Source organism: Euphorbia lathyris, chromosome 3 (assembly GCF_963576675.1).
Source record: "Euphorbia lathyris chromosome 3, ddEupLath1.1, whole genome shotgun sequence".
In the NCBI taxonomy this organism is placed as follows: domain Eukaryota; kingdom Viridiplantae; phylum Streptophyta; class Magnoliopsida; order Malpighiales; family Euphorbiaceae; genus Euphorbia; species Euphorbia lathyris.
In genome coordinates, this window is record NC_088912.1 from 1625505 (window position 1) to 1697593 (window position 72089).

The 72089-nt window shown below is 36.2% G+C and overlaps 1 protein-coding gene and 1 long non-coding RNA gene across 29 annotated transcripts; both read right to left on the reverse strand.

The window, feature by feature from the left end:
• Positions 1 to 12376: 12376 nt before the first annotated feature.
• On the reverse strand, positions 12377 to 13154 carry LOC136223390 (uncharacterized). The gene is made up of 3 exons (XR_010685953.1): positions 12922 to 13154; positions 12642 to 12817; positions 12377 to 12549 (listed from the first exon to the last, which is right to left on the reverse strand). It is a non-coding gene; the product is annotated as an uncharacterized lncRNA (long non-coding RNA).
• Positions 13155 to 35449: 22295 nt separating this feature from the next.
• LOC136222367 (histone deacetylase 5-like) lies at positions 35450 to 39063 on the reverse strand. 28 transcript variants are annotated; one of them, XM_066010070.1, is made up of 9 exons: positions 38639 to 39057; positions 38361 to 38531; positions 38218 to 38282; positions 37904 to 38138; positions 37443 to 37683; positions 37255 to 37276; positions 36990 to 37074; positions 36024 to 36144; positions 35450 to 35697 (listed from the first exon to the last, which is right to left on the reverse strand). In XM_066010070.1, the coding sequence occupies exons 2-4, from the start codon at positions 38436 to 38438 to the stop codon at positions 37973 to 37975; spliced, it is 309 nt and encodes a 102-aa protein (XP_065866142.1). In that variant the 5' UTR covers positions 38439 to 38531; positions 38639 to 39057; the 3' UTR covers positions 35450 to 35697; positions 36024 to 36144; positions 36990 to 37074; positions 37255 to 37276; positions 37443 to 37683; positions 37904 to 37972. The 28 variants fall into 28 exon arrangements, 27 of the variants coding, with proteins under 27 accessions (XP_065866142.1, XP_065866140.1, XP_065866144.1 ...); XM_066010068.1 differs by having other exon boundaries at positions 36024 to 36522; XM_066010072.1 differs by lacking the exon at positions 37255 to 37276.
• Between the last annotated feature and the right edge of the window lie 33026 nt (positions 39064 to 72089).

A 72089-nucleotide genomic window follows, 5' to 3' on the forward strand; every position in this document is an offset into this window, starting at 1 on the left:
GAACGAAAAGAGTGAAGCTTTTGTGACATTCAAAAATTTCAAAATAATGGTGGAGAAAGAGTGTGGTCTATCAATGTGAAACTTAAGAACAAATAGAGAAGGAGAATTCAACTCCAAAGAATTTTCAGTATTTTGCAAAACACAATGCATAAGAAGACAGCTTACTACAGCGTATACGCCTCAGCAAAACAGAGTTGCGGAGCGTAAAAACTGTACAATCCTTAATATGGTGAGATGCTTGCTTGAAGAAAAACAAATGCCCAAAATGCTTTGGCCAGATGTTGCGAAGTGGACATGTCACATTCTCAATCGGAGTCCCGCTGCCTCTGTGAAAAATAAAACTCCAAAAGAATGTTGGAGCGATTTGAAACCTAACATTGAATATTTCAGGGTCTTTGGCTGCATTGGAAATGTACATGTACCTGATGCTAAGAGATTGAAGTTAGACGCAAAAAAGTCAGAAATTAGTCCTGATCGGATACAGTGTGGAGTCCAAAGGATATAAGCTGATTAATCCTTTCACAAAGAAAGTAACCATCAGCAGAGATGTCATCTTTGAAGAAGATGAAAGATGGGATTGGGCAAAAACAAAAGAGGAGACTACTGATGTACTTGATTGGGGAGAAGAATATGAAGAAGCCCACAATCAAGGAGATGAAAGTGAAGAAGAAGCTGATTTAGATGAAGAAAATACAGCAGATGTGGATGAAGACATCACCTCCAATGACGCACAAATTCAGCAAGTTCCAGCTCTAACTCACTAAATTCCAGCCCCAATAATACCTCTAATTCATCTTTCTCAATCAGAGAACGAAGAGCTCCTGCCTACTTAGAAGATTACACAAGTGGAGAAGGATTCTCTGAAGATGAGGTACAAAACTTTGCTCTATGTATATCTGCTGATCCAATTTTCTATGAACAAGAAGCAAAATTGAAGAAATGGAGGGATGCAATGGATCTTGAAATCGAAGCAATAAAGAAAAATCAAACTTGGGAACTTGTAAAGGCTCCTTTGGAAGTGAAGGTGATAGGTGTCAAGTGGGTGTATCGAACCAAACTGAACGAAAATGGAGAGATTGACAAATGTAAAGCACGCCTCATGGCAAAAGGGTATGCTCAAGAAAAGGGAATTGACTACAATGAGGTCTTTGCACCAGTAGCACGATAGGATACTATTCGCATGGTAATTGCAATAACAGCGAAAAATGGTTGGAAGTTGTTTCAACTAGACGTTAAAAGCGCATTTCTGCACGGAGAACTCAAAGAAGATGTCTACGTCACTCAGCCACAAGGTTATGAAGTTAAGGGAGAGGAGAACAAAGTATACAAACTAAACAAAGCTCTTTATGGCTTAAATCAAGCTCCAAGGGCGTGGTTTAATAGAATTGAAGGATACTTCGTCAAAGAAGGGTTCGAAAGAAGCTGCTGTGATCCTACCTTATAAAACAGGAGAACAACAAGATTCTAATTATAAGTCTGTATGTTGATGATCTTGTTTTTACAGGCAATGATTTGATTATGATACAAAATTTCAAAAACTCTATGAAGAATGAGTTCGAGATGACTGATCTAGGAGAAATCAAGTATTTCTTGGGAGTGGAAGTTCATCAAGGAGTAAATGGCATTTTCATCAGCTAGAAGAAATATGTCAGTGAAATGCTTGAAAAATTCGGGATGAAAGGGTGCAATGGAGTCAGAAATCCAATTGTTCCAGGAAACAAACTATCAAATGAGGAGGAAGGCACTCAAGTAAATGGAACCTTATTCAAGCAGATCGTTGGAAGCTTGCTATATATGACTGTCACAAGACCATATTTGATGTACAGTGTATGTCTTATAAGCAGATTTATGTCAAAACCCATGGAAATACATATGTTAGCAGCTAAGAGAATCTTGAGATACATTCAAAGTACTGCTGATTTTGGCATTGTTTACAATCGAGGCTGCACAACTGAGTTAATGGCATATACAGACGGTGATTATGCTGGTGATATAGATGATCGGAAGAGTACATCAGGGTATGTTTTCGTATTAAGTGGAGGAGCTGTAGCTTGGGCATCAAAGAAGCAACCTGTAGTGAGTCTGTCAACTACAGAGGCAGAATATATCGCTGCTGCCTCATGTGCGTGTCAATGTGTCTGGATGCAGAGAATTCTGAAACAAGTTGAAGGTACAAAAATTGACTATGTGAAGGTTCTCTGTGACAATTCTTCTACTATTAAACTTGCAAAGAATCCGATACTTCATGGGAGAAGCAAACATATTGATGTAAGATTTCATTTCTTAAGAAATCTTGTAAATGATGGGTCAATTAAAATGGAATATTGTGGCACGAATGAGCAAGTTGCAGATATCATGACAAAACCTTTAAAGCTTGATCAATTTGAGAAGCTTAGAGAAGCACTTGGTGTTCGAAGCAGCTTGGGTATAAACTAACTTGTTGTAAGCAAGTTTAGTTTAGGGGAGAGTTTTGTTAAGTCACATGTCTTCTTGTTAGGTTTCTTTGAAGTAGTCTTTGCTGTTAACAATAAGTTCCTAGAAAATAGGAATAAGTTAGAGTTTGATTCTATCTGTTTTGGTCTTTCCTGTAATCATGTTTCCTGTATATGTGGGATACGTTAGTTTCTCTTTTTGGATTTCTGTTCATTGTAAAGCTATTTAAAGCTTCCTCAGTTTACATTCTAAATAACAAATACTCTTTGCATTGTGTTGCAATTTGTCTATTGTGTTCAATATTTATCACTTTTCTCGCCTGGGAACAACGAAGCATGGATCGATGGTAAATACATTGATATCTCGAGATGGAAAATGATGATGGGATGCCATTGCAATTAGGGTTACATAATGTAACTCTATCATAGTACCTTCCAGTGATAATCATGATGATTGACTACAAGACCATTTGTCAAGCTATGATGCATGTCTAAAACCACAGAATTCTAATCAGATGAAGCCAAATTTTCCGAGAAGAAGCACTAATATCTCTCGGGTTACGCATTACAAATGAGCCAAATGGATTAAAAAAAATGACCAAAAACTGAAAATTAAAAAAAAAAACTGTTCATTTTCTTATCATTATTTTTCATAACACCTTTCATGGTGATTTCACAAAATTTTCCAGAGTATTTCCAGCATATTGCATTCATATTCAAAAAAAAAAACATTATATCGCATTGATGTTTTCATCATCATTTTCCTCAAGAGTTTTCAAAAAGTAGTATCATATCACATCCATAGTTTCAACATCATTTTTCCCATAAGTTTTTCCAAAATCATCATATCATCTCAATATTTTCACGAGCATAAAAAAATCATTAGATCATATCATAAAAAAAACAAATCATTTCACGTCTAACTTTTACACTAAAAATTTCAAAAAAAAAATCACATTGATATTTTCATAAATAAACAAATTTCAAACAGAAAATCATAAAAAATCATTATTGCACTCAATTACATTTTTCCTCAAATATTCCTCAAAACATTTTTCTCACTACAAGCATATCATGCCTTGACGTCTCCATCTTCATGTTCATTGCATGTCATTTTGAATCCATCAACTTTCATGCTTCCCTCTTCAAAATGATCATTCCCTTCCAGTATCTATTAAATTTTTCACAAAAAATAGACTTCCAAAGTTAGAGCTGTTCAGAAAATTGTTCCTCTTGTGGAGTGAACTCATTCATTCAACGGAAACATTTCAGATATTCAAATTTGCATCGCATGAGCAGTCAATCATGCATAAAAGAAAAAAAAAACATAAAAATCCTAAAAGAGAAAACTCGTGTTTCTAAAAAAAAAACAAAAAAAAAGCCTATTACACATGCATTCATCCATTTTGTCATGCATAGATGTTGATTTTTTGCAGGAACACAAGAAGCCTTGACAGGTAATCACAAGTATAACCCATCTTCAAAAGGATACGGGGAGCCCTCATCACTCAGAAAAAGAAGAAGAAGAAGAAGAAGAACTGGAGGATGCCCAGTCTCAGAGCATTCAAAATTGGAGAAGACCCAATATCAACGCCTTTCAAAATAAAGAATGAACATTCTCAAGCCATTCCACTCAACCTAACAATAACAGAGAGTTCATCCATCATTCGACTCCTCCTACATTGCATGAACTTTAGAAGCATTGCCACAGAAGCCAAAACTGAAAATCCAGAGAATCCCCAACAGAATCAACCCAGATTGAAAAATCGGCAAAAGATTAACACTACCTACATCAAATGCACATCTTGCGGGGAGCCGATAAAAAAAACTCATACCAGTTGCGGGGAGCCGCTCTAAACACTCTAAACACATTTGCAACGAGGTGTGGCTGTCCTGGTAGGAAGTCACCGCATCTAAGTAGCAGGGTGCAGTCGAAGCACCTAAGCAGCAGGGTGCATCGACGAAAACATCTCGCAGCAACATCTGGTTGTCTTAGCAGTCCGAACATCAAAACAAGACAACCACCGCATCTAAGTAGCAGGGTGCAGTCAAAGCGTCTAAGCACCAAGACGTAGTGATGAAAACATGTTTACAATAAGACGTGGCTGTCCTAGCAGACAGTCACCGCATCTAAGCAGTAGGGTGCAGTCGAATCGTCTAAGCAGCAGGGCGCATTAATGAAAACGTCTTGAAGTAGCATGTGGTTGTCTTAGCAGTTCGGTCAGCAAAACAAGACAGTCACCGCATCTAAGTAGCAGGGTGCAGTCAAAGCGTCTAAGTAGCAGGATGCAGCGACGAAAACATGTTTGCAACAAGACGTGACTATCCGGGAAGGAAGTCGCCGCATCTAAGTAGCAGGGTGCAGTCAAAATGTCTAAGCAGTAGGGCGCATCGACGAGAACGTCTCGAAGCAACATCCATCCAAACTCGGAGAATGATCGGTCAAAGTCATTCCAAAACACTTCAAGCATTTCAGATAAACACAATCATACAAAAAAATCAAACAGGAGCGGGGAGACCGCAAACACTCATCTCTATCCTTCTTTACTTTTGTTATATAATAAACCCGCCAAAATGGGTATCTCGGTCTACTTTGTATACTCCATTTTTAATGGAGATATACAAAGGGGGGTAGCTGTAGATACCCAATTTTGTTCGGGCCCTTTTTTAAGTTTTTAATAATTTTTTACTCAAAATTGGAACAATTCGTGAATTATTAAAAATATACGGTATTATCTCAAAAATAATTTATTAAGGGAAAACTGTGTTATTAAAGCTAATTTGTCATATTTCGGTATAAATTGGTAAAAATACCGAATTATATTCAAAACGTGACTTAATAGAATTAATATATAATTTTAACCTGAATTTTATTTGAGATATGTTCCTCGTATTTTGAATAAAATTGAATTTGTTTGAATTTGAGTTATAATTTATTAATCAATGTTCAAATGTCAACCAGTGAGATTAATATCTCAATGTTTATTTATTTATCGTAAATTATATTTAAAAGCGCCTATAATCTAAATTGTAAATTATGATGTAATATTATATATTAAAGTTAATATCAACTTGGGTTATGATTTACATTATAATTAAACGTTTAGAATATAGTTGATTTTTAAATAATAAATTATGACAAATGAATTCAAAAATTGAAAAGTTAATAAATTATTTACAAATGAACGCTTAAAAATGAATTTTTGTTAATAAATAAATGTTACAATATTATTATAAATATATTTCTAATTATGTCTATTTTCCAGTAATTTTGGTGGATCCGAAAGTGATGCGGACATCCTAACTGGGATCGCTGATCACACACGCTCTAGCGGATCCTCAGACATCAGACCCACAGAGGTTGTACCTAGGAGGGCGGATCCCCAGGACATACGAGCAGGGCGGATCTAGGAGTACACAAGGAGGCGAATCAACATCTACCCCTAGGCCGATCTCGGTATACTTCCTCCCGAAGTAATTCACCAACAATCCTGACAATCCGTACCTGTACCATTGTACTGATTGTCGGGGCGTATCACCTATTTTACCCTTTACGGATAGCCTTATTGAAACCCTAGTAAGGGGTAGTCCTTGTCTTTTATTATCATTAGGAGGATGTATTTAAACCCTCATTTTGTAAGGATGAACTAACTTTTTATCAATAAAAAATCATTCTCTTTGAGAACCTAAGGTAAATACCTTGTTTATTGGGATTCACTCGTTCTAGTTTAGCTAGAGAAGAACCTCTTTGTTGGTTTACGATTAAAACCTTCATTTATTGCTTTCAATCTGTATCAGTTGGTATCAGAGCCGATCGTTTCCTGACCCGAAATTTCTTTTGGCAATGGTTCAACCCGGACAACAAGAAGATTCCATGGAAACCAGTGACCGGAGGTATGAGGAGCTGAGGGAGCACCTCGCGGAGCAGATCCAAGCCAGCCATGAGCGGTAGAGGCAAACCGACCAACGGTTCCTGGAGCTAGCCACCTCCCTAGAAAACTTCAAACTAGAGGTTCTGGCTCTAATCCGACCAACCGCGGGAGGATCAACCCAGAGAAAGGAAGGAGTCCCTGAACAACAGCTTCCACAAATGGGTCCTGGGGATCCTGAGGTAAGAAGACCCAACTTTGTCCTTATGCATAACGCTGATAGTGATAGTGATGACTTTGAGGGTATCGGGAATGATGATACCGTTAGGTCTATGAGGGATGTTGGGCCTGTTGACAACCGACGTGTGGAGGTTGCTAGAGTATACCCAGGTCTAGGAAACTTTGATAGAGATGGCGCCTTTAAGCTAAAAATAGACTTACCTTCTTTTGGAGGCGAACTGGATATAGATGGATTCTTAGACTGGTTATCGGAAGTGGAACGTTTCTTTGAGTATGTTGGGGTTCCTGATGAGAGGAAAGTAAGGCTGGTGGCGTATCGCTTGAAGGGTGGCGCATCAGTTTGGTGGGATCAGATGAGGGAAGAGAGAAGAAGAGGGGGCAGAGATCCGATTCGATCTTGGCTACGGATGAAGGCGATGTTGAGGGAGCGGTTCTTACCACCGGATTATGAGCAGTATATTTACAGCTCCTACAGGGGATGCTCTCAAGGGACCCGAAGTGTCCATGAGTATACCTCCGAGTTCTTGAGGCTTTTGGTAAGGGCCAACTTGTCAGAAACTGAAAGCCAAAAGACCTCTAGGTATCTAGAAGGTTGAGATACAACATCCAGGTTCGTATTGGCACACAGATGATGGTTCGGGTACAAGATGCCAGGAATTTAGCCCTCAAGGCTGAGTCTCAACTAACCGGGAGATCCAGGAGATCCGCCAATACTGAGTATACGCCTGGAGGAAGAGATAACGTGAAGTCTTATGACAAAGCCAAGCAGGTGGCGAGTGCCAGTGGGGCCAAGGTCAACAGTGTGGGAAGGGGATCTATCGGAGATACTAGGCCGTACAAGGAAGCACCTATACCACCTAAGAGCAACAATCCGTACGCAAGGCCAGCGCCTTTTAAATGTTTTCGGTGCAATGAACCAGGCCATAGATCCAACGAATGTCCTAGGAGGAAGAGCGCCAACATGGTGGAGAGGTATGAAGATGACTATGACGAAGGGGATGAAGTATTTTGTGAACCCTTGGGAGAAGATGATGATGAGGCGGATGAAGAGAGATACGCCATTCATGTGGTACGGTGTTTGTTAGTCTCCAGCCGGATAGAGGGAGATCAGAGGTACCGACTATTCAGGACCCGCTGTCTTGTGAAAGGTGGGCCATGCAATGTGATAATAGATAGTGGGAGCCAAGAGAACATTGTGAGCAGCAGCGCCGTTCGGAAATTCGGGTTGTTGGCAGAAGCGCATCCCGACCCCTATAGGGTGGGATGGATCAAAAACGTAGGTGAACTTAGGGTGACCCAGAGATGCAGGGTACCTATTGTGATTGGTGATTATAGTGATGAAGTCCGTTGTGATGTGATCGATATGGATGCCTGCCACCTATTGTTGGGTCGACCCTGGCAGTTTGGTAACGATGCCATCCACGCAGGAAGAGAGAACACTTACAGATTTATGAAGAATGGGGTGAAGTTCGTACTTACGCCAATGATGAGAGAGCCAAAGGCCGACGAGAAGTCTACCTTGGTAGTCTGTCCTACACATAAATCATTTGTCAGCGAGTGTGAAGAGAGCCAGATGGTGTATGTGGTAATGGTTAAGGCGAATCACGAACCTTTCCAAAGGGGCGAAAGGGAGATGCCAACTGAGGTGACCCGCCTACTTGGCGAATATCAAGATCTGTTCCCTGAAGAACTACCGAGTGGGTTACCATCTTTAAGGGACATCCAACATCATATCGATCTTGTGCCCGGGGCTAGTTTGCCAAGCCTTCCCCATTATCGAATGAGTCCAAAGGAAAATGGCATCATGAGGCAGAAAGTGGAAGAGCTCATTGAAATGGGATACGTTAGAGAAAGTATGAGTCCATGTGCCGTCCCAGCCCTACTTATGCCCAAGAAGGATGGATCTTGGCAGATGTGCATGGACAGCAGGGCTATTAACAAGATCACTATCAAGTATAAGTTCCCTATTCCAAGGCTGGATGATATGCTAGACCAACTTGGCGGATCCCGAGTTTTCTCCAAGATTGATCTCAGGAGCGGTTATCATTAGATACGAATTCGATCTGGGGATGAGTGGAAAACCGCCTTCAAGACCAGAGATGGATTATATGAGTGGTTAGTTATGCCATTCGGGATGACTAACGCCCCCAGTACTTTTATGAGGCTGATGAATCAGGTGCTTCGCCCAGTGATTGAAAAATTTGTAGTTGTGTATTTTGATGACATCCTGATTCATAGCGAGACCTTGGTGGAGCACGTGGAGCATTTGCGGATAGTGTTCAACCTGTTAAGGAAACACCAGTTATACGCCAACACTAAGAAGTGTGATTTCGTCATGGAAAGCCTGGTTTTCCTTGGGTTCGTGGTTAGTGGCGATGGGGTCCAAGTTGATTGGGAGAAGGTAAGGGCCATCCGAGAATGGCCCACTCCTAGGAATGTGGGGGATATCATGAGTTTTCATGGGCTAGCAACATTTTATCGCCGATTCATCAAGAACTTCAGTGCCATAGTGGCCCCATTGACGGAATGTTTGAAGAAGGGAAGGGGGTTCGAGTAGGCGGATGCCCAAGAGAAGAGCTTCGCCCTGATCAAGGAAAAGTTGAGTACAACGCCCATGCTGGCGTATCCCAATTTTGATAAACTGTTCGAAGTTGAGTGTGATGCCAGTGGAGTTGGGATTGGTGGAGTCTTGATGCAAGAAAAGAGGCCCATTGCATATTTCAGTGAGAAGCTCTGTGAGGCACGACAAAAGTGGGCCACGTATGATCAAGAGTTCTATGCTGTAGTGAGGGCGTTGAAAGTTTGGGAACATTACTTGGTGGGGAAAGAATTCATCCTCTACACTGACCACCAAGCTTTCAAGTACCTGGGAAGTCAGAAGCAACTTCGAAGCTCCATGCATGCCCGGTGGTCCGCTTTCATAGATAAGTTCCCCTATAAGCTTATCCATAAGGCTGGAAAACAGAACAAGGTGGCGAACGCCTTGAGTCGAAGGGTGTCACTAATAAAAACAGTCAACCTGGAGACCGATTGTTTTGAACACATCAGAGGAGAATACTTGGCGGATCCTGACTTTGGCAGTATCTGGGAGAAGTGTCAACACCAGCATGGGGATGGGGCGTATGATCTGATGGATGAGTATCTGATGAGGGGTAACCAACTTTGCTTACCCTGCACTTCCATCCGCGAAAAGGTTGTTCATGATCTACATGGCGGATCCCTCCGAGGGCATTTTGGGAGAGACAAGACATTTGAAGCAGTGAGTTCTCGTTATTTCTGGCCTAAGATGAGAAGAGATGTTGCCTACTTAGTAGAACGATGCTATATTTGCCAGACCGCCAAGGGACGCACTACAAATGCTGGCTTGCAACTACCTTTGCCTGTGCCAGAGACCATATGGGAGGATCTGTCCATGGACTTTGTCCTAGAGTTGCCCAGAACTCGGAGAGGTATGGATTCCATCTTTGTTGTGGTCGATCGGTTTTCAAAGATGGCCCACTTCATACCTTGTCGTAAAACTAATGATGCCTCAGCGACTGCTAAGCTATTCTTCAGAGAGATTGTCAGGCTACATGGCGTACCTAAGAGCATTGTTTCGGATCGTGATACGAAGTTCCTTAGTCACTTCTGGCGAACGTTGTGGGCTCTGTTTGATACGTCTCTGAAGTTTAGTACCACCGCCCATCCTCAAACAGACGGACAGACCGAGGTGGTCAATAGAACTTTGGGAAACTTACTGCGCAGCAAATGTAAGGATAAGCCCAGGATGTGGGATGTGGTTTTAGCCCAAGCTGAGTTCGCCTACAACGGCTCTGTACATTGGGGAACCGGGAGATCCCCATTTGAGGTGGTATACACGAAGACCCCGAACCACGTCCTTGATATAGCCCATCTTTCTAAAGGAAACGTGACTGCCAACCAGCTGGCCAAGGATTATGTACAGATGCACCAAGAGGTGAGAGAGACTCTTGAAGAGAGAAATAAAAAATTAAAGGCTAAGGCGGATGAGCACCGCAGGGACCTACAGTTTGAGGTTGGGGATGAGGTTGTGGTCTATTTGGGCAAAGAGAGACTCGCCAACGCCACAAGCAGCAAGCTTCGGCCTAGGAAATACGGGCCATACAAGGTCACCAAGAAAGTCAATGCCAATGCCTATCATATAGCATTGCCGAATTGGCTTGGTAAAATCTCACCAGCGTTCAACATCCGTGACCTTAGCCCGTGGAAGCCGGATGGTCCTTTGGAGTTCAACACAGACAAATCAGTGCCGAATTCTTTTAAAGAAGGAGAGAATGATGCGGACATCCTAACTCGGATCGCTGATCACACACGCTCTGGCGGATCCTCAGACATCAGACCCACGGAGGTTGTACCTAGGAGGGCGGATCCCCAAGACATACGAGCAGGGCGGATCTAGGAGTACACAAGGAGGCGAATCAACATCTACCCCTAGGCGGATCTCGGTTTACTTCCTCCCGAAGTAATTCACCAACAACCCTGACAATCCGTACCTGTACCATTGTATTGATTGTCGGGGCATATCACCTATTTTACCCTTTACGGATAGCCTTATTGAAACCCTAGTAAGGGGTAGTCCTTGACTTTTATTATCATTAAGAGGATGTATTTAAACCCTCATTTTGTAAGGATAAACTAACTTTTTATCAATAAAAAATCATTCTCTTTGAGAACCTAAGGTAAATACCTTGTTTATTGGGATTCATTCATTCTAGTTTAGCTAGAGAAGAACCTCTTTGTTGGTTTACGATTAAAACCTTCATTTATCGCTTTCAATCTGTATCAGAAAGCCCGCTCATCAATACCAAAGTACAAGTCCAACAAATCCCAAAGCACGGGTTATTGTCCATTCAAGTCAATGAATTCCAAAGCTTCAGGTATTATCTAGTCCAATGAATTCCAAAGCTTGGGGTTTTGTCCATATGAATCCAATGAAATCTGTTCGGGTAAGAAATAATTCAAAAGTCAATCCGGATCCACATCAAGTTCGGGTCAAAACCATTTTAGTCCGGGCAAAGGATCCACATCAAGCACCAAAGCTCAAGTCAAGTCCAATACAAAATTCAAGATAAAGCCCACCACACAAAGGCCCATTCACATTAGCAGGCCCACAACCTGTGTAACAAAAAACCGATTTCCAAAGGGCAGCAAAGTCATTACAAAATTCTACAACAAATCTCCAGGGGAACATACACTTAGACAAGTCATTTTGATCCAATAGAGAGGTCATTTTGACCAAAACTTAGTCATTAAGTCTTCATTTTCCTTAATTTTCCTCTATTTAAGGAGGATCCCACCTCCATTGTAAGGGGCCTCTAATTTTAGAGGGATAATAAGCATTAGAAAGGGCCGGCTCTTTTTAGAGTCTCTGTATTTTTAAAATGTTGATCATCAATAGATATTTCTGTTCTTCCATATCTGATGTTTTTGATTCATTTTGTTTCTTCTTCCATGTCTGTTATTTGTTTCATTTCTTTACTTTTAGTTCAAAAATCAGAGATAAAGCATGGATAAAGATCAATACTATTGATCCCAAACTTTATCAGTTTGGCCTGTATGCTTTTAATATGATCTGAGTTGGCAAATTTCTACATATTCAGTTATTCATATACTGCTCTTCTATTTATCTCTTATATGCATTTCTAAATTAGGTTTCAGTTCATAAAAAACCTTTATTTTGGATTCTTTGACACTATGCTTAACTGTAAAAAACCATGGGTTCAAAATCAAAAGGTTTCTCTTTATAAAACCCTTTTTCCTAAAATAACCAGTTAATAGATCATCTTTCACTTTCTAAAAAATCACTTTTCGTTTCCAAAAGGATAGTATTGTTCATGATCACTGAAATTTTATTTTGTGTTAAAAAAAAAAGCAAAAAGAATACAATAGCAGATTAAACAATAAAGGAAACAAAAGCATATTCTGCCTTTACGTGTTTGTTCCTTTTTGTGTTGATGATCTTCTTGATTTTTACCCCTTTGTTTTGTTTCCTGTAAATGACAAGTAAAGCAAATGAGCTTCAATAAAAAGAAAATGAAATCGATTGATAGATAAGCTAAGGTTAGGGCTCCTGGATTTTCACCTTAATAATAAGAAAAACAACCATGAACCGCTGTGAACCGCTGCAAGACCGCCACCATCAGTCACAACGAGGTGAGGTGATCGTCGGAGATCTCCTTGGCCGCTGGAATCAGTCACCACCGTCTCACATCAGTCTTTCTCCATCATCGCCGAACATCAACCATAGCAGATCCGGATCTAAATGAAAAAACAAAAGAAAGGACCTTCATCAAGATCTGAGAAGAAAATAATCAGGACCGGAAATAAGAAGATCCGAGAAGGAAGAGAAGGAGAGAACTCACCGTGGATCTGCCGCCGTTAAAAGAATCGGACCCTCGATCGAAGAAGCCTAACACCGAATGAAGGGAAAAGGAAGGGTTGTTGAAAGGAAGAGTAGAAGCTGACACTTACGTAAATAGGAGAACCACCGCAGACGGCAGATCAAAGAGAACCGGCAGCCATGGAAGGAGCTGCGTTTTGCGTTTAAGACACAGGAAGTGAAAGAAGAGAGAAGAGGTAGAAGGTGAAGGTTGGCTGCTGGAACACAAGTGAGGTAAAAAAAACCCTAAATATCCAAATATATACCCTATTTTTTAATATTCCGAATTAACCCCTATTATTTTGGTTATTTTAATTCGATCCCACTAGTTATAAGTTGTTTCGGTTGAGTCCCTACGAATTACAGTTTACCCCCTCTCATTTTATTAATTTGTGAATTGAACCCCTTTTGTTTTAAGTTTTCAATCAAATCCTTTAATCCAAATTAAATGGACTACTGCAAGCCCAATTTCGTCTTCGGGCCAGGTGAAATTTTCAACCCCATTGTTCTCCTATCCATATTTTATTTTAAATATACATGTATAAGTTTAGTTTTAAGCATATAATATATTAATTAGTTTATATACGTATAGATTAATTGTTTTATTATTTTCAATTAAGCTAACATGTAATTTTAATTCTCAGTTAGTTTAAATATTGATAACTTTATTTTTGTAATTATCAATTTAGTGAATGTGTATAATTTTAATTAGCTCATTATTGTTTTAGATTATTTTTTATAAATATACTTATCTATGTATATAAAACTATAATCGTATTAAAACTCATTTTTGACATACACGTTATGTACGCTAAATTGGGTTGTAATATAAACTAATTAATTGCACGTGTATGTTATATCCATAATTTCAAAATAAAAAGTAAACCAATTCGAAATGTTATTTCGAATCAATAAATATTCGAAATGTTATTTCCAATCAATAAATATAACCAAGTTAAATTGAATCGATACGTTCGAATTTATAATATACTTAAAATATTTCTTATTAAAATTCATATTTTATATTTTATTTAAAATATATGTGATATATGATTCAAAATATGATTACGTATATGTAATATACGTAATTCAAAATAATAATAAAAAGTCAATTCGAGATGTTATCTCGAATTAATAAAATTAACCAGATTAATTCGAATCGATATGAAAATGTCATTCGAATTTAATAATTCGTTTAAAAGATTCCTTATTAAAATTTATATTTTACTCATGGTATATGTGATATACGTATGGTAAAATTATATTTTAATTCAATAAATACGATTACGTGTATGTTATATACGTAATCTCAAATTAAAACAAACTCAATAACCCACAAAATCCACAACTACCTGGTCTATATCGATAATTTAAAGCAAAATAAATAGCAACAGCATAATATCACAATAGTACCGATGCGTCGGGCGGGGTAGGGTGAGATCACATCTCTTCCTTACACGTAACCGGAAAAACGAACTTTAAATCTCTCTGAAGATCGTCCTTATCAAAACCAAACCATATAGAGTCAATCCAAACATATAGGGCGACCAATCACGCCCGTACACGTATTTCCAAGTGATGATTGGTGGCGACTCGAAACTGGAAGCCAGGGTAAAAACCGTACAATCCTCAATATGGTGAGATGCTTGCTTGAAGAAAAACAAACGCCCAAAATGCTTTGGCCAGATGCTGCGAAGTGGACATGTCACATTCTCAATCGGAGTCCCGCTGCCTCTGTGAAAAATAAAACTCCAGAAGAATGTTGGAGCGATTTGAAACCTAACATTGAATATTTCAGGGTATTTGGCTGCATTGGAAATGTACATGTACCTGATGCTAAGAGATTGAAGTTAGATGCAAAAAGTCAGAAATTAGTCCTGATCGGCTACAGTGTGGAGTCCAAAGGAAATAAGCTGATTAATCCTTTCACAAAGAAAGTAACCATTAGCAGAGATGTCATCTTTGAAGAAGATGAAAGATGGGATTAGGCAAAAACAAAAGAGGAGACTATTGATGTACTTGATTGGGGAGAAGAATACGAAGTAGCCCACAATCAAGGAGATGAAAGTGAAGAAGAAGCAGATTTAGATGAAGAAAATACAGCAGATGTGGATGAAGACATCACCTCCAATGACGCAGAAAATTCAAGCTCCAACAGTGATGTTCCAAATTCAGCAAGTTCCAGCTCTAACTCACTAAATTCCAGCCCCAATAATACCTCTAATTCATCTTTCTCAATTAGAGAACGAAGAGCTCCTGCCTACTTAGAAGATTACACAAGTGGAGAAGGATTCTCTAAAGATGAGGTACAAAACTTTACTCTATGTATATCTGCTGATCCCATTTTCTATGAACAAGCAGCAAAATTGAAGAAATGGAGGGATGCAATGGATCTTGAAATCGAAGCAATAAAGAAAAATCAAACTTGGGAACTTGTAAAGGCTCCTTTGGAAGTGAAGGTGATAAGTGTCAAGTGGGTGTATCGAACCAAGCTGAACGAAAATGGAGAGATTGACAAATGTAAAGCACGCCTCGTGGCAAAAGGGTATGCTCAAGAAAAGGGAATTGACTACAATGAGGACTTTGCACCAGTAGCACGATAGGATACTATTCGCATGGTAATTGCAGTAGCAGCGAAAAATGGTTGGAAGTTGTTTCAACTAGACGTTAAAAGCGCATTTCTGCACGGAGAACTCAAAGAAGACGTCTACGTCGCTCAACCACAAGGCCATGAAGTTAAGGGAGAGGAGAATAAAGTATACAAACTAAACAAAGCTCTTTATGGCTTAAAGCAAGCTCCAAGGGCGTGGTTTAGTAGAATTGAAGGATACTTCATCAAAGAAGGGTTCGAAAGAAGCTGCTGTGATCCTACCTTGTAAAACAGGAGAACAACAAGATTCTAATTATAAATCTCTATGTTGATGATCTTGTTTTTACAGGCAATGATTTGATTATGATACAAAATTTCAAAAACTCTATGAAGAATGAGTTCGAGATGACTGATCTAGGAGAAATCAAGTATTTCTTGGGAGTGGAAGTTCATCAAGGAGTAAATGGCATTTTCATCAGCCAGAAGAAATATGCCAGTGAAATGCTTGAAAAATTCGGGATGAAAGGGTGCAATGGAGTCAGAAATCCAATTGTTCCAGGAAACAAACTATCAAAGGAGGAGGAAGGCACTCAAGTAAATGGAAGCTTATTCAAGCAGATGGTTGGAAGCTTGCTATACATGACTGTCACAAGACCAGATTTGATGTACAGTGTATGTCTTATAAGCACATTTATGTCAAAACCCCTGGAAATACATATGTTAGCAGCTAAGAGAATCTTGAGATACATTCAAAGTACTGCTGATTTTGGCATTGTTTACAAACGAGCTGCACAACTGAGTTAATGGCATATACAGACAGTGATTATGCTGGTGATATAGATGATCGAAAGAGTACATCAGGGTATGTTTTCGTATTAAGTGGAGGAGCTGTAGCTTGGGCATCAAAGAAGCAACCTGTAGTGAGTCGTCAACTACAGTGGCGGAATATATCGCTGCTGCCTCATATGCGTGTCAATGTGTCTCGATGTAGAGAATTCTGAAACAAATTGAAGGTACAAAAATTGACTATGTGAAGGTTCTCTATGACAATTCTTCTACTATTAAACTTGCAAAGAATCCGATACTTCATGGGAGAAGCAAACATATTGATGTAAGATTTCATTTCTTAAGAAATCTTGTAAATGATGGGTCAATTAAAATGGAATATTGTGGCACGAATGAGCAAGTTGCAGATATCATGACAAAACCTTTAAATCTTGATCAATTTGAGAAGCTTAGAGAAGCACTTGGTGTTCGAAGCCGCTTGGGTATAAACTAACTTGCTGTAAGCAAGTTTAGTTTAGGGGAGAGTTTTGTTAAGTCACGTGTCTTCTTGTTAGGTTTCTTTGAAGTAGTTTTTGCTGTTAACAATAAGTTCCTAGAAAATAGGAATAAGTTAGAGTTTGATTCTATATGTTTTGGTCTTTCCTGTAATCACGTTTCCTATATATGTGGGATACGTTAGTTTCTCTTTTTGGATTTTTGTTCATTGTAAAGCTATTTAAAGCTTCCTCAGTTTACATTCTAAATAACAAATACTCTTTGAATTGTGTTGCAATTTGTCTATTGTGTTCAATATTTATCACTTTTCTCGCCTGGGAACAACGAAGCATGGATCGATGGTAAATACATTGATATCTCAAGATGGAAAATGATGATGGGATGTCATTGCAATTAGGGTTACATAATGTAACTCTATCACAGTACCTTCCAGTGATAATCATGAAATTATACCAAATTATCTTCAACTCTAGAGCAGCTCGAGGTTTGCTTTATTTGCTATATTCTTAATTTATTACTAAGCATCAGTTTCAATTTTCGGTAAGCCAGACATCATTCTGCACCTATTTTTGTTTATTTGGACAAATAGCCCCTTATTCACATATATATCACATTTTTCATAATGCTTTATATATTTAATGAACTGGCTTATTTCTCCAACAAGTATCAGCATTATTTTACATATTTGCTAATCTTCAAGTTCAGTTACTTCTAAAGTGAAATAAGATTGACAAAATCCCTTCCTACTCACAGTGGACATGGCCAAAGAGACGGTAGGACTTTAAATATACTCCCACCAGCTCTAGTAAGAACCAGAAGATATTATCTGAAATAAATATTTAATGCGTCTCCTTAGATTGGAGAATAGATTGGAGGTTCATTTGTTTTAGCAAATATATGCAGCATTAATGATTTTCTTTTTGCTTACATTTGTGAAATTAGCATGATTTGGTAAAATGTTGCTTCAGTTGATGGCCACGCTAGTCTGAAATCTCATGCTTCTTTACTATTTGAATAAGCAGTTCCAATCTGAGTAGTGTCTATTTAATGCACTCAAATCACTTCAACAGGAAGATATTAACCCATTTAATGACCTGAAATAACTTGAATTATCCCTAGGTTTTAATGCCCTGAAATCAATTGAACAGCTAAGTTTATCATATAAACACATGTTAGCTCAATCTCCTCCAAGTAAAGAGACTGAATTTATAGATAGCATTTGTTAATTAGAGGATTATACGTGTATATGTGTTTACTGGAAATTTAGTTTTAGTTCCTAGAAATGTAGGACTAGCTCGATTTTGAAAAATAAAGCAATCTATTTTAATAAATGTTTTATAAAATAATTGATACCCTTCTTTTGTTCATTAGCTTCATTAGTTTCATTAGTTTATGAATGAGAATTTTGATTATAAATGTATGCAATGGTTTAAAATTTTCCCCTTTATGCACCATTAGCTCTTGGTCACACGACAACAACCTTTACAACAACCTTTACAACAACCTTTACCGTTGCGCCAAGGCTCGCCCTCTTGCCAAATAAATTGGCAGGGGAAGGCTTGCCCCGGACCCCTCCTCGGACCCTCGCTCAGCGGGGACGCGTAGTGCGACCGATCCGTCCTTTTACCCCGAATCATTTCGGGACTAAGGCTTTGATGTTGTCGTTGTTGTTGTATGCACCATTAGCTAATTGAATTAGTTCAATGTAATGGTGACAATGTGGTGGTCAAGTATTGAAACTATGAATGAGAATTTTGATTATAAATGTGTGCAATGTTTTAAAATTTTCCTTTTCTGCACCATTAGCTGAGTGAATTAGTTGAATGTAATGATGATAATGTGGTGGTCGAGTAACTATTTCCATGCTAGGATAAATTTATATTTTGAAATTTAACAATTTATTCTTTTGCAAGTATTCTACACAGTTGTATTTTGAGTTGAATTCATCTGTTTCTTTCCACATACAAATCTTAATTAATCTTTCTCCTTTTCTTTTGCATTCTTCATAGTTAATTCATGTTTGTTTACTCCAATCTTTCTTGTAAACAAAGGCATATTCTTTCTTGTAAACAAAGGCTTAACTCACCCAAGAGGAACCTTGAAGGATTAGAGTTTGGCTCACATATTTAAGGAGTTATATAGCTTCCCAAATTACCAGTGAGGGATGTTAAATACGTCCCCTCACGTCCAATTCATTTCGTGCGTGACGATAATATTAGTGGGGTCCAACATTGAAGCGAGGCCTCCAACATTGAACCATGACTCTGATGCATGTAAACAAAAGTCCAAGTCACCCCAAAAGTTAGGTTTGCCTCACATATTTAAGGAGCTATATAGCTTCCGAAATTAGCAATATGAGATGTTTAACACGCCCCCTCACACCCAATTAATTTGGTATATGACGCTAATATTTGTCTTCAAAAATGTCTTTTATTGCAGCGGTCACGAGAGAGGATGGAGGCAATAACGGTTATAATCTGACTCAAGAAGAAAATCAAAATCAAAATAAAGAAGGCAATCATCATCTAGAAGGTAATGAGAACTTCAATTTTATTGACAACTAGGTCAGCTCAGAAAGGAAAAGAAACATTAAAATGTGAAAAAACATTGATTTTGTGCAGGAAAAACAATGGTGAAGAAACGTGAAGAAAATCCATGTCAACATTTAAGTGCATCAGCATATTTTTCGGCAGAACAAAAAAGTATATTCTATCACTTATTGCATAAGGTTGCCGGCGAAAACATCCCTTTTGAGGATAGGAGGCTCCATGTAAGTCTGAGGTTTAAATTACTAATTGCTTGTTTAAATTTGCATTATTTAAAGCAAATCATTCTAGAGACGTTCTATTTTTTGGATTCATCGATGCATATAAGCACACACAGAAAATCTATTGCAACCAATGCCTACGTAATAGCAAGGAAAATCTAAAATTCAAATGCAGCGTCTACACTTTTTTTTATTGCATGTAAACTTTCCTACATAATGTTTAGTCTTAGTGAAATTAATTCTTGAAAGGAAAATCTAAAATTCAAATATACCCTCTTTGTTATCTGTTCTATAGGATCAATGCTGTTGGAAATATGCCTTAGTGAATTTATTAGCAGATAATGTTTCATTTAATTATTTGAATTTAGGAGAAGTTATTCAGTTATTGCTTATGTTCAGGAGAAGTTCTGGAAGTCAGTTGTAACTGATGTTTGTAATTCTGTATAAATTTCCTGAAGTTCAATAGAACTTAAGTGTTGGTTCCAAACTCTTTAGGGTTGGTTCCAAACTCCTAAATGTTAATTACTACAAAATGGTATCAGAGCAAATTATCTTGAGGGATCTGTGAGAATGGAAGCAGATGCAGTATCTTTTAATCAGGTTGCTGCACCAGTTTTTTGATGGCCAGAATTAGCAAGCTTAGGATACTTTGAAGGGTCTTTATCATGGAAATGATAGAACAAGAAGAAAATGAGACTCTACAAGAGTTTTCTGATAAACGGTGATAAATAAAAGGTTTGGGCATATTCAAAGGAATTGTAGAACCAAGTCTGAAGAAAGTGTCAAGTTGACACATGTTGCCGAAGAAGAAGAAACATTGTTTTGAAATTGGTGAGACGTGCACCAATATGAAGCATTTGGAGAGAAAGTGCTCCAAGTCAAATATGAAGCATTTGGAGAGAAGTGCTCCAATTCAAATATGAAGCATTTGGAGAGAAGTGCTCCAATTCTAATATGAAGCATTTGGAGAGAAGTGCTCCAATTCTAGAATGGTGATGGGAAGTACATCATCAAAACAAATTTTGAATCAAAAGGTCCAATTCTAGAATGGTGATGGGAAAGTACATCATCAAAACAAACTTTGATACAAGTTGGGTGTTTGTAAATACTAAGGCAAGGAGGAGTTTGTTGGAAATATGCCTTAGTGAATTTATTAGCAGATAATGTTTCATTTAATTATTTGAATTTAGGAGAAGTTATTCAGTTATTGCTTATGTTCAGGAGAAGTTCTGGAAGTCAGTTGTAACTGATGTTTGTAATTCTGTATAAATTTCCTAAAGTTCAATAGAACTTAAGTGTTGGTTCCAAACTCTTTAGGGTTGGTTCCAAACTCCTAAATGTTAATTACTACAAATGCAACTCTCCCACCAGCTATTACAAAATCCTCCCTTTCCTCATAGCAACAAACAAAAATTTTGTAACAAACAAAACGATGATTTTTTGCTCTTAGGGTAACGAAAAATTTGTGTGCTTAATTAAACTTTCATAACTTAACTTTATCACGCTTATGTTAAAGGTAAAATACCAAAAAAAGGAAGATGACTTGATTTGGTTACCTTTCTCTGATGAAGTTTAACTTGTTCTCTATATATGCATTTGATAGAATCAAGTTGTTGGCTTTGAAACTTCAGTCTCCTTATTGGCTTGCTTCACTGGCCAGAGCTTAAACTTCAGTCTCCTATGTATGAAGATTTGCCACACTTTCTATATAACCTACAACAGCCATATTCGGAATGAGCAGAAGAATTGTTCCCCTGCAACAATTAGTTAGATTTGTTAAATCCAAAAACAAGTTTTTTGTTTTGAAGCATGATGATCTAAGCTTAACCTTTTGGTTAAGGTGGTTGAGAGGATCCACGGTATAATCAGAGTTAAAAATCCAATAAAATATACATTTATTCTTATAGAAGAGTCTTGAAGCATGTTAGGGGTAAGATAGCAAGTCTAGCTACAAACTCTATTTCATGTAGGTAGTAGGAAGCCTTCAACTAAAAAATGGTATGAAAAGTACACATTCAAGGTATAATGAGAGTTAAAAAATCCGATAAAAGATACTGATATTCTCGGAGAATGATCCAATTCAGGGTATAATTGGAGTTACAAATCTGATGAAAGATAATGATATTCTTGTTAGAAATAATAAATTTATAATTAATAATTTTTATGTTGATTGTTATTAAGTTAGTTTAGAATAACTTATTAGAAGTTATGTGATTCTAAGTTACACTAAAAAAAAAGAATTAAAAAGAAATAAAATTAACTAAAGCTTCCTCCTATCTTTCTTTGGCTTCTTCTATTCTTCTTTTCTCTCCAACAAATCTCGGATTATAATCCGACGAATGGAAGCAGTTGAGATTGAAGATTTCATTAAAAGAATGGAAATCAACAACAAAGGTGCATTAGCATATTAATGCATCTAACAACAAAAAGATGAGGAAAGAATTAGCATATTTATGCATCTAAACAACTAAAGGAGGAGGAAAGAACAAGAAGGATGTTTATAAGCTAGAGGGCTAGAGGACTTTGGTTAGGGAGATTTCGTTTGGGCCAAATGTGGGACAACCTTTCCATGGTGGCCAGCCGTTGTGATGTGACAAGCTTCTGAATCCAGTCTTAGTTGTTCTAAATCAGACGTTCTCTGCATGATGAAATCGAGGTTGAACACATGATGAAATTGAGGCTTAGAATTACTAATTTCTTGTTTTGTTTATGTTAACTGTAAGTCGTTGTTTTCTATCACTTGCTGATGATGATGCTGAGTCAACAAGTCAGCGTAATTGTAAGTCAACCCGTCAGCAAGAGTAAAATCAAGAAGTCGGAATGCTGAGTTATCAAGTCAGCATGGCTGTGGTCAGCATGGTACTGAGGTGATAATACAGGTCAACATGGTCTTGCTGTGTTACCATTGGTCAGTAGGTCTTGCTGAGTTTGTACATTTTTGAGTAAGGATATTTTGGGTATTTTCACAACCTTGTAAAGGCTATAAAAGGTCTGGGTTGGGAAGTTGTTTCACACGAGAGATTCTTAGACTAAGTCATAAGTGTACACTGTGATAATCTGAATTGGGGATTGGGAAAACACGAGAGTTTCTGGAAAAGGAGAAACTGTTTCAATCTTGTTGTAATCTCCATTGATTAGTGAAGTTGCTGGATGTAGGCAGTTAAGCCGAACCAGGGTAAATTCTGTGTGTATTCTTTTGATTGTTGTTTCAAGATCCAATCTGTGATCTTTGTGTACTTTGTTTCTCTGTGTGGTTGATTGATCGTTCGAAGCGTAGTTCAACAATTGGTATCAGAGCTAATCAAGAATAGAGCAATGGGTTTTACAAAGATCGAGATCGAGCGTTTCAATGGTAAGGGAGATTTTGCTCTATGGAGACAGAGGATGAAGGCAATCTTGGTTCAAATGAAGGTTGCGAAGGCTCTGAAGGGCGAGAAGGAATTTCCGGCGACAATGACGAAGGAGGAGAAAGAAGATCTTCTTGAATTGGCTTACAGTACGATCGTCCTGTATCTTGGCGATAAAGTGCTAAGAGAAGTTTCGAAGGAAACCTCAGCTGCTGGGGTTTGGCTCAAGCTTGAACAGTTGTACATGACGAAGACACTCACCAATCGGGTTTATCTTAAGGGAAAGCTTTTCGGCTTCAAGATGAACGAGGACAAGCCAGATGAAGACTATCTTGATGATTTCTCAAAGATCATAATTGACCTAGAGAACATAGAGGTAAAGATTGAAGATGAAGATCAGGCCATAATGATCTTGAATTCTTTACCCCAGTCTTTCAGTCATTTTGTTGAAACCATGAAGTACGCTAGAGAAACACTAAGTCTGGAAGAAGTTTTGATGGCGCTAAAGTCAAAACAGATTGAGGCCAACACCAACACTGAAGCTGCAGAAGGATTGTTTGTTCGTGGAAGGTCTGAGAAAAAGGACTCTCACAAGCCAAAGAACAAGAACGGGAAAAAGTCCAAAACTACATCCTCAAGCAATAAAGAAGGCAAGGTCTACAAGTGTTTTCACTGCCATAAGGAAGGACATTTCAGGAAAAACTGTCCTGAGAGGAACAAGAGTCTAGGTCAGCCTAAAGATCAAGGCGAAGCCGCTGTGGTAGAAGAAGGTTATGAGAGCGCTGAGGTCCTTGTTGTCACTGATAAAGATCCAAACACTGACTGGATCTTGGACAACGGATGTACGTTCCATATGACTCCCAACAGGACGTGGTTCGAAGACTTTCAAGAGGAAGGTGGGAGGGTTCTTCTAGGCAACAACAAGTTGTGCAAGGTACTGGGTCAAGGCTCCATTAGGCTGAAGATGTTCGATGGTCAAGAAAGGATTATGACCGGTGTGAGGTATGTGCCAGAACTGAAAAGAAATTTAATTTCTTTGGGTACGCTTGATAAACAAGGATACAATTATAGAGCCGAAGGGGGTATCATAAGGATATCTAGAGGACCTTTAGTTGTTATGAAAGGTCCCATGAGTAATGGCCTATACACACTCCTAGGTAGTACTGTGTTAGTCTCTACCGCAAATCTCACCGAGTCTAAAACTGATAGAACCAATCTTTGGCACCTTAGACTAGGTCACGTGAGTGAAGTTGGTTTACATGAACTTAGGAAGTAGGGTTGTCTTGGTAAAGATCACATAGGAAAGATAGATTTCTGTGAGAACTGTGTCTTAGGGAAGTCTAGTAAATTCAAGTTTCCTAAGTCAGCAATACATAGAACCCGGGACATTCTTGAGTACATTCACTCTGACCTATGGGGGCCAACAAGAACTAAGTCTCATGGTGGGAGGACCTATTTTATGACTCTTATTGATGATTACTCTAGAAGAGTATGGGTTTATATTCTAGCTCATAAGAATGAGGCTTTGCAAACGTTCAAGGATTGGAAAGTGTTAGTGGAAAACCAAACAGGAAAGAAAATCAAAAGGTTGAGAACCGACAATGGTTTGGAGTTTCTTGACAAAGATTTCATCTCTTTGTGCAAGAAGTCAGGTATAACTAAACATCATACCGTTCCTGGAACTCCACAGCAGAATGGCCTAGCAGAGAGGTATAATAGGACTATCCTAGAAAGAGTTAGGTGCATGTTAATCCAATCCAGTCTTTCTGGGCTGAAGCAGTGCAAACTGCGTGTTACCTAATCAATAGGTGCCCATCATCTGCTATAGGTTTTAAAACACCTATGCAAATGTTGTCTGATCACCCAGAGGATTATGAAAAACTTAGAGTGTTAGGTTGTTCAGCTTTTGCACACGTTAGACAGGGAAAATTAGAACCTCGGGCTCTAAGATGTGTTTTTATAGGCTACCCTATAGGAGTCAAGGGCTATAAGTTGTGGTGCCTAGAATCTGGTTATAAGAAATCCATAGTCAGCAGAAATGTTGTGTTCAATGAGATGGATTTTCCTTATCGGAAAAACCAAGAAAAAACTCAGTTAGAACCGAGTAGTCCTGAGTCCATTCAAAACCTTGAGAGTGTTAAGAATGAGGTGGAGCTTGAAGAAAATAGTGAAAACACCCGTAAAACCGAGCAAGAAGTCAGTGATGGTAATGATACTGAGTCCAGTCAAAGCTATAGACTTGTTAGAGACCGTGAAAGAAGAGTCCCTAGGGCCCCGGTTAGATATGGTTTTGAGGACCTTGTAGCTTATGCATTTAGTGTTGCTAAGGAAGTATAAGAGTCTAAACCTGTAACCTATAGGGAAGCTGTGAATTCGGTTGACAAGGAACAGTGGCTTAACGCTATGAAGGATGAGATAAAATCCCTTGATAAAAATGAAACTTGGATTTTGGTAGATAAACCTTTTGATAAGAAGTTGGTCGGTTCAAGGTGGGTGTTTAAAAGAAAGGAAGGGATACCTGGTGTAGAGGAACCTAGGTTTAAAGCTAGGTTGGTGGCCAAAGGGTTTACTCAGCAGGAAGGTATAGACTTTAATGAAATCTATTCACCGGTTGTTAAACATAGGTCTATCAGGATTATTCTCTCTCTTGTAGCTCGTTTTGATCTAGAATTAGAACAGTTAGATGTCAAAACAGCTTTTCTTCATGGAAACCTGGATGAGGTCATATATATGCAACAACCAGAGGGTTTTGAAATAGGAGATAAAGACCAGCGGGTATGTTTGCTTAAGAAGTCTCTATATGGTCTGAAACAGTCCCCTAGACAGTGGTACATGAAGTTCGATGAGTTTATGATAAGTCAGGACTTTCATAGGTCTAGTTATGACTGGTGTGTGTATAGTAGAGACCTTAGTGATGGCTCTAAGATTTATCTCTTGTTATATGTTGATGACATGCTTATAGCTTGTCAAAACAAAGCAGCCATAAATCAGTTAAAGGCACAACTAAACACACGGTTTGAGATGAAGGATCTCGGGTCAGCACGGAAAATTTTAGGGATGCAAATTTCTCGAGACAGAGGAAGAAAGAAGCTATTCCTAAGTCAGTCAGTTTATCTGAGCAAGGTGTTAGAACGTTTTGGTATGACGAATTCAAAGGCCGTTCTCACTCCACTTGCAAGTCACTTCAAGCTGAGCAGTAAGCAAAGTCCTCAAACTGATGAGGAAAAGGAAGACATGGAGAGGGTGCCATATTCGAGTGTTGTAGGCTGTCTAATGTATGCGATGGTCTGTACACGTCCAAATTTGGCTCATGCTGTGAGTCTGATCAGCAGGTTCATGGAAAATCCAGGAAGAGCTCATTGGTCAGCGGTGAAGTGGGTGCTGAGGTATGTCAAAGGTTCACTGAGTAAAGGTTTGAGTTATGGTGGAGCTGAAGCCCTAGTGGATGATGTAGCAGGTTTTGTTGATTCTGATTATGCTGGTAGCATTGACACCAGAAAATCCCAAACCGGGTACGTATTCACTGTGTTTGGAACTGCAATAAGTTGGAGGGCAAGTCTACAGTCAGTTGTGACTTTGTCAACAACCGAAGCTGAGTTTATTGCTGTTACAGAGACAGTAAAAGAAGCTATGTGGCTGAGAGGAGTCTTAACGGAACTTGGAGTGACACAGATTGATGGTTTGAAGATTTACTGTGATAGCCAAGGAGCTATACATCTGTCAAAACATCAAGTTTTTCACGAGCAATCCAAACACATAGATGTGAGAATGCATTTCGTCAGGGATGTGATTAGCACTGGTACTGTTCAGGTGGTGAAAGTGGGAACTGAGGATAACCCAGCCGACATGCTGACCAAATCTGTTTCAAGTAATAAATTTGAACATTGCTTGAAACTGGTTAGGATGGTCAGTGGTCCTTGAGTGTATTTTCTTCACTAGTTGATGGAGTGAATAGAAAGACAAGGTGGAGATTGTAAGTCGTTGTTTTCTATCACTTGCTGATGATGATGCTGAGTCAACAAGTCAGCGTAATTGTAAGTCAACCCGTCAGCAAGAGTAAAATCAAGAAGTCGGAATGCTGAGTTATCAAGTCAGCATGGCTGTGGTCAGCATGGTACTGAGGTGATAATACAGGTCAACATGGTCTTGCTGTGTTACCACTGGTCAGTAGGTCTTGCTGAGTTTGTACATTTTTGAGTAAGGATATTTTGGGTATTTTCACAACCTTGTAAAGGCTATAAAAGGTCTGGGTTGGGAAGTAGTTTCACACGAGAGATTCTTAGACTAAGTCATAAGTGTACACTGTGATAATCTGAATTGGGGATTGGGAAAACACGAGAGTTTCTGGAAAAGGAGAAACTGTTTCAATCTTGTTGTAATCTCCATTGATTAGTGAAGTTGCTGGATGTAGGCAGTTAAGCCGAACCAGGGTAAATTCTGTGTGTATTCTTTTGATTGTTGTTTCAAGATCCAATCTGTGATCTTTGTGTACTTTGTTTCTCTGTGTGGTTGATTGATCGTTCGAAGCGTAGTTCAACATTAACAATGAAGTTTTTGTTTCTTAAAAGTTTGGTGGAATCATTTTGTTGTTAAGTTGGATTATCAAATGTATTTATCAAATGCTACTAGGTCTTTTATTTCTCTAAAATGAATTATTACTAATTAATCACCATAACATGTTATTATGCTAGACATGTGTATCAGCAGTCCAACTGAGGAAAGCTGGCCAAGTTAGTGTCAGAGAATAGTGGAAGCTGTTCACTTCAAATATGGAGTTGTTGATGAACATTTTGAGGTATAAATGTTTGTTAAACAAAATCCCAATTTATTGGTCATACACTTTAAATTAAGGTTTGAAATTATTCAGATATTAAATGTGAAATGTAAATACAATTTTTGGATAAATAAATAGAATTGATATAGTAAAGATTGGATATATAGGTGATAAAGTTTGCATTATTGGAGACAAAGTCAGCAAAAATGAAGAGTGCATCAACTATCAACTGTTGCTTCCATTAACACTGAAATGAAGCCTTCCTCTTAATTAATCAATTAATTACCAACTTATTTCTCTCACGGTATGTATATATTTGTCCTTTTTGTTCTTTTGTGAAACAAATGAAATTGATTACCAATTTTTCTCCTGATTGGTGTAAAGTGACACTAACATATGAGGCGAAGCATCACTTACAAATTACAGTGTACTATCTACAATCTTTAAACAACTGCTCAGTTAACGAGCAAAATAAATCTTAGATAGCTGCTCTGTTACCGAACAAAATAAATATTACTTCTAACATTATTAGTGTTCTAACATTGTAACTTTTACAGGACTAGCTAAACAAAAGTAACCCGATAAGAGAGTTATTCTACATTTACATTGGATTTGTTTGGTTTATGCACATTTCCTATTACTTTACATTGAAACTTTTATTTTACACTTGAAACATTTATTTATAATGATTTTCTAGTTGATGCAATGGCAAAACTTTCTTATTGTTGGTTAATCTATCCGAACGACTTTTTCTTCCGCTGGATGACCATCTGCGCATGAAGCTTCTTTTTAATAATCAGAGTTGTTTGGACTCATAAAATACATTTACCATATCCAATTTTAAGAGCAGTTTATAAATAACCAAAATTATATCTGCAACCAAATACATCAATAGAATTTCAAATCACCATAATATAATTATATTATTTCAAATTCAGATGACAAAGAGACCACACTTATCATTTCTATTCTCAAATGAGCTGTTTAAACCAGTGGTGCAAATATGTTCCAGGAGTTATCCATGGACAAAAGCAGAGTCAACAAAGTTCTACATTTTCATTATTTGATATGTATGCTTCGTTCCGTACTAAAACAAACAAATCAGGACCACAGCATCGGGATTGAAATAGAGGCGAAAATAAAAGGTACTCATAATCTCTGCTTAATGATGTTCCAATTTTAACTTTCGCTTCTGATATGTTTCAGTTAATGGCTGGTGTTTTTCTTCTGATATATTTCAGTCGGTAACAGGAAGCGAAGTGCTTAGCATGTATTATCTAATTTTGTGCTGTTTCCACAGGACCGGAACACCATATCAGTTCTGTTAACTAAGCATGACCCAATGGAATGCTAGGAAGAGAGGTAGACTACTGCAATGAGTGGTCCACAAGGTAGTGCAGAAAGATATTACTCTTCAGCAGAGAAGAGATCAACCATAGACCTCAGCAACACAATAAATTCATGTTATGTTGCAGGAAAGAGAAGCTCACTTAATGAGGCAATTTTATCTCAAAATTAGGTGGTTTTCTGATTGAACTCTGCAGAGTCCCCAGAGTCTCCTACTGCTCAAACTGTTTATATACAAGAATTATTGTGGGACAACCAAGAAACATATCTGATTGATGGACTACAAAGATAGATATTCTTCTAGGCACCATACTAAATAAACAGAAAAAAAAGATATGCTACCACAGATTGCAGAATGTGACCAGCAAAAAGGATCCTATTGTAGATATTCTAGCACTTAGATCTGATGAGGGTGGAAGTAAGTTGAGCTATAGAATTACTAATTTATTGTTTATGTTAATTTGTCTCTTCTACTATTTAAATTTGCATTATTTAAAGAAAAAAAGAAAGTTTTTGTTTTAGAACTGTATGGAGTTTTACTTATATGTTTTAATTTTAGAATAGTTATAAGGGAAAAGTACAAAAATAAATCTTGTGGTTAAGTTTAATTTTAGAATAGTTATAAGGGAAAAGTACAAAAATAAATCTTGTGGTTAAGTTTGCAAAATAGTAGCGTGAGGTTCATTCCATTAGCAAACACATACCAAATTGACTAACGGTGTTAAAAGTCAAACGGAAAAAGTTAATTTGGTCGTTATATTTATTTATTTTATAAATTAACCCCCTTATTATCTAATTATCACAAAAAAACCCAAAGTAAAAAATAAAAATCAATTACACCATCTTCTCAATCTCTCTTTAATTTTTTATTTTTTTTCTTCTTTCTCTCTCCTCTCTCTCTCGTCTTTGTTAATTTCTCTCTAAAATTATTGGGTTTCACTCCCTCAACAGCCTCTTCTACAGTTGAAATCGGAGGCTCTAGATTTTCGAGGTCATAATCAACTACAGCAATGTCTGATGCTACATCTGCGTGTTTTTGTGTATCTGCAACCTATCCATAGCATTTCATAGACTTTATTAGACACAGAATGACAGCAGCGGCATTCTAATCATACGCATAACCCAGCAGACTGAGTAAGACCATCAGCAAATAAAGGTTCAGGACCAAATATGGTCTTAGCACCTATGTTCTGCCCACCTTCTGGTATATCTTGAAATGAAATAAGTGCAGTCACTCCATCACGCACAAAATTAGAGTCGAATTATATACCCTTTACCCTTGCAGAAGGCTTTTTGCTGCAAATGAATGGTCCATGTAGACAATTACCGGAAGAGGGAATGTCATCCACACACACAGCCTCACCTGCATAATTTGTTAGACGAGGAAATCGTTTTGTCATTGCAAGAGAGAATCCATAGACGGAAATTATCAAATCCAGATAAATTTAGGAACTTAGCATGGAAGAGAGAAGTGTGCTATAAGTGAGAATAATGATTCATGCTAAATTGTAATTTACATTTAAGAAAAATGTAATTATGAAATAAGTTTATACAAACCAGAAGCTTGAAGAGCAGCACCAGATTTTGAAATAAGTTCAAGACAGTTTTAGTTTTGTTAGTTTTTCATTTTAGGTTATTTATTTTGTGTTAAACATTGAATATTATGTTTTAGTAATGAGTTGTAGCTATTTTCATTGGATTTCACTGGATTTCATCAGCTTTCATTTATTTTTTAGCAGATGAAATTGTGTGCACTTAATTGATGTTTTATCTTATTGAACACATTTGAAAAACTAAGGAATCTTGTTATTAGTGATTATAAAATATGTATTCATGATTATTGGAGGATGTTCATTCATATTTTCCATGAGACCTTATGAAATAAAGATTTTTGTTATATTTAATTACATGTTTTATCGTTTTTGTATTGTTGAATCATGTTTTTTCTAGAGACATGTGATGTAGAGAGGGTACTCCATCACTATATTATTCTTGCCTTATGTCGAGATAAAATATTACTGTCATATAGTTGTTCATTTGCATTAGTTGTTATTGTTCCTTTGTCGGAATCTAATTTCAATTTGTTCTTTTTGTCTGATGGATTTACAACTTATCTTTGATTGCTTCTAAGAAGTTTGTGAATATGTAGCATTCGGATGATTTGTAGTTGATGAATTTGTTTTATTAAGTCCATGTATGCTTGTGATGTATGAGTATTGCAATTTCTTCCATTTTCGTTGTCTTTCTGAAAATAATTTGAATCTTTGTATTATGAATTGGGATCAAATAAAAGAATGTCGATTATTTTTTGAATGTAGATATCAATGTTGGAATTTAGAGATCAAAGTAGAAAATGTTGTTTTGTGCAATTTTGATTGCGAGTTTATATGGAGATATACTATTGTTATGCTAGGAATATGTGATTGATTTTCTTAGTAACAACTTGCATGTTATTTGGTTTTTTCTAGGAAATGTTGGAAAACAATATTTTGGAAATTTACATTTTGGTTCTATTGTATTTTTCAAATAATAATTCAAGTCGTTTGTATTTTAAGAATAAAAATGTTTTCTGATATTTCGATAAATTCTCAACAGTTATTCATTTAAATGAAAGAGTCCTTAAATAATTAATTTCAATAACAACATTGAAATGTGTTAAACATACCACATTGCTCAATTGTGAAACCACATGCCTCCTTAAATATTTGAGGCAATCATAACCATTCAAGATTCTTTTTGGGGTTAGTTACAATTTGAACAAGAAAATTTGGAGAAACAAATTATTGGTCTTTTATTAATAGAAATTAACAACCAAGTTGACAAAGCTATAGGAAGATGATCAACCATATGCTTAATTTGTAGACATGAGAGTCCAGTCTGTATATAAAAGTAAGATACCAAGGTTACACTTATTAATAAGTAATCCATTTTCTCCATATCTAGATTTTTAAATATGGATGAAACATGGATCTTTATTGAAATGTATATATAGTTGTGTAGGGGAAGATTAATTTCGTGTCCATCAAAAACTCTTTGTGCATGATTGTGAGCAACTATTGGAGCAGCCTTCCACTTCATCCAAATCTGAACAAACATATAAATAAATATAAGTTTAGATGGGGATGAAACCAAAAATTCACACGAAAAAGAGACGTTCTAAACTGGTTTCATACTGTTTTGAGGGGGGCGGACTAAAACTTCCATGACCCCATAATCGGGAGAAAATTAAGAAAATTATATTTACAACAAAAAATACAGTCCCTAAATATTAAACATTTTACTTTCATAATTTCTCAAATCTGTGATAAATTGAACATGGCAACATATAACCAAAAAAAAATATGTATTTTTTACTAAACTTTTGACAATAGACACTGATTATTTGGTTATAATTCCATCACTTACTTATATGCTGATGTGGTACCAGCATTTGAATAAACCGGGTACCATAGTAGAAATTATGAAAAAGGTTGTAACCAAACCAATAAATTAATGGAGATATAAGAAACGCAAAGAGAAGAAAGAGAGAAATATTTACTATAGTTGTCTTGGGTGATAAGTTTGGAGCAGAGTGTGGAAGCACAACCAGAGGTGCAAAACCGTTGGTTATCATTAGCAGTGGTTCCAGTCGCCCAGATTATGCACTTAGCAGTACAACTTGCAGGGCAAACGGCTGACCATGGCGAAATAGCACATTTAATTAAACAACCCTCCATGCATTTATGAAAACTCATTGCTTCTGATTTGCCAAATAATGACCCAATTACCACTACCATAATCAAAATTGTAGCTATTTTGTTTTCCATCTTTTTCCCCTGCAACTAAAAAAACCCGAGTGTATTTGAAAGAGAGAGGATTAAAGGTATTGGATGCATGACATGGTTTTGATGAGTTATATTTATAGGTAGTAGTATGCATGCATATGAGCATATATATGTGGAAATAATGCTTATATGGTACTTTAAATATAAGTGATCTCACCCTATATATATATATATATATATATATATATATATATATATATAGGGTGAGATCCAGTGAGACAAGTGGTTCTGGTGTGGCAAGGAGTGTGACATAACAAAACTACGTCGTTTTGATGATAATTGAAAAAGGTAAGGTGACAAATTTGTAAATAAAATGGCAATGAGCAAATTGTTTTATTTCTTTTCGTTAAAATACATTTTCCTAATCTCTCTAACCTCGTTTTTCTAAAAGTTTTATACTATTAGACTCGTCTAAATTAGACGGTCATTTTGAGATCCTCAGGTAAAAAAAATTCCGGTGAACGGAATCCGGGTGGTCGTTTTCCGGCGAGAAAAAAAAGTGTCCTGAAAATTCTCAAAAGATTTTAGAAAAAGCAAAACACTATTCTGAAAAACTTTAATTCTTGGGTCGAAGCGGGGTTTCTTACGGTTAAGTTCCAATAAAAAGTTTTTCTTTAATTTTATCTATTTTACATACTTCAACAATTTGTTGTGTTAAAATCATAATGAGCCAAAAATTAAAGTTTCTTAAAATGATGTTTTACATGATTTGAAATTTTTTGATAATTTTTTGGGCACGTTTTTTGTCCTACCTTTCAACACCATGTGTTGGAAAAACCAGCACATATTGCTGGACGCCAGCACGTTGTTCTAAATTAGTGTAAAAATTATTCTAATTAATGTACCAATTGTTCCAAATCAGCGTATCAATTGTTCCAACAAAATAATTATATGGTTCTAACAGAATTCTTAAATTATTCGAACAGAATACTTATATTGTTCCAACAGTGTACGAAATTGTTCCAAATCAGTGTACCATTTGTTCCAATATAATACTTATATTGTTCCAACCGAATAAATAAGTGTATCAATTGTTCCAACAAAATAGTTATATTGTTCCATCATAATACTTATATTGTTCCAACATAATAAATCTGTTTACCAATTCTTCCAAATCAATTTTATTATTTATCGTCTTCAATTTCATTTTTGTTTTTTAGTATTTAATATAGTATCTTCAAATTTATATTAGTTATATTATTTAGAAAATAATTTTAATCCTTAAAATTTATTGAAAATAAAAAAATTACCCTTAAAAATCAATAATTCATTTTTCTTAATTTTATCCATTTTACATATTTCAATAATTTATTGAGACTAAACCGTAAGGAACCTAATTTCGACACAAGAATTAAAGTTTTTCAGAATAATGTTTTACATTTTATGGAGTTTTTTGAGAATTTTCTGGGCACTTTTGTTTTATAGCTAGAAAATGCACACCTAATCGCCGTATTCCGTTGGTTTGGAACTAAACAGTAAAGAATCTCACTTTGAGTTAAGAATTAAATTTTTTTTTACCCGAGCTTCTGGGATCTTAAAATGACCGTCTAATTAAGACGAGTCCAACTATATAAAAGTTTTTGAAAAATGAGGTTGGGAAAGTCGGGAAAATGCATTTTAAAGAAAAGAAATAAAAAAAATTTCTCTTTCCTTTTATTTACAAATTTGTCACCTTTCCCTACTTAATTATAAAATTGGTCATTGTCACACCATAAGAAATCTGTCAGACACTCAATAATAGTAAAAATAAATCTCATGTGCAATAATGGTAAGAAAATTGTATAAAATAGAATATATATATATATATATATATAGTAGTTAAGTAATAAAAGGATTTTATTTCCTTTAAAGTAACTGAAGGATTTAGTATAAAAATAAGTTAGAAGAAGAGAAATTGATATGAATAGAGGCATTTAAGTGTAACTAACAGTGAAAAAATGAGAGTTTTTGAAATATTTATTCTGATATCAATTATTATGGTTATAGTCCAAAGGTTGTGATGGGTGAAATAGTTCCTGCTCCTTTGTGTTGCAACAGTGATGGACCAAGATGCTCAGCTGATTCTTATTGCACAATCTATCACTACAAAAAAAATGGCTTTTAGTAAGGGGAGAAATCGTTATTAAAAGTCCAAATACCCTTAGTAAAAGATTTTAATAAGTGGAGAAGCCCCTTATGGACCCCTTGTTAAACGCTGCCATGCTAATTGTTTTTAATAACGGAAATGAGACCCCTTATTATTAAACTTACAATAATGGAAAATCTACCATTATTAAAAAAACGTTTGTAATAATTAAATATCCACTTATTAAAACTAATTATAATAAGAGAAAAAAACACTTATTAAAAACTAATTAGATGTTCAAAAGCCCCTTGTAATACACTAATTATAATAATTAAAAACCCTTATTAAAATATATTATTAATAATAAATGAATCCCTTATTAAAACATATTTATAATAATGCTCTTGTTAAATCATCATTTTTCACAATTAAAAACGTCTTTATCACAAAATATATAATAATAAACAATGGTTTATTAAATCGTCATTTTTCACGATTAAAACATCTTAACACAAATTAACCATAAAAAGTTATCATATAATAAAAATTGAAAGGTCAACCATCCAATAATTACAATATATATCCCAAAAGTTGTTTGTAAAGTTAATTTCATCAAAAGAGATACATACAGTTTCCTATTTACCTAACAAAATATATCAAAAAAGTTGTTTGGAAATTTAATCTCTGTATCTTGAACCAAAAAGTTGATTGATTGTCCAAATATATGCTCGGTCAAGTGGCAAACTGTTGTTGCATCAAATAGCCTACAAGAAATAACAAGAAAATTCCAGAATTAGTTGATCACACTGATAAGTTTTAGACAGACAAACATATTTGACAGTAATATCTGTAACTCTCATTTTACTTTCAATTCATGTATATTGATTATAAACAATGAACAGTTTTTGACCATACTCGGGTAGTCAATAGTCGATCCCAAGCATATGTTAATCTACAAATATCCTAATTAGCATAATCAGTACAATGACAGACCCAATATGCCAAATAGATAACCCCAAATCAAATCGAATAAGAAGCCCAATTCTGTTCTAGAAACAAGAACTATCAGTTCTGGAAACAAAACAGGTACCTGTTATGTTTCGAGAAAGTCCAATTCTGTTTCTAGAACTGCAAGTTCTGTTTCCAGAAAACAGAACTGGAAAGTTCTTGTTTCAAGAACTGCCTGTTCTGTTTCCAGTTCTTCGGTAAACCTGTTCAGTAACAAAAAGAATAAAAATATGTTTACATTTCTTTTTCAATATAAGATAATATGAACTTGATCATAATTGTCCAACTGCAAACTCTAAATTTAGTGATACTGCTACCTTTTGGAAACAAACTGGTATCCAGTTCTGGAAACAGAATTGGTATATCAGTTCTGGAAACCAGAATTACCAATTCTGGTTTCCAGAACTAGATACCAGCTATGGTGGTATCCCAGTTCTGCTGGAAATCATATATATAGCACTCGAGATAAATATTAACAGATGTTCCTTTAGTAACACAAATAAGATACATTTAGACACAACACAAACCTCTGAGTGCATAGAGAAATAACCTACAAGCACCTTCTTCTTCTTCAACACACACTACAAAAAAATAGCCCTTTACCGACGGATTTTTTCTGCTATAGCGACGGTTTTAACTGTCGGTAGAGATATTAGCGACGGTTTTAAAAACCGCCGGAAAAGTGTTGGGTATTGATAAGTTTATACATGGGCAATGATTCAATATTATGCAGTTGGGTATTGATAAGTTTATAACTCATTCTACCAGTAATCATGCAGCAAATATACATACAACACTCTATGGAGAACATAGATTAAGCAGACATGGCATGATTTCAGTGTACCTCAGGTTCATGACTCTGAAATTTCAGTGTACCTTGAAATGGAAGTGATATTCGTGGCTAGATAATGAGCTAGTACATTTCGGGAGACCCAGTTAGCAGCATGTTAGAGAGGTCTGTTCCGATATTAACACCAATTGCATACAGTAGTTCATGGACAAGGGCAGATGTTACAAGTCTAACTAATTTCATGGAAGAGGCTGGCACCTTGTTATTAATCAAGTTGTGGAGTGCAATGGCGCTTCGGATGAGAGAGACAAATATATCACCAACATCATATCATTTGTTTTTACTGCAAGGGAATAGAGATGGATCAAACACTTAAACAAGCATATATTAATAAATAAAATAGACAAATTACATGTTTGATAAAGCCGAAAAATTAAATATGAACTATGGATCTATTACTCATTTCATGAATTGGATCAGCAGACACTTTTAACACTTGGATCAACATACACTTTTAGCTTACCTGAAACGCTTCGTCTTATGTCCTGCTCAGGAGATAAACTTGAACCATTAGTAGTTTCATATAAAAGCAATTTATGTGTTAAATGTTTCAACATACTATAAGTTCCTATATATGGTATTTGTTTAACATGAAAACCCAATTCAGATCTTATAAGGAAAAAACCTAAGAAGAGTAAAATTAGAAAGTACCATGAATCAGTAGAGTATTCAAAGAGCTTCCCTTTATGGGAGAAGAGAATCAAACAAACTTCAGCATCACAAAGAACAGAGATCTCATGAGCTTTCTTCAATAAACCAGCTCTTCTTTTTCAAAATGTTACTTCAGCATCACAAAGAACAAACTAAATCCAAGAACAAACTTCAGCCACCATACTACTCCTCTAATGCTCTCTTCATATCCTCCTTCGTCACCCGCTCATCATCTTTGAACCTAAAAAACTAACACTATCATATTGTAGCAAAATACCGATCCATATAGTACAAATCAACTAAAATGAGTAGGGCTCAGATCAAGGAAATCATTTACAATGCAAAAGCACTTCGTTTGACCTGTCCATTTAATCAATTCAATTCATTCATACCATTCAATCAATAAAGCTCATCAATAAAAAAAAAAAAAAAAATTGAACCTGCCTCAACTATATTCATACCATTCAATCAACTATAGTTGAACCTGCCTCAACTATAGTTGAACCTTCCTCAACTATAATTGCCATCAATCATATTGGTCTGGTAGAAGCTTCTTTTATGTAAGCAATGGCTTCATCTTCTAAGAACTGCCCTCCTTCCACCAGGCCTTTTACCAAGACATTAGCATATTCTTTAGATGGAGCACACAGAGGAAGCTTCCCTGTTTTAAAGCCTTCAACATTCGAAAGAGGGCAGCTAAATAATTACAAAAAAAAAGGTTAGGCAGAAGAAGAGCACAAGAAAAAAAGAGATGAGGAAACATAATGTTGCGTACGTCATTGTCAGAATTGGAATATCTTGTTCCTGTCCCAAGTAAACTACATTATGGTACCATCCCCTCTGCATCAAAACAAAATATCACATGTTCAAATGCTTGAAATGATTAGCAATAGATCAGTAGAATGGAACCATTCCTACATTAAAAACCTCCAGAGAGATAGACCCTTGGCTTGAGATGGAATCCAGAGAAGCCAAGTTGAAGACTGAGGCATTCATGTCATAATTTGAAACATTTGAGAAGCACGGTTTTGCATTGGATAGGGACAGGGACACGGTAGCCTTTCCGTTTTATTCCTTGAGGCCAAGAGACTTGAACCCAGTAAATGTAAATCGTTAGTTAATGCATTTCATCAAACAGTTGGTGTTCAGGAAAAAAAAAAATTGAACAAGAAACAAATAAATGCAGCTGAACTCACCTGAAATTGTAGCACCAAAACAAGGGGTTCCAAAGTCCAGTGCAACTTTGGCAGAAAAAATTATTCAAACTCGAACTAGAACGAACTCAAGTAGACGGAGGAACTTAAGCAAACTTAAACTAGAACTCAAGCAAACTTAAACTTAAACTCGGAGCAGTTTCAACATCGAGCAAAGACCATTGATATCAAAATCGAAAAAAAAGCAATCAGAATTAGGGTTAGCAATTAATACCACTCGCGAAGAAAGGACACGATCTCTGTGCGTATGAGAAGCTCGAAGATCCATACGGAGATTGGAGAAACAATTTGATGAAGATCGATTTGATGACACCGATTTGATCGAGATTGGATTTCAATCTAGGTCGTGAGTTGAAATTGCATCATCGCTTTTGCTTCTGGCTTCTCATGTAGATGTAGATCAAATAAGAAAGTGGACTTCATTTTGAAATATCGGGCTTTTTTTATTTGGACTTGGTTTTGTATTCTGAAAGTCCATCCAGATTAAAAGGATTTTTTTAGAGTTTGGGCTTTTTTATCAGTTAAGTCCATGAGACAGTTTTAATAAGTGTTGCTAGAAAAGTGTTGTAAAAGCCCAATTATTTTGTAGTGACACATTTGGATTGATTCAGCAGTCACTCACACTTTATGTCATTCAACTGTAAGTACCAAAACACAAAACAAAGTTTATGCCAAGCTTTCATTTTGTTAGTTTATCAAGTGAAAATTGGACAAGAATATATTAATAATAATAGAACTTATAATTCATAACAATATATTAATTAAAGAGACTTAAAGATGGAAAAATTTGTTTTCTTAGGGAAAGGTTCAATTTTGATTGAGATCCATTATGAAATTGAAAAGTGTCCAAGGCAAGGAACCGCTTATTAAATCACCACTTACTTCAAAATTGCTGCTACTGCTCATTCATTTCGGTTTTACAGGATATACGACTCTTAGATAGGCTTTGATTTAAAGAATTTGGCTACTACTGCATAAAGATTTTCTGCAAGATGGCAACTGCATTTACGAAGCATGTGCAAATTAAGATCATTACAACAACCTATATCTATAAGTATATAAACCATTTCAAGTGCTTAAATATATTGATGATGTAATAAGAGTTCAACGAATGACCCAACCCTCCATTCTATAGCATCTTATATATGGAGGATGTAATAAAGTTATGAAACAGATTCTCATCATATTGTGAGTAGATGTTGAAAAATTGTTAAACTGAAAGCACATAATGTTCTCTGCCTCTTCTTCACATATGGGTGAGTCCTATACATGGTGTAAATATTTTTACTACAATTCTAGTGTAAATTCCACCCATTATGCTTGAACTATATCATTATTCATAGAGTAGCCCGTAAACTTTCATTTCTTGACATATAAATCCTTGAACTTTGCATTAGTGTAACCTTGAAGTCCAATTCGAAAAAATACATTAATAGTTTAAAGGAATGCTTCCTTGAACAGACTACGTTGTGACTTTTTTTTATCCATGCCACCATAAATAGGTATTTGACCATAAATTATGGTGATATGGATTAAAAAAACTCAATAATGTGGCCAACATTAATTTCAATTTCTGAAGCTCCTAAAATAACATTTTTTCCACTCAACTAGCATGCAATATATACACAATAGTTTTGCTATATACAAGAGCTCCTAAAATGAACATCCAAATGGGTATCAGAATTAAATCAGAATGTGCAGTAAACTGAACAGGTCAGTACTTACTTGTATATCGACTAGAGAAACAAGTCATAAAAGCAACTCTATGAATTTTTTAGAAAGCTCTGACTTTGCCTGTCAAATTTTCCATATATCAGCCTCGTGAGAGCAAACATTAGTGCAAAGTATCTTAGCTGTATATTTTATTTTTCATACCCTCAATTGCTTTTCCTATCCAATCCGTGTCATCTCGGCGGGACATCATAGCTTCAAAATCTTGGACAGGAGTTGAATCACCAATCCCCGGTCCGTAATCCTTTTCGTCGTTTGAGCCAGATGGCTTCTCCGGTAAAAACCGTCGGGTTGATTTCTTTAACTGTATGTTGAATCACATTTGTAAATGCCTCAACGAATTAGGCAACATAAATACAATTTTTCTTTACTAGGAAAGGGCTTAAAAAGTAATCACCATTCGATTCTCTTTGACTGCAAAGTTTTTCAGAAACGTATCAATAACACCGTTATTCTCCCGAAGAAGTTGTGGATCAGGTTCAGTTATCTTCTTCAGAGTTCTGTCTAGTGGAGGAACAACTGCATCTGGTTGCTTTGATTTCAAAGCAAGACAATGATAAAAACGCTGAAAAACATAAACCGCAGAAGTTTTGAGTTAGAAAACCGCAACGATGCTCATTTGGCAGTGCAGATTGCAAGTCAATATATACAAATGAAGGAGCACCTCCCCTTTCGTAATATCTAATGCTATCTTAAGCAATTCAATACCCATAGGCAAGGCATTGTATCTAACAAAATAGAGGTATTTGTTGCCTCTAAACATACCTATAACTCATGCAAGTAAACAGTCTGTATTTGTTCATCATAAGCAATAATAGAAGTTCTGAGACAACTGTTATGTGCATCTACATGTTCTAGATGAGAATAATATAAATTCCATAAACTGTCTAGAAGAAAAATGGCCAATGTTATAAGATGAACACCTTGCGCATTAGAGTACAACTTAGAAAGCAAGTAAGCAACTTAGAGTACACCTTGCGCATAAGATGAACACCTCTGTAATCATACAAAAGAACAAATAAGCACATGAACAAAGTTAGTGATCTCTGCAAGTAATAGAAAGCAGGTTGCTCCTTCATTAGAGTTCTTTCATTACCATTAGATTGTTCGAATTAATATGGAGGGTTGTTAATTTGGCAAAATAGTGGGAGCAATCTGAAATAAATTAAAAGGCCTATAATTTTAGATTGTTATACTTTAAAGCAAATGAATGATACACATTTACTCTTTCTCACTCTCAGGTTTTGTTTAAACATACGCTCTTAAAATCATGACTAACACCAATCTGCGTTACATCCTTACCGATAACAAATTGAATGGTTCAAACTTCACCGATTGGTTTCGTAACCTCAAAATTGTTTTGAAGTTCGAAAGGACAGGGTATGTACTTGATACACCGATACCCCCTTACCCAATGGATGATGCTCCCTACCAAGAGGTTTATGCTTACTTGAAGCATAAAGCTGATGACGATCAAGTAGGGGACATCATACTTGCATCATTGACACCGGAGGTTAAAAGGCAACTACAATCAGATATGGATGCCTCTTCCATGGTCAAGCACCTTAAAGAGCTATTTGTGATAGAAACTCGGTGCGAGCGCTTCGAAATAACGAAGGAGTTATATAAAAGCAAGATGCAAGAGGGCACATCTGTGATGGTACATTGTGCCAAGATGATCAGCCTCATAACCAAGTTTTCTAGTATTGGAGATGTGATGGACCATGAACTAAGTGAAAACTTACTTCTACAGTCCCTCCCTGAGAGCTACTCACAGTTCATCATGAACTATCAGATGAGTGGCTTGCAAACCTCTCTTGTAGAGCTTGCACATATGCTCGAGTCAGTCGAGCCCATTATAAAAGAAAACGAGGAAATGTTGGCCCTTGCTATTGAAGGATCGAGAAAAAGGAAAGGGGTCGCTCCCGATCCAAACCATCTTGATAAATGCAAGGGGGCTGTGCTCACCGAAACAAAAGGAAAGGAACCAAAGAAGCCCAAAGGAAAGTGCTACTATTGTGGTGACTTAGGGCATTGGAAGAGGGATTGCATGGAGTACCTAACCTTCCACGAGAAGGAAAATAACGGTGCTTCAGCATCTGGTATGTTTTATATTGAAATAAATACAGTTTCATTGTCTGAATCTTGGGTACTTGATACCGGATGTGGATCTCATATTTGTACAAATATGCAGGAGCTAAAACAGACTAAGGAACTTAAGAAAGGAAGCATAAACTTGCGAGTGGGAAATGGAGCAAGAGTTGCCGCCCTCGCAATTGGAGATTATGTTTTACTTTTGCCCTCTGGGCTTGTAATAGAATTAAGGAATTGTTTATATGTTCCTGAGATGTCTCGTAACATTATTTCTATTAGCCGTCTTGTTGACCACGGTTTTCATATTTCAATAAAGAACAATAGTTGCAATTTTTATAAAGATTCGATCTTTTATTTTTCAGGAATATCACAAAATGGGATTTATGTGTTAGATGATAAAACTCCTGTTTTTGCAATTGATACCAAAAGACATAAGATAGATAATTCAACTTACTTATGGCATTGTCGTTTAGGCCATATAAACAAGAGACGCATGCTAAAGCTACATTCAGATGGGCTTATAGATCCAATCGATTCCGAATCATTGGAAACATGCGAATCATGTTTAAAAGGTAAAATGACAAAGACACCCTTTAGCAATAAAGGTGAGCGTGTATCAGACACTCTAGGACTCATTCATTCAGATGTATGCGGTCCTATGTCAGTCCAAGCAAGAGGAGGATTCAGATACTTCATAAGCTTCATAGATGACCATACTCGATATGGTTACATCTACTTGATGAGGCACAAATCAGAAGCTTTTGACAAGTTCAAATGCTTCAAGAATGAAGTGGAAAATCAATTAGGAAAGAAAATAAAGACGCTTCGATCCGATCGAGGTGGCGAATATCTTTCAGATGATTTTCTGAATTATCTAACTGAATGTGGGATATGCTCACAATGGACACCTCCCTATACACCACAACACAATGGTGTATCCGAGAGGAGAAACCGTACCCTATTAGATATGGTACGATCCATGATGAGTATGGCTTCACTTCCAAAGTCGTTCTGGGGCTATGCCTTAGAAATTGCCCTCTTCACCCTGAATCGAGTACCAACTAAATCCGCTAGTTCCACACCATATGAATTGTTCGTTGGTAGGAAACCTGTGTTCTCATTTATGAGAGTATGGGGTTGTTCAGCATATGTCAAACGCATAGCGTCCGACAAATTAGATTCTAAATCTGATAAATGTTTCTTCATTGGATATCCCAAAGAAACCATGGGGTATTACTTCTATCATCCAGATGATCAGAAAGTAATAGTATCCAGATATGCAACCTTCTTAGAGAAAGAGTTTCTCGAAGAAACACAAAAGGGAAGCGTGATCGAACTCGACGAAGTTCAAGAGGAAGAAACACCGACTGAAACAACAGAAGCGGTTGAGGTACCCGAAGAAGTCCCATTAGATGAGACTCCAGTGGCACCTATTCGTAGATCACGAAGAGTTCGTGAACTCCCAGTTAGATATGGTTTTCTAGTGGGAGTTGATGACGAGGTTCCCGTGTTAGACGACGAACTCGAAAACTACGAAGAGGCTCTTACTAGTCCAGATTCTAAAGCATGGCTTGAAGCCATGGATTCTGAAATGGATTCCATGTACACTAACCAAGTGTGGACTTTGGTTGATCCACCCGAAGGGATAATTCCCATTGGGTGCAGGTGGATCTTCAAAAAGAAGACTGACATGGATGGAAAGGTTAGCACCTACAAGGCTAGGTTGGTAGCGAAAGGATATCGTCAGAAACAAGGTGTTGATTATGATGAAACCTTCTTTCCTGTTGCTATGTCCAAATCAATCAGAATCCTGCTTACTATTGCCGCTCACTACGATTATGAGATTTGGCAAATGGATGTGAAAACAGCTTTCCTAAATGGAAACCTGCTTGAGGATGTATACATGATGCAGCCTGAAGGTTTCATATCAAAAGATGCAAATAAAGTTTGAAAACTTCAGAGATCCATTTATGGACTCAAGCAAGCATCTAGAAGCTGGAACAAGCGTTTTGACGAAACCATAAAACAATTTGGTTTCGAACAAAATTGCGAAGAAGCTTGCATTTACAAGAAAGTAAGTGGGAGCTCTATAGCATTTCTCATACTATATATGGACGATATACTGTTAATGGGAAATGACATTGCTCTATTACAATCGGTGAAAGTATGGTTATCTGGTAACTTCTCAATGAAAGACCTTGGTGAAGCAGCTTATATACTTGGTATAAAGATCTATAGAGATAGATCGCGAAGACTGCTTGGTCTTTCACAGGCTACATACATTGAAAAGGTGCTAAATCGGTTTAGAATGCTTGAATCGAAACGAGGTAACTTACCCATGGTACATGGAGTAAAGTTAAACAATCATCAATGTCCTAAAACTGATGATGACAAATGACGCATGTTTGTAGTCCCGTACGCCAGCGCGATCGGTTCGATTATGTATGCTATGCTATGCACTAGACCTGACGTAGCATTCGCGTTATCTGTAACGAGTCGTTACCAAGGGAATCCGGGAGACGAGCATTGGATTGCCGTCAAGAACATTCTTAAGTAATTGAGAAGGACTAAAGATATGTTCCTAGTGTATGGAGAAGGAGATCTGAAAATTGAAGGATTTTCAGACGCTAGTCATCTCACAGATGAGAATGATTTTAAATCCCAATCAGGATACCTGTTTATCTTGGATGAGGGCGCGGTCAGTTGGAAAAGTTCCAAGCAGGGAAGCGTAGCTTTCTCTACGACCGAACCAGAGTACATCGCTGCTGCGGAAGCAGCAAAGGAAGCAGTTTGGATTAGAAAGTTCATTATAGAACTAGGAGTGGTGCCTGACATTGTCAATCCCATTACTCTGTATTGTGATAACAATGGAGCCATTGCGCAAGCAAAGGAACCACAGTCTCATAATGCATCCAAGCACTACCTAAAGCGACACCACATCATTAGAGAGATTGTGGCAAGAGGAGATGTGAGAATAGAAAGAGTACCTACAGAGGACAATGTTGCAAATCCGTTGACAAAGCCTTTAACCCAGAAAGTACATGATCATCATTTAACTTCTACTGGGATAAGTTTTAGAAACAATTGGCTTTAGTCCAAGTGGGAGTATGTTGGGGTTTAGTGTCCTATAGACAATTGTTGCAGGATACAAACTTAATGTAAATGAATTGTTCTTTATATCATTTGTTTTAATGAGATATATGTTTTATAACTATATAAAGGCAATCCCTTTTAAGCACTAAATAAAGTCTAATAAAAGGAAATCTGTAAGTTTGTTTAAAGTGATTATAAAGTGTTCATACAAGCATGAAGTGAGACAAAACTTTATAATAAACTAATAAACTTAAAACCACCCAAAGTCAAGTGATATGTTTAGGATTGATATATCACTGTTGAGACTTGTATGTAACAATGTCTTCTGTCCGACAGAAAGCTGATCTCATAAGCTTCATATATATAGATATCTGGACAGTTACATAGATCCGATGAAACGTCGTACATTAGGATTGGGGATCCGATTTGAGATAACAGGATGGGTAGATTCATCCTTGTCACCTGTTCATCTCGTTGGTATTAATAGGTATAAGTAATCCTCAGACTCAAAGGAATGTTAATTGGTCATCCTGAATTACTGAATGTGAGACTTTGATCCTGTGGTCCCACGATCCTTAACAGAGATGACTCTGGGGTGTGAACTGCAAAGGTTGGGTGTCACAGGAAGTAATGTCAGGGTAGTTATACATTGGATTGAGCATTTATCACCCCCGATTAATGGGAGATATATTCAAGGATCGCTTGTGGAAGACTCGACTCTAAATCCTTGCAAGGTGATAGCTTAAGAGTAGAAATACAGATTTCACTTAACCTATCTATTTGAGTTGACTCGGCCTGTACAAGTAAAATGAACGTCTCGATATATGTGACTTGACATCACTCATAGTCATAAGATTCAGTTCAAGGATATAGTTGATAAAAGATCGAATTATACTGTAACTAATACGGAAGGGTTAACGACAGAATCAACCTGTCTTCCTAACGGACTCTGGGGGAATGATTACAGACTTGGCAATAACATACTCAGTACATCATTCCGTTATGCAAGGATTAAATATAATTCTTGAAGAAATTAATTTAATAGTTGCATACGGCCAGAAGTAGTAAGAACCTAATGGATCACACATAAGACTTGGAACCAAAAGAGAGATGGATGTGATTAATAGATGGAAGCCCAATTGAGCCCAGTAAGGCCCATTTAAATGGAGGGGGCCGAAATTTATATATAGAAATAAGGAATTATTTTAATTCCATTAATCCTAATTTGATTAGGTTTGTGAATTAAATTAATTAAGAGATAATTAAGTTAGGAGTTTTAATTAGATTAATATACTCCTATTATTATCCAATTAGGTTATTTATTATTATCCTAAATGTATTTGATATATTATAAGATAATAATTAGGAATCCTATTCCGAATGGAATTCCTATTGAGTAACCTATTCCTATCTAACTAGGGTTTAGATACAAGCGACTATATATACCCCCTCCTTATGAGAATTTCGACTAAGCCTCCTAACTCCCCTTTATGTGATTTTCGAAACCTACATTAAGAGAGAGAGAGTGAATTCGCATCCCCTAGTTCGTGGACAAGAATTCATACGGCTTCCGTCAATTGAATTCGCATCCCCTAGTTCGTGGACAAGAATTCATACGAAGCGCCATTGATGAAGAAGAAGAAGCAGAGGGCTGAGTTTGAGAGCCTTGAACATTTTTTGGATGAGCTGATGGAGAAAGATGGAGGCTGAGACGGTCTTTTATAAGGTAGAAATATGAAATACAGCAGAGAATCTTTCATTTTCAATTTCAAGATAAATGTTTTTATTTTTTTTAGGGCCAGGTGAGAAGAATTAGACCAGTTATGACGTTATATTTTAACATCGTCCTTTTGTTCTTTAACCATTGAGTGATACCACTAAATTACTTTATTTTTATTGATTAGGGTTCAATTTAATAAATTTTTAGATGGATAATTTATTAAATTTATACTTTGTTAAATTTGTAATATTTTTTATTTTATTTATTGATTCTTAACTGATAAGGATACCCTAGGTAAAAGGACGGGTACGGGTAATTAAAAAATAAATGGATAAGGGTTTGAGATTTACACTATTCGCAAGTACTCTACCCGTTACCATCCCTAGTATGAATCAAGCCTTGAAATAGAAAGTTACCATCATATAGTAGTATCTGATTGGGCGGTGTACTTCACGCGTAGTTATATTCATAGGGTTTGTAGGTTCTGATTAGGGTTGATAACTGGTACTGTATCCATGGGTACCCGAAACTACCAGATTATAATAGGACTATTCGTATCCTATATAAAAGTGTATGAAACTAGTATGAGACATATATGAGAATACCCACAGGGTACCCGTTATAAATCTTTTATATATTAAAAAATCTCATTGCTTTTTAGATCTAAGATGTGAGATTCAAACCCCAACTTTTTGTTTTTTAACCATTGAATGATATCATTAAACATAATTTATTCTTATTGATTAAGGTTCAATTTGTTTAACTTTTAGCTGGATGATTATTAAATTTAGGGTAAATAATTATAAGGTCCCTGTGTTTTTATCTAATACACTACTTAGTCCCTGCGTTTTTAGAAATAATTATATAGTCCTCCTGTTTTTGTTTTTGTTAACTCCTTAGTCCTTATACTTGGATCAATGGTCAAATTATACTAAATAAACTTTACAATACCAAAATTACTCTTTACTTTATGTTTTAATCATAAAACATCTATTTTTCCTATTTTATATTTTTTTTCCTACATAATCACAATCTCTCTAATATAAAATAATTGATTTATAAATTTTTATATAATTATAGAATTTTAAATTAATAACGTAAAATTTATTGACAAAAAAATGAATGAAAAATATTTCAAAAATTATTAAAATACGAGTAAGACTATCATTGTAAAAAGTTTTTACAATTCTAATAAATTTTCTGAATGAAGAAAAAAAATATGATTTTTAAAAAATTATAAAAAAAATTGTAATAATATTTATTGTTAGTTTTAAAATATTATATTAAAAAATAAAGAAAAAAGTAATTATAATTTAAGAAAATTAATAATACATTTTTTCAAGTATAATTTCGGTGTATATGTAGTTCAAAAACTTCATCAAAATTAATTAGATTAAATTTGAAACTAAAAGATAAATTTTTTTATGTATATAACTAGGGGTAATTTTGGAATTTCATTTACAAAAACAAATGGAATGACTAAAGAATTGATTAAGATAATGCTTAAGGACCTTATAATAATATGATGGACTTACTAGCGTGTTAAGTAAAAACATGAGGACCTTATAATTATTTACCCTTAAATTTATACTTTGTTGAATTTGTAATATTTTTGTTTTATTTATTGATTAACGGGTAATTGTACCCCGAATTAAATGTGACGGGTATGAGATGCAAAAAAGTTATGGATTAGGAAAATGTGATAAGAGTTTGAGATTGACCCTACCTATGGGTAGTAGTTAAGTGTTGGCATCCATGGTTCTAATACACAGGCACAACTGACATAAGCTTTAGGTGAGCAAAAGACGAAGATATTGTTACCAGATACCACCTTTGTCGGATATACATGGAATAAAAAAAGGACAAGCAAACTTAATTTTTTTGATATAAGATTGAAACTTGCCCACCAAAATAATATATTAATAGAAATTTACTTCTGTTGGCCCAAAATAAAATAAATTTTATTTTTATGTATATAGAAAGCTTATGTTTAATTTAGGGTATAGTTTCTATTTTTGTCTAGAAAATAATGAAAAATACACTTGTAAACTAACCGCCAACCGATGAGAAAGTCCGACACTACGCAGGGCGTGTCTTCCAATACGCGGGGCGTAGATCAAGCAACCAGAGAAGGTCTGCTTAAGAGGCTCCAATACGCAGGACGTAACCTCAGAGACGCCACGCGTAAAACTTGGCAACAAGGTGTTTCGAGATCAGAAGCTCCAACACGCGGGGCGTCCATTCTCATACGCAGGACATACTTCCTTACGCGGGACGTAATGCCAAGTACGCCATGCGTATGCACCATCAACAAAACGCGCCAACTCTAGAAGCTGCACTACGCGGGGCGTAACCAAGAATACGCGGGGCGTATCGTCTCTTCCGGCAGCAGTTGGAAGGAGTCAACAACAGTTTGAGGAAGTTGAGGTAGTGGGATGATGTGGCATTGGTGGTTAGTGATAGTTGAGGAAGTTGAGGAAGTTGAGGAAGTTAAGTTAGTTGGTTAGAGTTAGTTGGAGTTAGTTGAGTTAGTTGGTGAATAATTACCAAAATGCCACTCCAAAATACTATAAATAGACCCCCTCCCCTTCATTTAAAAACACACTCAACACACATACAAACCCCTCTCTATAGGTTACTCTCAATGCTCTCTTTTTAGTTCTTAGTTCTTAGCTCCTAGCTCTTCAAGTTCTTCAAATTTCTTCATTTTTCTTAGTTTCAATTCCTCTTTTAGCTCTTCTTCAGCTTTAATCCAAGTTTCAATAGCCTCTTTCCAAGTCCTTTCCAATTCAATTTAGCATTCCAAGCCTTCAATTTGCTCAATTCCTAGCTATAATTCTGTTTTCAAATCAATTTTCCAGATTCGTCCAAGTATTTTCAAAGCCCAATTTCGTCCGTTTAAAGTCATTTTTTGCTTTCAATCCCTTAGACAAAGTTGTTCCTAACGTCCTGAAGTTCGATCTAGTGTATTTATTTGCCCAATTCCGTGCCCAGAAACTCTAGTTACAAGCCGATCTTTCCAGCCCAAATTCTTTTAGACATTCTGTTTCCAGAATTTTCCAGATTCGTCTAGTTATTTTCAACTCCCAATTTCGTCTACTTAGCATCCGTTTTAGCTTTCGATCCCTTATAGAAGTTTGTTCCTGACCTCCTGAAGTTAAAGTTAGCCTATTTACTCGTCCAATTCCGTGTTCTTAAGCATCGAAACGAGCCTCCCGAAGTTGAGGGTTAAATCTGCCCCATTTGCCTACCAACGTTTTGCCATTGCCAAGATCATATACCGTACGGGCCCGACCGGTTGCAGCTCTCCAAGGACCTCGCACCGACACCAAAATTCAACATCAATCCGAGATAGCTATTGTGGCTCCGAGTTTGTTGTTGAATTCCAATTTATTTTAATTGCATCTCAATTCTTTATATTGATTTGTCTTTTCTTAGTTCAATTGATTGTCTATACGTTTAATATAGAAAATTTTCAGTTGTAATTCATTTCCAATTTCATGTTCCAAACACTTATTCATCAATAAAATACCAATTTTCACTAAATCTTGTATCAATTTCGCATCTTTCAATTTCTTTATTTTTCACGTCTTCAATTTATTCACATTAGCTTAAATAAAACAATTTATCTAGCAAAGTTTCTATAACGGCGCTAGAGACCCAAGAGGGACTTTTTCAATCCTTGCGTCCCTCGCCAATCATTTCGTTTAGAATTCAAGTTTTGGCGCGTAAATCCATAAACTTAACCAACTTTAATAATTGAGAAATAATTTCTCTGGCACGCCCGCACCCTAACCACACGTGACAAGGTTGAAATTAGCATATTCGCAAAATATCGCTAACAATTTTTGGCACGCCCAGTGGGACTTTTTGTTTTCAGCTTAGCCAAAAATTGCAAAACCCATCACACACGTTTTTTTGTCTCACACTCAGCTTTTCAATTTAGTTTATTATTATGCCATGCTCTTACTTTATGCAATTTTATTCGCTTTATTTTCATAATAAATTTGATTTAATCATTTTTTCTATTATCCACGGAGAATGCCTCTGAACATCAATAGGTGTAAAGCAATCAAACCATGACGAGGACAACATACAAAGATGCAAGGGATGCTACAATACCGGTGTATTTTGGTGGTTTCAATCGAGATCGACATTTTACAATAAGTACAATCGGATTGTGGGTCCATTGGTACACCATCTTTAGATGCTACGACGATGGCTATGTTCAGTTTATTCATAGCGATGAACATAATATTGATTGCAAGTGTTGTGCTTACGTTCAAACCGCGTCATTCTATGATGATCAATATGGTTGCTATGTGGAGCAAGTCCATGAGTCCCATAAAAATCCACATGGTCCTGATTATATTGAGGTATGGGAGCACCTTCGAATGAGTAATCCTCATTGCCGAGGTAGTTATATTTGCAATTATAGGGATGAAAACCTCCATTTCCATCGTCCTTGTCGGCAGTCTTGCTTCGAAAGAAGTACGATCATGGCACCAGTCGAGCATAAGACCTATGAAAAGTTTGAGTGCTCCGATATGAGCTAGGACCAAAATTCTTTCGAGGATTCTAGTCGTGTGGCAGAGATGGAAGCAGTCCAAGTGGTTGAGGATGATGGAGAAATCAAATCATTACTTATGGAGGAGAACCAACCAAAGGACGATGAATATCAACAAAGAATGGACCAACTCGAGAAACAGGCGGACATTACAGCGGCTAACATAGTGGCTTCTTTAAGAGCCTGCATTGAAAGCTATTGGGGGGCAATCCAAAAGGAAGAATTTCATCACAATACGAAGTTAGAAGCATCTCCCACACTCCCAACTCCTCCAAAAACAAAGATGCCTAATGATGAAACGATAATGGAAAGTCAAGAGCATGGAGATGATCCCCATGACTATGATTCTAGGTCCATGCAAGAGGATGACGCTGCTTCCAATGATCTTGATTCTCGGAGCATCCACGAAACTCCTATAGAAATTCAAAAAGAAGAACGAGATGTTTCTGGGAGCTATGACTCAGAATCCAACGAAGTGGATGATGTCATGTCTAGTGATCTTGATTCAGGGGGCAGTAAAGAGGAAGCAATTCAGCAAGAACCCACTCTAGAAGTGTTGCCCAGAGATGCAAATACCCCAAAGATAATGGAATTTCTATGGAGTCCTGACATGAACAAGAAGGCAGTTATACTAGCCCAAGAAGAGGAGGAAGATGCATCTCATGACCTCAATTCGGATTTCAACCAGGAGGATGATGACCCATCAAGCACTTCTAACTCGAGGGGCATCCATGAAGCACCTGTAGAAATTCAAGAAGATGAGGAAGATGTTTCTTGGAGCTATGATTCAGAATCCAGTCAAGACGATGAGGGACATCCAACTGGAAGAGGTTCAACCATAATTTATTCTAAAAGAATCTCTCATTCTTGTGAAGTATTTAAAATCAGAAGATTTTCTGAAAAGTTGTGATATCGAAGAAGAAGTGGCTTCAGAAACACATGAAGATGTTTTCTACGATTGTAAGTCGCAACTCGGTCACGATGAAGAAAAATTCTATGATCATGGTTTGCGGGGCAGTCAAGATCAAGGGATTAATCGAGAATCCACACCAGAAATACCTCTAATGATTCTTCCAACAACTCATGTTTTTCCAGAGCCTATGATCACCATGAAGTTTGTTAACTCAAATTGGGGACCAAGTTTGCAGACCATGATTCTCCTTTTCGCCAGTCTACTTCAACTTTCCTACCATCCGAACAAGTCACGAGGTTTCTGCTTCTTAACCTTGTTTATTTATGTAGACTCTAGTTTACCAATACTTTTTATTATGCGGAAAGAGAGTCATGAAAATAAGAATCTAGACATGGAAACTCATATCCCTCTTGTAGAGATGTTACTAAGCATTTTATTGTATGAGGCGATAACATAATGTTGTACTTACAACATAGCCCATAAGACCATTTATGGTAAAAATAAGTTGGCGTTTTTGCCAGCACAAAAAAAAAAATGAAAAAAAAAATGAAAAAATTTCATTTTTCAAGATGAATTATTTATGTTCATGCTTCCATTTGGTTCATATTTTCTACTTTTGTTTTCACACCTTCTTCTTCATTTGCTTCAAACTCTAACTCACAAACCAGAACACTCAATCATTACCATTTCTAAATCGTACTTGTTAACTATTAGTTGATTCCGGTTAATTAAAATACCCAGAACCAAGCTTTTGGAAATTATTGATCTCAAAATCATAATTTCCATCAAACAATTGTTCTGGTTAGCTTTTTTCCCAAAATTGATTTCATCCGTCATAAACCACCTTTTCCTTCAAAACCAATCTCAATTTCTTCGTTGATATCCAAATCATAACTCTCAACTTTCATTTTGTTCAAAACTATTTCCTATAAAATCAATCAACCCCACTCAAAAATCAATCAAATTCAATCAAACACATACAACTCAAATTTTTCTCTCAAATTCTCTGCCAAAATCGGCCACTTTATCAACTTTTAGGTTCTTAGAAATCATCTTTAGCATCCAATTAGTCTAAACAAAGTCTCAATTTCCAGAATTCGTTCTTCAATCTCCAGTTCTTCAGAAAAGCTTTCAATTTTCATAAACTTCAAATCCGAAATTCTCTTAGTTTAATCAATCAATTCTCAAATCGTTTTTTGCAAGCTCTTAGTTAAGCCAGTAAGACCATTTCCCAATCCTCGATTCAAGCTTTCTTAGTCTAAATCAAATTTCGCCATTGTTAAGTTCTTCAAAGCTTCAAGCATTTTCCGTGAAACCAAGATCACTGAAACCCCATTTTCGAGTCATTCTTAGTTTACACACCTATTCCAAATCATATTTGGGAACTTTTTAGTGATCTCAATCAATTAAAAAGACCCAGAAACAAGCTTTTGAGTTTTTCATCATTGAAAAATTCATCAAACAACCTTTCTGGTGAGCCGCTTTCCAAATTTTATTTAGAGTTCGTTAGCTGATCATTTTAGCCCAAATTATTTTTAATCTCTTTATTGACATCAATTCTAGAACTTTCAATTTTTATTTCATTAAAAACGACATCCTATAGCCTTCTTAATCACCCTTAAAGTACCCTCCACGAAACAGAATCAAGCTTTTTGTTTTTCCAACCATCAAACAATTATTCTGTCACTCAATTTTCAATAATTTATTCCGACTCATTTACTCGATCGTTTTCTGAAATTCCAGTTCTAAACCCTTCCTTCGCACACTAACTTGAAATACTAGCCTTCGTTTCGCTATAATCCGACCTCTACGGCTCTCGGAATTGAGTACGAAAGCCCCATAAAAGCATCAATTTAGTCATATTTTGTTGTTGACTTGGTGGTAAATTTTTGTTCAAGTCCCTGAACTCTCCAAACCACTTCAAATTCGCCCAGCATTACCCGGACGACGCAACAGCCCCCGAGCCGATTTTCTGGAGGTCCAATCCTCAATTTCACGCATCCCAACGACATCAAAGAGATCGGTTAATTTTATTTCATCCCGTACATATTTGTTTTTGTCACTTATTTACATTTCTAGCTTTAAAGTTATTATTTCTTTTTAAGTTGTAATTTTCATGCTTTATTATTATTTGCAATACTGAAAAATAGTTACAAAATCAATAAAAAAAAATGGTTCAAAAAAAATCCTAAATACATTCTTTTGTGTACAAATTTTCAATTCTAGTCAATTTATACACAAAAGAGGGGGGCAATTGTTGGCCCAAAATAAAATAAATTTTATTTTTATGTATATAGAAAGCTTATGTTTAATTTAGGGTATAGTTTCTATTTTTGTCTAGAAAATAATGAAAAATACACTTGTAAACTAACCGCCAACCGATGAGAAAGTCCGGCACTACGCAGGGCGTGTCTTCCAATACGCGGGGCGTAGATCAAGCAACCAGAGAAGGTCTGCTTCAGAGGCTCCAATACGCGGGACGTAACCTCAGAGACACCACGCGTAAAACTTGGCAACAAGGCGTTTCGAGATCAGAAGCTCCAACACGCGGGGCGTCCATTCTCATACGCATGACATACTTCCTTACGCGGGACGTAATGCCAAGTACGCCACGCGTATGCACCATCAACAAAACGCGCCAACTCTAGAAGCTGCACTACGCGGGGCGTAACCAAGAATACGCGGGCGTATCGTCTCTTCCGGCAGCAGTTGGCAGGAGTCAACAACAGTTTGAGGAAGTTGAGGTAGTGGGATGATGTGGCATTGGTGGTTAGTGGTAGTTGAGGAAGTTGAGGATGTTAAGTTAGTTGGTTAGAGTTAGTTGGAGTTAGTTGAGTTAGTTGGTGAATAATTACCAAAATGCCACTCTAAAATACTATAAATAGACCCCCTCCCCTTCATTTAAAAACACACTCAACACACATACAAACCCCTCTCTATAGGTTACTCTCAATGCTCTCTTTTTAGTTCTTAGTTCTTAGCTCCTAGTTCTTCAAGTTCTTCAAAGTTCTTTATTTTTCTTAGTTTCAATCCCTCTTTTAGCTCTTCTTCAGCTTTAATCCAAGTTTCAATAGCCTCTTTCCAAGTCCTTTCCAATTCAATTTAGCATTCCAAGCCTTCAATTTGCTCAATTCCTAGCTATAATTCTGTTTTCAAATCAATTTTCCAGATTCGTCCAAGTATTTTCAAAGCCCAATTTCGTCCGTTTAAAGTCATTTTTTGCTTTCAATCCCTTCGACAAAGTTGTTCCTAACGTCCTGAAGTTCGATCTAGTGTATTTATTTGCCCAATTCCGTGCCCAGAAACTCTAGTTACAAGCCGATCTTTCCAGCCCAAATTCTTTTAGACATTTTGTTTCCAGAATTTTCCAGATTCGTCTAGTTATTTTCAACTCCCAATTTCGTCTACTTAGCATCCGTTTTAGCTTTCGATCCCTTATAGAAGTTTGTTCCTGACCTCCTGAAGTTAAAGTTAGCCTATTTACTCGTCCAATTCCGTGTTCTTAAGCATCCAAACGAGCCTCCCGAAGTTGAGGGTTAAATCTGCCCCATTTGCCTACCAACGTTTTGCCATTGCCAAGATCATATACCGTACGGGCCCGACCGGTTGCAGCTCTCCAAGGACCTCGCACCGACACCAAAATTCAACATCAATCCGAGATAGCTATTGTGGCTCCGAGTTTGTTGTTGAATTCCAATTTATTTTAATTGCATCTCAATTCTTTATATTGATTTGTCTTTTCTTAGTTCAATTGATTGTCTATACGTTTAATATAGAAAATTTTCAGTTGTAATTCATTTCCAATTTCATGTTCCAAACACTTATTCATCAATAAAATACCAATTTTCACTAAATCTTGTATCAATTTCGCATCTTTCAATTTCTTTATTTTTCACGTCTTCAATTTATTCACATTAGCTTAAATAAAACAATTTATCTAGCAAAGTTTCTATAACGGCGCTAGAGACCCAAGAGGGACTTTTTCAATCCTTGCGTCCCTCGCCAATCATTTCGTTTAGAATTCAAGTTTTGGCGCGTAAATCCATAAACTTAACCAACTTTAATAATTGAGAAATAATTTCTCTGGCACGCCCGCACCCTAACCACACGTGACAAGGTTGAAATTAGCATATTCGCAAAATATCGCTAACAATTTTTGGCACGCCCAGTGGGACTTTTTGTTTTCAGCTTAGCCAAAAATTGCAAAACCCATCACACACGTTTTTTTGTCTCACACTCAGCTTTTCAATTTAGTTTATTATTATGCCATGCTCTTACTTTATGCAATTTTATTCGCTTTATTTTCATAATAAATTTGATTTAATCATTTTTTCTATTATCCACGGAGAATGCCTCTGAACATCAATAGGTGTAAAGCAATCAAACCATGACGAGGACAACATACAAAGATGCAAGGGATGCTACAATACCGGTGTATTTTGGTGGTTTCAATCGAGATCGACATTTTACAATAAGTACAATCGGATTGTGGGTCCATTGGTACACCATCTTTAGATGCTACGACGATGGCTATGTTCAGTTTATTCATAGCGATGAACATAATATTGATTGCAAGTGTTGTGCTTACGTTCAAACCGCGTCATTCTATGATGATCAATATGGTTGCTATGTGGAGCAAGTCCATGAGTCCCATAAAAATCCACATGGTCCTGATTATATTGAGGTATGGGAGCACCTTCGAATGAGTAATCCTCATTGCCGAGGTAGTTATATTTGCAATTATAGGGATGAAAACCTCCATTTCCATCGTCCTTGTCGGCAGTCTTGCTTCGAAAGAAGTACGATCATGGCACCAGTCGAGCATAAGACCTATGAAAAGTTTGAGTGCTCCGATATGAGCTAGGACCAAAATTCTTTCGAGGATTCTAGTCGTGTGGCAGAGATGGAAGCAGTCCAAGTGGTTGAGGATGATGGAGAAATCAAATCATTACTTATGGAGGAGAACCAACCAAAGGACGATGAATATCAACAAAGAATGGACCAACTCGAGAAACAGGCGGACATTACAGCGGCTAACATAGTGGCTTCTTTAAGAGCCTGCATTGAAAGCTATTGGGGGGCAATCCAAAAGGAAGAATTTCATCACAATACGAAGTTAGAAGCATCTCCCACACTCCCAACTCCTCCAAAAACAAAGATGCCTAATGATGAAACGATAATGGAAAGTCAAGAGCATGGAGATGATCCCCATGACTATGATTCTAGGTCCATGCAAGAGGATGACGCTGCTTCCAATGATCTTGATTCTCGGAGCATCCACGAAACTCCTATAGAAATTCAAAAAGAAGAACGAGATGTTTCTGGGAGCTATGACTCAGAATCCAACGAAGTGGATGATGTCATGTCTAGTGATCTTGATTCAGGGGGCAGTAAAGAGGAAGCAATTCAGCAAGAACCCACTCTAGAAGTGTTGCCCAGAGATGCAAATACCCCAAAGATAATGGAATTTCTATGGAGTCCTGACATGAACAAGAAGGCAGTTATACTAGCCCAAGAAGAGGAGGAAGATGCATCTCATGACCTCAATTCGGATTTCAGCCAGGAGGATGATGACCCATCAAGCACTTCTAACTCGAGGGGCATCCATGAAGCACCTGTAGAAATTCAAGAAGATGAGGAAGATGTTTCTTGGAGCTATGATTCAGAATCCAGTCAAGACGATGAGGGACATCCAACTGGAAGAGGTTCAACCATAATTTATTCTAAAAGAATCTCTCATTCTTGTGAAGTATTTAAAATCAGAAGATTTTCTGAAAAGTTGTGATATCGAAGAAGAAGTGGCTTCAGAAACACATGAAGATGTTTTCTACGATTGTAAGTCGCAACTCGGTCACGATGAAGAAAAATTCTATGATCATGGTTTGCGGGGCAGTCAAGATCAAGGGATTAATCGAGAATCCACACCAGAAATACCTCTAATGATTCTTCCAACAACTCATGTTTTTCCAGAGCCTATGATCACCATGAAGTTTGTTAACTCAAATTGGGGACCAAGTTTGCAGACCATGATTCTCCTTTTCGCCAGTCTACTTCAACTTTCCTACCATCCGAACAAGTCACGAGGTTTCTGCTTCTTAACCTTGTTTATTTATGTAGACTCTAGTTTACCAATACTTTTTATTATGCGGAAAGAGAGTCATGAAAATAAGAATCTAGACATGGAAACTCATATCCCTCTTGTAGAGATGTTACTAAGCATTTTATTGTATGAGGCGATAACATAATGTTGTACTTACAACATAGCCCATAAGACCATTTATGGTAAAAATAAGTTGGCGTTTTTGCCAGCACAAAAAAAAAATGAAAAAAAAAATGAAAAAATTTCATTTTTCAAGATGAATTATTTATGTTCATGCTTCCATTTGGTTCATATTTTCTACTTTTGTTTTCACACCTTCTTCTTCATTTGCTTCAAACTCTAACTCACAAACCAGAACACTCAATCATTACCATTTCTAAATCGTACTTGTTAACTATTAGTTGATTCCGGTTAATTAAAATACCCAGAACCAAGCTTTTGGAAATTATTGATCTCAAAATCATAATTTCCATCAAACAATTGTTCTGGTTAGCTTTTTTCCCAAAATTGATTTCATCCGTCATAAACCACCTTTTCCTTCAAAACCAATCTCAATTTCTTCGTTGATATCCAAATCATAACTCTCAACTTTCATTTTGTTCAAAACTATTTCCTATAAAATCAATCAACCCCACTCAAAAATCAATCAAATTCAATCAAACACATACAACTCAAATTTTTCTCTCAAATTCTCTGCCAAAATCGGCCACTTTATCAACTTTTAGGTTCTTAGAAATCATCTTTAGCATCCAATTAGTCTAAACAAAGTCTCAATTTCCAGAATTCGTTCTTCAATCTCCAGTTCTTCAGAAAAGCTTTCAATTTTCATAAACTTCAAATCCGAAATTCTCTTAGTTTAATCAATCAATTCTCAAATCGTTTTTTGCAAGCTCTTAGTTAAGCCAGTAAGACCATTTCCCAATCCTCGATTCAAGCTTTCTTAGTCTAAATCAAATTTCGCCATTGTTAAGTTCTTCAAAGCTTCAAGCATTTTCCGTGAAACCAAGATCACTGAAACCCCATTTTCGAGTCATTCTTAGTTTACACACCTATTCCAAATCATATTTGGGAACTTTTTAGTGATCTCAATCAATTAAAAAGACCCAGAAACAAGCTTTTGAGTTTTTCATCATTGAAAAATTCATCAAACAACCTTTCTGGTGAGCCGCTTTCCAAATTTTATTTAGAGTTCGTTAGCTGATCATTTTAGCCCAAATTATTTTTAATCTCTTTATTGACATCAATTCTAGAACTTTCAATTTTTATTTCATTAAAAACGACATCCTATAGCCTTCTTAATCACCCTTAAAGTACCCTCCACGAAACAGAATCAAGCTTTTTGTTTTTCCAACCATCAAACAATTATTCTGTCACTCAATTTTCAATAATTTATTCCGACTCATTTACTCGATCTTTTTCTGAAATTCCAGTTCTAAACCCTTCCTTCGCACACTAACTTGAAATACTAGCCTTCGTTTCGCTATAATCCGACCTCTACGGCTCTCGGAATTGAGTACGAAAGCCCCATAAAAGCATCAATTTAGTCATGTTTTGTTGTTGACTTGGTGGTAAATTTTTGTTCAAGTCCCTGAACTCTCCAAACCACTTCAAATTCGCCCAGCATTACCCGGACGACGCAACAGCCCCCGAGCCGATTTTCTGGAGGTCCAATCCTCAATTTCACGCATCCCAACGACATCAAAGAGATCGGTTAATTTTATTTCATCCCGTACATATTTGTTTTTGTCACTTATTTACATTTCTAGCTTTAAAGTTATTATTTCTTTTTAAGTTGTAATTTTCATGCTTTATTATTATTTGCAATACTGAAAAATAGTTACAAAATCAATAAAAAAAAATGGTTCAAAAAAAATCCTAAATACATTCTTTTGTGTACAAATTTTCAATTCTAGTCAATTTATACACGAAAGAGGGGGGCAATTGTTGGCCCAAAATAAAATAAATTTTATTTTTATGTATATAGAAAGCTTATGTTTAATTTAGGGTGTAGTTTCTATTTTTGTCTAGAAAATAATGAAAAATACACTTGTAAACTAACCGCCAACCGATGAGAAAGTCCGGCACTACGCAGGGCGTGTCTTCCAATACGCGGGGCGTAGATCAAGCAACCAGAGAAGGTCTGCTTCAGAGGCTCCAATACGCGGGACGTAACCTCAGAGACACCACGCGTAAAACTTGGCAACAAGGCGTTTCGAGATCAGAAGCTCCAACATGCGGGGCGTCCATTCTCATACGCATGACATACTTCCTTACGCGGGACGTAATGCCAAGTACGCCACGCGTATGCACCATCAACAAAACGCGCCAACTCTAGAAGCTGCACTACGCGGGGCGTAACCAAGAATACGCGGGCGTATCGTCTCTTCCGGCAGCAGTTGGCAGGAGTCAACAACAGTTTGAGGAAGTTGAGGTAGTGGGATGATGTGGCATTGGTGGTTAGTGGTAGTTGAGGAAGTTGAGGATGTTAAGTTAGTTGGTTAGAGTTAGTTGGAGTTAGTTGAGTTAGTTGGTGAATAATTACCAAAATGCCACTCTAAAATACTATAAATAGACCCCCTCCCCTTCATTTAAAAACACACTCAACACACATACAAACCCCTCTCTATAGGTTACTCTCAATGCTCTCTTTTTAGTTCTTAGTTCTTAGCTCCTAGTTCTTCAAGTTCTTCAAAGTTCTTTATTTTTCTTAGTTTCAATCCCTCTTTTAGCTCTTCTTCAGCTTTAATCCAAGTTTCAATAGCCTCTTTCCAAGTCCTTTCCAATTCAATTTAGCATTCCAAGCCTTCAATTTGCTCAATTCCTAGCTATAATTCTGTTTTCAAATCAATTTTCCAGATTCGTCCAAGTATTTTCAAAGCCCAATTTCGTCCGTTTAAATTCATTTTTTGCTTTCAATCCCTTCGACAAAGTTGTTCCTAACGTCCTGAAGTTCGATCTAGTGTATTTATTTGCCCAATTCCGTGCCCAGAAACTCTAGTTACAAGCCGATCTTTCCAGCCCAAATTCTTTTAGACATTTTGTTTCCAGAATTTTCCAGATTCGTCTAGTTATTTTCAACTCCCAATTTCGTCTACTTAGCATCCGTTTTAGCTTTCGATCCCTTATAGAAGTTTGTTCCTGACCTCCTGAAGTTAAATTTAGCCTATTTACTCGTCCAATTCCGTGTTCTTAAGCATCCAAACGAGCCTCCCGAAGTTGAGGGTTAAATCTGCCCCATTTGCCTACCAACGTTTTGCCATTGCCAAGATCATATACCGTACGGGCCCGACCGGTTGCAGCTTTCCAAGGACCTCGCACCGACACCAAAATTCAACATCAATCCGAGATAGCTATTGTGGCTCCGAGTTTGTTGTTGAATTCCAATTTATTTTAATTGCATCTCAATTCTTTATATTGATTTGTCTTTTCTTAGTTCAATTGATTGTCTATACGTTTAATATAGAAAATTTTCAGTTGTAATTCATTTCCAATTTCATGTTCCAAACACTTATTCATCAATAAAATACCAATTTTCACTAAATCTTGTGTCAATTTCACATCTTTCAATTTCTTTATTTTTCACGTCTTCAATTTATTCACATTAGCTTAAATAAAACAATTTATCTAACAAAGTTTCTATAACGGCGGTAGAGACCCAAGAGGGACTTTTTCAATCCTTGCGTCCCTCGCCAATCGTTTCGTTTAGAATTCAAGTTTTGGCGCGCAAATCCATAAACTTAACAAACTTTAATAATTGAGAAATAATTTCTCTGGCACGTCCGCACCCTAACCACACGTGACAAAGTTGAAATTAGCATATTCGCAAAATATCGCTAACAACTTCGTAACGGTTTAAATCCGAATCTATTTTATTCTTATATAATAAAAGAACCTGACCATAAGAAAAACCTTGATTTACAATTATTTAAATATTAGATTGTACCTTTTTCAAAAAAAAAAATCCCACGAAAAAATTAGATTGTACATTCTAAATATTAATTATGTTAAAAGATTTTTAAGGTGTTTTTTTAAAAAGATTTGTATGGTGTTATTAATATAGTTTAATTTCTTTTATTAAATATTAACAACTAAATTTGTTATATATATATATATATATATATATATATATATATATATATATATGTTGTTTGTATCTTCTCCGTAAGAGTGTTTATATTTTTTAGGTAAGAATGTTTTTTGCAACCGCCTTTCATAAACTTAACTTGCTATATTTCACTTCCGCAGCTTTTTCTTTCTCGTCATTTTGCTCGTGCTATATTCATTGTCTTATCCTTTCATTATTCAATCCTGATAGAATCTAGTTTAGTCAGTTTCTACATCGATGACAGGGAATACGACGACATCGTCATGGGTTCAAAATACATTTAAATCAATCCTTATATAATATAGAATTCAAGTATGAATATGGCATTATGTATTAGTCTCTTGGGGATCGACACTGTTCTTTAGAACTTCTACTACTTGATATGATACAGTCAACTTGCTCTTAATTGACATATGTGATTTATGCCTATAAAGTTTTTGGTACCGTTATCGGTGACTAGTTTATTTAATACTTATTCCAAAGAATTCTCGTTAATCTAAGTTTTATTTTTATGCTTGTTTTGACAAGGGATGGAGTTAAATGGATTCTCATGGGAAATCACTCTATAAGTTAATAATTATTAATTTATTGATTAATTAATATCTCTATATTTTAATAAAATTTCATGGTCCTAACATTATTAATTCAAAGAGGTTTTTACTGTATATCTAAATTATAAAAAAAAATAGATAAAAAGAGTATATATATGTTTTATAGCCGTATTGAAAAATTAATTTTAAAGCTAATGGGTGATGATGGGAGTAATATTTCATCTATGAGAATACTCTAGAGGTCAAATGTTATCAATCAGAGGGACCAAATGACAAAATATTGGACACTACATGGATCAAATAAATGCTTAATCTTAAATAAAATGATTCATGTACAGAAACCCTACGAGATAAAAGTTAATTACAAATCTAACCTTAGACAATGTCTAACCCTCCCAAATCTCATATATAAACAAACTGATTACTTTTCCAGAAACCCTAGCCTCCCAAATCTCATATATGTGCAACTCTCCACAAAAAAAATAAATATTGTCTTCTTTTATCATATTAGGACTTCTCTGGATCATCAACATAGGTAAGAAAGTCTTGTTTGTTGCTCTGCCTGTGATTTTCAAGCAAATGTACGTACGCTCTCTCTGTACTTGTATATATGTGAATTTGATGAAATAGGAAGCTGTTTCTACAAACACAGAAAGAGTTATGTAAGGGAAGGACTTCTTAAAAAAAAAAAATTCAAAACCCATTGACAAATTTGAACAGAATTATCATGGAATGTTTAAGAAATCAAAAGAAATTGGAACAGATGATTTAAACAGGAAAACATGATGATTTTAGTATAGTTATTGTTGTGCAGGGAAATGGATGCTGAAGAAAAGGATAATCCATGTCAAGATGTGAGTGTTTCAATAGGTCTTGTAGGCACTTATACCAAATCAGTAGGAGAAAAAAAAAGATATTCTAACATTGATTGCAGAACGTCGCCGGCGAAAACTATTGATTGGTTGCAAGTAAGTTGAGTTTTAGACTTATTATTTTCTTGTTTATGTTAACATGTCTCTTACTCCTGAAATTTGCATTATTTAAATGACAAATGATCAAAAAAAAATGAGAACATTTGTTTTATTGATTGGTTCATTATATTGTAAGTTGTACAATGCTATTGAGTTGAGTTTAGAATACTCAGCTCTAGCTTGTTATAATGTCTCGAACATCTTTTGTTGGCTGACATATTTATAAAAAAAAATTCATAAAAATAAAACCTCTTCGAAGGAGGTGGATTTTCTTATGCAATTTTCAGATTTAAGACTTGAACACGTAAAAATAAACCCATATAATTTCTTCACAACAACACTAAGATTCATGTTTTTTTGTATTCAAATTCAACACCCAAAAATCTCAAAAAAGCTTTCATTTACAATTTTTCAAGGAATATGAGAAGAGGAAAGAAGAAGATGATATGAAGGTATGTTAAATGGACCTAATAGTATAAAAGAGAATGCTTTTTAAATACCTTTTAGGACCTACGAGTTTTGAAGCATACTAATATTGAAATTTCTCTTTTTTGTATCATTCAAATGTCTTTTCTTATTAATGGAACATAAGTTGAAATTAATGGATATTAAATGTGATAATGTCGGCATCAACATGGTTAAAAGCCATAGAGATACTTACAAATAAATGATTTTTGGCGGACCAATGCCAGCAACTTTTGGTGGCCGTCCTGGTCTCTTTGCAGGAACAACCAGAGGAGCACCGGCAGCTGGAGCAGTCATGGCACCTGGAGTAGTCAAGGCAGCAGCTTTCTTCGGACGACTTCTAGTTCTTCCATTTTATGACTTCTCAATTGTACCTAATTGCATTTTTTTCATAGCAAGCACCTTATTGAACTCTTCATGCTCTTTTTGCCTTGAGTCAAGTTATTCTCTTTTCAAATTAAGCAGTCCATCAATTTCTTTTAGAGCCACTTTCAATTGTTTTTCCTTAAAACTCCAAAGAGAATTTCTCTATCCATTTTTATGTAAGGAAATATGTTTATTTTCCGATTGAAGACCATTGAACCTTTTTTCTACCCCTGACTTAAGTTCAACTTCTTTATCCCGTTGTTAGACCACTCGGGTGGTTTTTGTTATCCTTTGGATTTCAAGTCATGTTCTTGTCCAAGCTTCAAGTCATGTGTAGGCGGAATATTCAGTTGTTAGATTTATAGTGCAAGAAGAGCCATTGCCTCCGGCTTGAAGATGCAAGGTAGCGGAATATTCATAAATGTGATTAAAAGCAAGTACGTTTGGATTAAATGTGACAGCAACACCTGAGGAAGATGAAGAAATGGCAAAGTGGATCCAGATTTGGGGTACCTTTATCATGCACCTCACCAAGGAAGTTCAAGTTTATTCTTCTTTGTTATAATGTTAACTCAAATTGATAGTTGAAACTTTTTCAGAGAATAATGAGTGTTCCGGACTATGTAAGGATTTTTGCAGATTGTGAATATTCAGAGAATATTGAGTTTAATCATCTGATATCTTGTATTTTTGTTCCAAATGATCTTGTTCCTGGATGATTTGATTTTGCATGAAGAGGATATTAGATATTATAATAAGCTTAAGGGCTTATTGGTAATTTTACTTATATCAGTACTATATATACATATATATGTAATTGTTTTCAAATAGAAAGAATCACTGATATTCTTCTCTAGTTTGTCGCTAAAACCATTGAAGTAATGGTAATAGATGTTGAAAACAGTAGCAGCTTGAGACCAGAAAAGCACGGATGGGAGATTGAATTCCCGAGCCACCATAGCAACCCAAGGAAGAAGAAGAGAGTAAGCAACACAAGTGAATGAAGAATTATTTATGATTTCATGGAGACTTTCAGAGCCGTGAATCCTCAGACGGGATATGTAATCTTTAAAATTTTGGACCGTGTCGTTGCTATCTGAGAAAGAATAAGGAAGGAGGAATACAGGTTTTGGACATGGTTGGTTGGGTGCCCACACTTGTGGAAAAGGTCACATGGATTCCCATGGAAAGGAGGGGGCTTGGCTAGTTGAAGAGCTGGGTTGATGTGATCTTGACCCGCGAATACTACCAGCAAAACATGAGGCTTGTTTTCCTTATTTTCCATTTCTCTAGTTCTATATGAACTATGTTGTGTTTCTCAAATTACTCTATATCATCACTCCCTTTTTATACACAAATTATATTCTTATTCACTATTCTTATTAACTTTTCTCAAAAAAAAAAAAAAAAAATTGTGAAAATGTTTAAGTGAGAGACATCAAGTGAATTAAAAGTTGATCACGAGAGAAGTGTTTTCCTTGTTGTCTATTTCCCAAAAGACAAATAGAATGAAATATCAAGGTAAGCTATTAATGTTCATATCCAACAACATACACTCAAGACATTTGAGTTACTAAATCTTTAAGTTCAAATTTTAGATAAATATTTAGAAAAAAATCTACCCTGAACAAAATACTCCATATGTTTTTCTTTAGCATAATTTCTTGGTTTATACAATATTTTAGAGTTTTTAGATTTAACTTTTATATTTTTTATTACAAGTTAAATTAATTTTCAACTCGATCAAGAAAAATGAAGTATTAAAGATCAAACAATATGAGATAATTTACAAGCAGTAGTAGTTAGCAACTAAATATGTTTTAGGATAAAGTATAATTTTTTTTGTTTGATTTTTTTACAAACACAATCATGTGGTTTAAAAACTTTCAAACATAACTTATAGCAAGAATTGAAGTTGTTAAGTATGGCTTTTACTCCAAAAGAGATTGATTTAAAGCAATTAAGAAGTTTGACTTTTCAACTTACATGATACACAAGGCCTAACTAACTTTGTAGATTAACTAAACCACATGTAATTTTTTACGAAAATATTGAATCAAAATGCAAAACGGACAAACTATGAAAATTTTCAAGAATTGAAGTTGTTAAGTATGGCTTTTACTATGAGACACTTTTTATTTTATTTTTCAAAACCATATTTTTTGGAGTTTTATCTCTCTAAATAGTAACTTTGTCTCTCCTCACCAAACAACACATAAATGACCTCATACATTTACACATCAGTTTGAGGGGTCAGATTAGACGCTGATTGGATTCGAAACTGACTGTTTGGGGTGGTCCAATCAGATTGTGACCTTCGAAGATTCTAAGTTCCATTTTCGTATATGTCCAGAGAAGAGAAGGAATCTCATCCTACAAGGACCGATAAATCGGTACTATCATATTCATGTGTACTTAGTTTTATGTGTTCGTATTCAATATTGGTTTAATTGCCGATTCTGTCTATTCAAGCATTTACTTGGGTTAGCGAATGCATAAAAGGTTATAACATGATAGGGTTTATATGAGATTCTCATTTCCATTTTTTTATTAAGAAATACAATTAACATAAATGCCATTGCTACACTGTGGGCTTCGGCTATTGTAAATGCCATTTGGCTGATATGGCGAATACACAACCGTACAATCTTTGAGAACGAACCTCCTTGCCTTCTCATTACACTGCGTGTGGGGCTCCATAAGTTAGGCTGACTATCTTGCTACGGGCGGCATGTGGAATTCGGAGGTGGAGCATCACATTATTCAGGAACTTGGTATTAAAAACCAGCCATTCCGAGCACCGCGAGAGATTTTGGTTTGCTGGCAGCCACCACCTTCCGGATGGATTAAGATAAATACGGGGACGGGTAGCCCAGGCCCTGCAGGTTGCGGGGGTGTTTTCCGATCACAGCACGACTTGTTTTTAGGAGCCTTTGCATACCCGATCCAACTTTCATTCTCCGAGGTCGCTGAACGGTCAATGTAATGCAGGCAATTAATTTTGCTTTCACTAAGGGGTGGCGAAAATTATGGTTGGAAAGTGATTCCACTTATGTGGTTGGTTTAGTGCGTAGTCTGTCCAAACTAGTCCCTTAGTCAGTTCGCAGATTGGCTTCAATGTCAACAACAGCTTTCATCTATGACGTTGACGATTAGACATATCTACAGAGAGGGTAACGAGGTTGCTGATCTTTTGGCAAATTTTGGTCGGACAAGTTCACAACTGACCTGGTGGGATACTAGCCCTGACTTTTGTGCATCGGCTTATTTATGTAACTTGAGCAAACATGTGTTTATCGTTTTCTTAGCATCGATTGCAGAACGTGGCTGGCGAAAACTATTGATTGGTTGCAAGTAAGTTGAGTTTTAAAATTACTATCCCATATAATTTTTTCTCAACAGCACCAAGATTCATGTTTTTTTTATATTCTAGTTCAACATCGGGAAATCTCAAAAAGGCTTCCATTTACCAGGAACTTTTGACGGTAGTCCTGGTCTCTTAGGAGGAACAACCAGAGGACCACCGGCACCTGGAGCAGTCAAGGGACCTGGAGTAGCCAAGGCAGCAGCTTTCTTGGGACGGCCTCTGGTTCTTGCATTTTTTCATATCAAGAACCTTATTAAACTCTTCATGCTCTTCTTTCAGCGAGTCAAGTTATTCTCTTTTCAAATGAAGCAGTCCATCAATTTTTTTAGAGCCACATTCAATTGTTTTTCCTTTGAAGGAAACTCCAAAGAGAATTTCTCTATCCACTTTCCATGTAAGGAAATGTGTTTATTTTCCGATTGAAGACTATTGAACCTTGCTTCTACCTCCTTCGACTCAAGTTCAACTTCTTTATCCCGTTGTTCAAGAGCACTCTGGTGGTTTCTGCTATCCTTTTGGCTTTCAAGTCATGTTCTTGTCCAAGCTTCAAGTCATGTACACGCAGAATATTCAGTTGTCAGGTTTATAGCGCAAGAAGAGCCATTGTCTCCAGCTTGAAGATGCAAGGTAGCGGAATAGTCATAAATGTGACTAAAAGCAAGAAAGTTTGGATTAAATGTGACAACAACACTTGAGAGAGATGGAGAAATGTCAAAGTGGATCCAGATTTGGTGGTAACTTTATCATGCCTCTCATGAAGGAAGTTCAAGTTTATTCTTCTTTGTTATAATTACCAAACTCCAATTGATAGTTGAAACTTCTTCAGAGAATAAATAGTTTTCGGGACTATTTACGGGTTTCTGCAGATTGTAAGCATATGGTGTCTCCTATTTTTGTTCCAAATGATCTTGTTCCTTGATGATTTGATTCTGCATGAAGAGGATTACAGTCCCAGAAATAAAGCAGCACCCGTGGTTCCTAAAGAATTTACAAAAAGAAGTGATTGAAATACAGAAAGAGAAGAATGCAGAACCAAAAGTGTTGAAGAAGGAAAAATGAGTAAATTAGGTTTGGGTACTACATCTGAGATTGATGTCTATGGTGACTTTCTTCCCTAAACATGAGATTCATGTTATCCACTTTTGGTACAATTACCTTGATGATCTTTGTTTTTAAATGTTAATAATAAATTTAAAGTCATTTTTAGAAATTGGCAAGTGTAAAATTAAAGTTATATTCCATATTGATCATACTTGGTATTCTGGAATACCAACTAGTATTTTAGTCTTCAAATTTCCATTTATGGTTTCCAAATTTTGTGTCACCAAAACTTTTTGTTTTTGGTTTAATCAAGTAGATGTTCCATCAAATATATCATTGTAATAAAGTAAGCCCGGAACTGAAAAAATCAGTGGAAGAGTAATCTAACATTGAGGTTGCAAATTATGGATTTTTATGTATCACATGGCAGCCACATACCAACAAAATAAAAAAAATTATTTGCTTATTCAACTTCTTAAAACTGATACATGGTAGCACAAAAATGTTTTTTTTTTCTTTTTGCTCCCTTCGCATACATGTAAGTTCTTTCGAACATGGCTGTCAGGTGAGTAACATTTTGTGTCTGAATTGGTTGTAATGACTTCATTGAAATGAAAATGAAAGTTCACTGACTTTATTGAAACGAAGTAAAGTTGGATGAACTTTTTAAAACTGATCCCAAACTTCAATAACCAATAATGCAATTTACTTGTAAAATTGAGCAGAAAGAAATCAGACTTTTGATCAGTTCTAGTTAGACACCAAAAACATAAAACTCATCTTTATTTCTTAAGGATTGTGTTGGGGAGAGTTTGCAGGGATTTCAGGGACAGTAGGTAGTTGGCTAAGATATCTGTTGTAGATGTATCTACCTTCCAATATGTACCACCAAAAATATTTGTAGCTGCTAGGATGTTGAAAACAATGGGTTGTTACTTTGTCAGGATTAGGGATTTCTGACAGAAGAAATTAGGGTACAGAATACTGTTTAGGAAGGATAAGAATAAAGAAGAAGAAGAAGAAATAGAGATATAGGGAGAGAATCGCAATGTTTGGAGAAGAGAGCAAGAAGGAAAGATAGTAAGATTTCTTAATATTCATTTGATAAAACTTTACATAACCAAAGGGGACTCTTAAATAGGAATACCTACTACTGAGCCTGACCAGACAGCAGTTACAAATCATACAGCTGTACTATTTACAGCTGGTATAACAAACTCCTAAAAGGTAAATAACACTTCTAAGCAATCAAACTATTAAAGTAATTAATCTAAGATTTAACTAATTAACCTATTCTTATTACTCTAATAATCATGACAATACTCCCTCCTTTAAAACATTCTTGTCCCCAAAAATGTAGGAATTCTGGAAATCAGTGAACTTGAAAGGGCTTTGTCGACAGAAACAATCAATTGAATTTGTAGCAGAAAAACAGCAAACTTGAAAGCGCTCTGTGACGGAATCAGACCAACCTTAGTGATCCATCTTACTGGTTTATACTTGTGAGCACCATCACCCCATATGAATTTCAGTCTTACCATTCCATAAGGTTGGTAAGCTACAACATCTCCTTGCTTAACATTAAAATCATATGGTACTTGTAACAAAATGTGAATGCATGAGCTAACCCTCCATATCACAAATGGATACTGTAAGACCACATCCCTGATAAGAGTTTCATTGCCTTCCATGATAGATGGTGGTAGCACTAGAGGAGTAGGAGGCATGGGCATTGATCTAGCAAGAAGATTCTGCAATCCACACTTGATGTATAGGATGACAGCTTCTTCCATGCACTCAATAACTGATAAATCTTTATATTCTGTCCGAGCATACCGATCAGCAATCAAATCAACGGATAAATTTGTAGACCCAACCTTAACAGTGTTATCATTAATTACCTTGCCCCATTTGTATGCTTCACATGAAGCATCACAATCATCTATTGCAGAATCATGATTGAAAGTAATTGGGACACTAGAAACACTAACCCGAAAAACATCTAAACCGGATCTTTTAACCTGCATATTTGTTTTGTCTGATGCTACAATTAATGCCTTCAAGCCTCCGATCAACTTCTTTTTCCCTCTTTCGAACGGATATGATGACTGGCAATCATTAACATCTAAAGCAGGGCTGTACACATTGCTGATGTAATATTCAGTGACAAGTCCAATAATATGCTTAGCCCAAAGGCTTGCAACACATAAGAAAAGCTGCCCGTTCTTCTCAACCTTCTGGAATTTGAATTCGAAAATAGTGAAGGAAGATGACAGAGCAATCCAACGAACCAAAGTCATTCTAAAATTAGCAATGCTAATCCTCTCTGCACATGTTTTCTTAGGAATC

Coding starts and splice junctions, on each gene's coding strand:
- LOC136222367 (XM_066010050.1), bottom strand. CDS start 38,438: ATGAATGCCTCAGTCTTCAACTTGGCTTCTCTGGATTCCATCTCAAGC. Junction 38,283..38,360: donor TCTCTCTGGAGGTTTTTAAT/GTAGGAATGGTT, acceptor GTTTTGATGCAG/AGGGGATGGTACCATAATGT. Junction 38,139..38,217: donor ATTCCAATTCTGACAATGAC/GTACGCAACATT, acceptor GTAATTATTTAG/CTGCCCTCTTTCGAATGTTG.